We start from the raw sequence: 72,089 nt of genomic DNA on the forward strand, positions 1-72,089 counted from the left end.
TCCTAAAATTCAGGGTCCTGACTTCACTCTTCGCCTGAACCCATATCCCTCAGGACTGTGAAATCCACCAGTGCATGATCACTGCAGCCCAGGCTGCCTCCAATCTTGACATCACCAATTAGCTCACTTGCGTTAGGGACCATCAGGTCCAGTATTGCATCCCCTGTGGTAGGGCTATCACCTGGCTTAAGAACTTATCCTCAACGCACTCCAGGAGTCTCCTGGATTGCTACAGCTCACTGTGCTACTTTTCCAGCAGATGTTGGGGTGGTTGAAGTCCCCTAGCAGGATGAGAACCTGAGAGCATGATGCTTCCTGTAACCGGAGTAAGAAGGCTTCATCAATAGGTTCCCCTTGATCTGTAGTGGACACCAACCACAAGGTTCCCTCTCTTGCCTCGATCTCTAATTCTTACCCAGAAGCTTTCAACCTGCTCATGGCTATTCTTCAGAGACAGCTCTTCACATTCTATCCATTTCTTGATGTAGAGGGCAACCCCTCTGCCCCTCCTTTCTCGCCTGTCCCTTCTGAACAGCCTGTAGCCATTGATAGCCACACTCCAGCCATGGGATTTGTCCCACCAAGTTTTAGTAACGGCAACTAGGTCACAGCTTTCTAGCAGCACAGTGGCTTCCAACTCTTCCTGTTTGTTGCCTATGCTGCATGCATTGGTGTAGAGGCACTTCAGCTGGGCTGTTGGCCATGTCACCTTCTTAGAGGAACACACCTTAACTCCTTTGAGGTATTTCATCGGTGTTTCCCTGTTGGCTCCTATTACCTCAGGAGCCCCTGACTCATCTCCCTAAAACTTCAGGTGTGCTCCAGTGTACATAGCATGTCTCAGAGCAATAGGCTGAGGGCCCTTGCTGGCACCCTGTCCCTCTAACCTTGGCATGTTGTCCCACAGCTTGTCATGGGCAAGCCTGATATTATCTCCCTCCCCCTTCAAGTCTAGTTTAAAGCTCTGTCAATGAGCCCCACTAGCTCGTGAGAAAAGACCCTCTTCCCCCTTTGAGAAAGGTGAATCCCATCTGACACCAGCAGGCCTGGTGCCGTGTAGACCATCCCATTATCAAAAACCCTGAAATTGCGGCAGTGACACCAGCCATGGAGCCATATATTAGTAGACTGGGTCCATCTGTTTCTTCCAATGTTGCTGTCCACAGCTGGAACGATAGAAGAAAAAATGACCTGTGCTCCAGATTCCCTTACCAACCTTCTCAAGGCCCTGAAGTCTCTTTTGATTGCCTTTGGACTATGCGTTGTGGCTTCATCACCACCCACATGGAAAAGCAATAATGGGTAATAGTCCGAGGGCTGTACCAGGCTGGGAATAGTGATATCCTTAACCTGAGCCCCAGGGAGGCAGCAGACTTCCCTAAGAGGAGGGTCTGTCCAGCGTATTGGACCCTCTGTTCCCCTCAGAAAGGAGTCACCTACAACTATAACCTGCCTTTTCTTCCTCGTGGAGGTGGTCATGATACAGGAGGTAGGCCTTTCTGACCTTGGCAACACCTCTGCTGTAGATGGACCATCATCCATATCATCCATTGACTGGCATTCTACATCCAGAGCCTCATACCTGTTGTACAGAGGCACCTAGGAAGGCAAGGTTGGCAAGGAGTCAGTTTGCCTGCCGCCCTGAACATGGACTTGCCTCTATTCACTCTTTTCCTTTAAGCTTCTGCCTTCTGCCTGGCAGGTGAAGGATACAGGATCCCCTTGGTCTTCTTTTTTTCTGGTGGCTGTTCCTGTTTCTGTCTCAGGGAGGGCAGAGCATGGTTCCACCAGTCTATCTCTTTCTCAGACTTCCTGATGCTCCTTAACCTTTCTACTTCCTCTTGTAGCTCTGCCACCAGGCTGAACAGATTGTCCACTTGGTCACACTTCACACAGCTGTTCTCACTACTGCTATCAGGTACTAGTGAAAGGCTCTGACACACCCTGCAGCCTGAGACCTGGATGGCTGCATGTTTTTGTGGGAGCTCTGTCTGGGTTGCCATATCCATTCTGGTGAGTTCAGAGCACATAGCTTTCTGTCAGGTGGATACTATAGCTAAGCTCCTTCTGAGAGGGTAATGACCACCAGTTGAATTCACCTCTTGAGCTGGTAGGGTGACAATGCCCTTCCTGCACACCATTCCACATCGACTGCCGTGCAAACTGTCGCACCACGCCCTGTCTGATGTGCCATGCTCTGTTTGCCTGCTCTGATCGCGGCGCTTCTGGTCACTAGCACTCCCCACTCCCCTACACCACTTTTGTAGGTATGTGGATGGCCACCATTGCTCTGGCAACACCCAGGCCTCATCAGCATCTCTTGCAAGAGCTGCTGGCTCCTGGCGGGTGTCTCCGCTGCCCTGGCATTTCCCTGCCTCAGGAATCCCCCGTGTGCCAAGATCTGCGGCTCTGCTGCAGATAGGGCCGTCTCCAGAGCACCTCGCCTTGGCAACCAACCTTCTTTTCATTCTGCTTTTCATTCTGGCTACACTGGGACACATGCTATCTTGAGCTTATATGAGGACTTTATCCACAAATGTCTATCATCCTCAGATGGAGATGAAAGTAAATTTAACCTATGTGAATTATTTTAAAATCCATCATAGATTGCTGGGCTACCTTATTTTTTTTCTCCCCAATGTAAACTAGTTTTTCCTGTCACTAATATATTAAGATGATAATACTTTTGGGCTAATTACCACTCAGTACTTGATGTATTCCTTCTGTATGCAGCTGGTTTCTTTTTGATATTCAAACCAACAAATTATGGGGTTTTTTTTCAGTACTTTCTCCCACTCAAATTTATTATACTGTTCCATGTTGTGAACAGCAGGAGCGTGATCCCTCAGATAGCAGAGGCCAGGAAACAATAGCTTTATGCAAGGGCAAATGACGGTTTCTTTTTTTGTTGTTTTGTTCTGTTTCATTTTATTTGGTTTGGTTTTGTGGTTAAAAGAAAATATAATTCTGTTTTATTTACTATGAAACTAGCTGATTTGTTGCAATAATCAATTTTCAAAATATTTAGCGTTCTTTGTTTGATGTAAACAAAGTAGGACATTGACACTACGGACGTTATTGATACCTATATTGCATCTCCATCAGAACTGGGCATATTCCACCTGTGAAAACACAAAATGAATTAACTATGATCATTGCCATTAGGATTAGCACCTCATGAATTCATAATGTCACAATTTATTTTATTATGTCTCTATTTCATTTTAAGTGTCCCATCATTATCAACACATTTGATATTCACTGTGTTAATAGTGATCATTACTAATTCATTCAGAGCTATTAATGTGCATGTCATGGAAATTTCCATCAAAATCTCACCGTAATTCCTATTTATGAAAACATTTAATCCTATCCTTAGATAATGCTGACTGATGTTATCGATGAATTGGAGCTAAATAGTTTAGCTACACAGTGTCATTTATGCTGTAATCTCTGAAAATGTGTTGTTCTTACAGACACTGAAAACTTCAGACTATAACCATGAAATAATATATGTGCCATTCTTCTGTAGTCTCACAGAATTTTCGTAGGCTATGCTTTAACACTCAGAGGGATAATTTTTTATCCTTTAATTGTGCTAATCTAATTAGCTTCTGATTTTATATGGGACAGAGAGAGAACATTGTATTTTCAACAATACTGGCAATGATAGTCTTCAAGTTTGTTCGTATTACGCTTACATAAAAATAAGATGAAATTGGTAATAAATTTGAAAATGTATGCAGTTGCAGCTTTTTTCCCCCATTTCCTGACTTCTGTTATTGCCAGTAAGGATTATATTATTCAGTGAAAGCTGGAATAGAACCCTTTGAGTTGGATTTTAATCATATTTTATTCAGTAGGATCTTATTTTGCAAATAGTTACACTGGCTACACTGTTAAGATTATTTGGCTTTAAACAAATAACAAATAACCTCATAGAATGTGAAACCACATTTCAGAAAATAATTGAGCCTTTATAAGTAATTTAATTGCTAAGCTATACTGTAATGCTTCTTTTTTATGGTCATTTATGGGCCAAATAGATCTTAGAATATTTCACACAGATTCGACATTAAGTGGGCTATGCTATTATGTGACAGATGCACTCAATCCCTTAACCAAACTAGCAGTAGTTTGGTACAGGCTCCAAAGGAGCTAAAGGCCTGCGCCATAGCTGGGCCAAGAACTCCTCTAGTTTCAATCTGTTCTCTGAAAACCCACAAAGGAGCAGAGTGACTCAGTGAGCATCAATGCATATGAGCTTGGAACACCGATCATGTGATTAACACATGAATAGCAGGTGGCTTTTCCAGGATTCATTTATCAAGGAACAAAGAAAGTTGTGGGTACAAGGAGTCTGATGCATACCTTTCCCATCGCATGTAATTTGACTATGAGCCAACCACTTTATTCCGTAAATATGACAGCCTAAGTGAGCCTTCTTTGAGCTCTCTCTGCTAGGCAGCGTGGCTGCATGGCGATGATCTCCCCTTGAGCTGGGACACCTCTCAAGGTTGCTCCTCAAGGCAGAGAGACCTTTTACCAATGGCAGATCTTTGGTAAGCAACCGGTATTGTGCATAACCTTGTAGTATGGTAATTTTGATTTGTGCCTTGGTAACTTTGATTTGTGTCTTGGTAGTTTTGAATCATCGTTCAAATGATTGTGCTATACAGTAATAGAGTGAACCCTGCCATCGAACTTTGTGAAGTCATGCTTTTACAACATCATATTAAAACCACTTTCGCTAATAGCTTTGATGGTGATTCTTTAAGGGATCTAAATCACCCATTCGCATATTACCTAAAATAATTTACAGATTAGTGAAAGATGCATGTTTGAATCTGTTCAGAGAAGAGGGAGGCTTGAACCTGTGACTCACACATCTTGGGCAAGGCTCCTGTGTACTCAGCTATGAACAAAAGCAAGCTTAACACTTCCAAGTAAGTAAAAACTCCAGCTGTCATTCCAGAAATATTTTGGTTTCCAGTACCATGTTTTCAATAGCCCAAGGCATCTCAAATGGCATCAGATACTTAAATAGATACAACTGAATTTTACTCTTAGAGTGGTATTTATTTGCATAAAGACAGATGTCTAATGTAATTTCATTTTCTATAGGATATCCCTTCTGGCCTCAAGCAGTAGCAAAGATGGCAATGGGTGTCTCATAGATTCTGTGTCATTCTCATAGCCTGGTGCGCTTGTCTCATATACTCTAGGGCATCTGCTTGTGTTTAAGTAACTGCATAGAGCTCTAGATTTCCACTGACTAAAATTAAGTTATGAAGGTGAATTTGAACAACTTGCTCTCCTTAAACACCCACTTGTAGGCTCCTATACTTAGATGCCTACGTTCTGGAACTGAACCTTGCTATAGAGTTAGGATTTAAAATTCATCCCATTCTGTTTTTTTTGTTGATTTGAGCTGTCTTTTGAAAAATATAATGTTATACAACTCACTCAAGGGCTGCATAATTTAGACCCCATTCAGTGGCACCCAGCTCTTCTAAAGCACCTCTTTATGATTATGGACGCCCTTTTGGCAAGCACAGTAGGTGAGTGAGTGAGTATGTGAAATAATCAAGTAGGATAAAAGCTCTAATCTCAATGGTTCTTAAATAAAGTCCAATATCCAAATCCACCATGGGTTAATCTGTCTCACAGTGACAGAAGACAAGCACCTGCCACCGGCAGTTCTATGACAACTCAATGTTCCAAAATGCTCTCCAAATCCTTCGTGGCAGTGTCACCTTACATCAAATCCACAAGCAATCAGCTGCAAGCCAACATAATTACATTTGCTTTTTGTAAGGAGAAAGGGGAATAAGATACAAATCTCCTGTTTCCCAGATTAATCACTGGACAAGTTATAACCTTTGGAATCCCTTTGGTTCAGAGTATTTGCAGTATTTTCTCTGTCACATAAGAACCAGTTGGAGTAAGCATACCAGACCTTGCTATCCCAGCTGGCTTTCATTTGATAAAATCCATTATGATAGGACTTACTGTTTATTTGAAGAACAGCTATGGAATTGTTTAATTTTATTTATCATTCTCACTTCATGTAATTTAATTTTTCTCTTCCCCAATGCCATCATTGTCTCTGTATATCATTTTCTCTGTATATGAATGTATATGCTCCACAGCTTCTTTGAAAAGAAAATTGTCTTTCAGCTCCTTAGTCTTGATATGATATTACACTTCTTTTCTTTGAAGCATCTATGGGCGTATATACACTCAGGCACAGTGAATCCAATTAATGCCTCAACCTACTTATTAATTTTTTTCTTGCCTACATACTTCTCCAAAACATTGTGTATATATTTCACACATTTCCAATTTTACTAGAATTGCATTATTAATTGTCGTACCAGTCTGAACTTGTCCTTGAATTTGCTACAGGAGGGCCGCTGTGAAGAGTAAATGGGTTATTACATTGTATTAGATAGAGTCCTTTGCCTTCAGTGATGGAGTCCTTTGTCCTTAGAACCTGCTTTAAAATAATTACAGTATTCTTTGCCAAAAAATGTTTATTAGGGATATGAGTAATTTCTGTGTTAGAACCACAGAAATAGGTCTGGAAGCAAATATCTAGTTCTTTCTTGCGTCTCACATATTAATCAAAACTCATTTTGAAGATCTCTAGTTATGAAGATGGTGTAACCTTCCTATTTAATTCATTTTACACTTTGGTATCCTTACTTTTAAAAAGCCCAAACCATCAACTAGGAGTCCTTTGTTTAAATATTCTTTATCTTTTTATAATAGACATGAAAAACATTCTTTCTTTCCTGTTTTTCCATCTCGACAAAAATCTTGACATTTTTGAGTTAGGTTATCATGTTTTCTCCCCACTTTCTTTCTATTAAAGTCACCTTGTTCTTTCCAGTTTACTTACTATATCATATTTTTTTTCACATCAGCAGTGATTAATAACAAAACCAGATCTAATTGCAGTTCCAAACTTCTAGATGCTTGTCTTATTTTGGAAGCAGATTTTTTTTTTCTTGATGAACCTTCAATATTTGCTCTAAGATGAATACTTTTAGTAGTTTGAGTAAAATCAATGCTGCTGTTTTGAACACATGTATTTATGATATGTATGATATATATGATACACAATAAATATATATATGTATGTAACTGAAGAGTCAGCATGCATCTAGCTCTGATTACTGTGAGCATCCCTTGACATTTTTTTTTCTGACACATCACCTTTTATATAGTTCAAGGCAAAAGTCACTACAAATGTAATTTTAATTATCTAAATATCATGATATCTAAAGAAAACATGTTCACAATTTTTTTTTCTTTTAAACATTTTAAACTATTTCAATTTTGAATGTAGCAGACGTATGATTTATAACCAAAATATGTGTTTTCTGAATATATTTTAGTTATGGAAGAATATTTCTTCTTTCATATGGAATACTGTAAAATTGTCAACCTGGAAAAGGATATACGATCACATTTAAAAAAAAAAAAAACCAGCGAAAAAAACTGTTGTAACCACCATCATCTGAATAGCAATCTATGTGTTAAATTAAAAGCACTTCAGAATGTTCTGTGACCTCAATTATCAAATTACTTCTTGCCTTTTAATGTCTCCACTATTGAGACACCATCACAAGGCCTGTTTTCCAGACTTTCAGCAATATTCACTTTGTAAAACCCAAGACTTCACAGTATTTCAGTTTGGATATCCAAAACCTGACATGTCCTAAAACCAATAGTCAAGTTAGAAAATTCCCTTTTATATAGGTTGATAGGTTTAAATCTTCAGTGCTCCAACTTAATAAGCTTAAAATCTGTTTTCCCACTTCATCCATTTTTTATTTGGATAGATTGGTGTCCAGCTCTCATTAGTATCTCACATTTCAGCCTCTCGAGTTCTCTTAGAGATTTCAGTCTCTGTTAATGTGTATATTTCTATTACGCCTTCATCTTAGAAAAAAAGACAAAAAACCAGTGAAACCCCCAAAGAAAGTTACCTTTCTTTGTCTCTACTCAAACATACCTCACTTATTTAATATGATAAACATTTTGTGACACAGGTCGTGACATCTCTTCAAATTTGGCAATTCTCTGTTGAACTACAGTGTTTTTATTTTCTTTATAACATAATCCCATTAATGACAATTTTAGATATGAAGATAAATTTTCTCTGGAAGGATCAATACTAGAGATGTCTAGAAACCATTATGTTCACCTCAAGCCCCCTAAAATGTAGGAAGTGAAAAAATAAAGTTTTGATTTTTTTTTTCAAAGACACAAAATATTCTTTGTAGAAGCGGAGGAACATGTCTATGATGTTGACAGCAATATTTCTGGCAATAAATGTGTTCTATTCATTATCTGAAGCTTCTGATCAACCTACAAAAATTAATTAAATGATTTATTAATCTCAAGTATGTGAAATGTTGTCAAAGCATCAGAACATAAAAATGTCTTGTAGTGCAATAGTGAATACCACATAGTTTTATTTCTTCTGATTTTAGGAGATACATACCTGAATTTGATTTTTGAAAGCAGATAAAACTTGCTAATGTAGTTGAGAACTCCAAGTATTTTGTTCCATAACACTTTCCTTGTTCTTGTTCTTTAAGTCATAGTTAACCAAAATCTATAGAAAGTATTGCCTAAAATCTTGAAATATCAACTACATTGCTCAGTCTTTTGTCTGATTTTCAAATCAGATCTTTCAAATTTTGCAAGCAGTGCAGCATTTTTCACTGTTTCATTAAGAAATTATTCATCAGGCTGATTACTGTTAGATTTCACAATTAACATGTGCTGTATTAGCATTCAATCACAGGCAGTCTGAACAGTTAACGTATAGAATATCTCCCCTCATATTTTCTGCTTCAATACTCAACTAAATCTCTAACTTTTCACGTTTTACTATGAGAATCATTCTGCCCCATTTTTGATTTTGCTTTCTACATATTGTCTGCTCTAAAGCTACTAAAGCAAACATGCTAGTTCTCATGATTGTTTCCTTTTTCTCTTGACTTTATGTACAGCAATTTCAGTACCTTTGTAAGCAAGGATGATAGCTGTTCTCCTGTCCATGGCACGGTTCATGACTTCCAAGTTCACTGGTATTCTTAGAGAGTCTTGTGCACAGTGCAGATTTATGAGTCATTGACAGCAAACAAGCCTGGAATGAGGACTCAGCTTTGAGGACTCCCTTGTACAATACACTCTAATATTTTTATCTCATTAATAAAGCTACAGTTGCTAAAGAGGTGCATATAATATTTCAAGTGGGCAAGACAGTACACTGTGCATATATTTAGGAATAAATACACATTGACTATATGTGCAGTGACTATACATTGATCAATTATGCTCATGATCAGATACACCTATAATAGTGGTCACACAGTATCCATGATACCAAGACATGCACCTGGATTAGCCATTATGTGGATCATGAACTCCTCATAAAATAGCCTTACTGTCTGACCACTGCATATCTTTGGGTTTTTGCTAAAACGAGACCCAGTAAAGATGCCCTACAATCATTTATTTTTCTTTGTACAACAGCAACATTGGCTTAGGGATTAATATTTTGTTATCCTCATGTGTATTCTGACAGCCTTGTAATAGCTAAAAGACAGGTTTTATTAGCTTTGAAAATTACTCAAAATTGTATTTCATTTGTTGGTTAAAAAACCAAAATCAGCAAACATCTGAGCATGGGATAAAGACAATTAAAGCTGGTGACCCTTGGTAATGCAAAGGTCTCTGACTCACAGTTTTTTTCTGGAAATATTCTAAATAATTTTATTTTAAAATACCCTTTTTGTCACAAATACTAAAGTCAGTGTTGCATGTGAACAGAATGGTTAAATGACTTAAATCAAGAGAACATTTCAATCACACATACTCATTTCTAGTGGGGATTAACTTAAAAAGCGATCTTTTCCTTGTCTTATTAATTGTGAGTTAGGCCTGTAACTGAGATAAGAGTAGGATGTGTGCCATGAAATTGAAACAGCACAGTTAGAAACAAAACAAACTTATCAACTTTTTTCACATGGAGACATTGGTAGTGGCATTCATTCTTACTTACAATTAGTTGCTGGAATCATTTAAAGAAAACAATGATCCACATGAAGGTCATTGTACTATGGGAAACACTCTTTGTTAAAGTAAGCAGCTTAAACTTGCATCCTGGCTTTTTTGAAATTAAATGGGTTTTCAGAGAATAGGCCCGGTGCTGTTCAGTTCCCATTACCCCTGTAGAGAAAATTAGCAAAGTTCTGACCAAGATTAGCCTGCAGGGAATTACCCCTGTGTAAAATAATTTCTTCAGGGTAACAAAGGCAGAGCTACCTGCCTGCTCCAACAGTAAATCTTTTTCAATGTTCTAGACCAGGAACACAAGCACAAGAAATGCTAAAACTCACTTGTGCATTATAAAAAATTCAAAATATTTACATGGTGAGTAGGTGAACAGTTTCAAGTTTAAGAGAATTCAATCTGATTTACAGGCAAAAATTAACAGGAAAATGATCATAATATTTCAAGTCAGTGTTTGTCAGGGATATTTTGACTTTGGCATTGAACTTCAATGCAGCTATACATTTCAGAATTATTTTTTTTAATAACAATGGAAAAATAAGTCCACACAGATTTTTGCCTACAGTAAGAAGTGTATTCTTGACAAGAACTATTTTGTAGTTAAATTTACTATTTTACAGTTGTTTGTTTCTCAACATAAGGAGAAAATCCATGTTATTGCAAACACTCTACACTGTTATCCAACAGCTACGCTTAACAATTCTGGACAACAATTTCTTGTTTCTTGAGAGATGAGCTAATTCACTTACCTGAATAAGAGATTACAACAGGTGTGACACTGCAGCCTTTTTTTTGTAATTGTCTAACAGACAAAAATCTTTCAGAAAGGAAAATGTTGAAAACTCTAAATCATAAGGGTAGATTGAAGTGAATTGTGATATGAATCAAAGTTGATCTCAAAAGATAGATATTTTTTTCCCATTTTTTGGTATCAAGATAATACAACGTCTTTCACTATCTTAAAATCAGGGATTTAGCCACTTTGGCTCTTGAAGATTGGTATTATATGACTAAGTATCTACAGTGGGTTGAACTTGGCTGGCTGTCAGGTGTCCACCAAGCAGCTCTATCACCCTCTCTTCATCAGCAGGGCAAGGGGAAAAAATACAACAAAAAGCTCGTGGATTGCGATAAGGACAGGGAGATTACTTATTACCATCATGGACAAAACAGACTCGACTTGGGGAATTTAATTTACCGCCAATCAAACAGAGTAGGATAATGAGAAATAAGAACAAAACTAAAAACACTTTCCCCCCACCCCTCCCTACTTCCCAGGCTCAACTTCACTCCAAACTCTTGTACCTCCTCCCCCGACACAGCTCAGGGGAATGGGGAATGGGGGTTACAATCATCTCATAAATCTTTGTCTCTGCCACTCCTTCCTCCTTACGCTGTGCCCCTGCTCCAACATGGGGTCCCTCCCATGGGAGACAGTCCTTCATGAACTTCTCCAACATGGGTCCTTCCCTTGGGCTGCAGCTCTTCACAAACTGCTCCAGCATAGGTCTTTTCAACAGGGTGCAGTCCTTCAGGAACAGACTGGTCCAGCGTGGGTCCCCCATGGGGTCACAGGTCCTGCCGAGAACCTGCTCCAGCACAGGATTTCCATGGACTGCAGGCTGGATATCTGCTCCACTGTGGACCTCTAGGGATGCAGGGGACAACCTGTGTCACCATGGTCTTCCCCACAGTCTGCAGGGGAATCTCTGCTCTGGTGCCAGGTGCACCTCTTCCACCTCCTTCTTCACTGACCTTAGTGTCTGCAGAGTTGTTTCTCTCATGTTTTCTCACTCCTCTCTCCCAGCTGTTTTACAGCAGTTTTTCCTCCCTCTTAAATATGTTATCGCAGAGGCACTACCAATGTCACTGATTGGCTCAGCCTTGGCCAGCCGTCTTGGAGCCGGCTGGAACTGGCTCTATCTGACATTGGGGCAGCTCCTGCTGTTTTCTTACAAAAACCACCCCTGCAGCACCCCCATGACTAAAACCTTGCCACAGAAATCCAATACGGTATCACATATGTTGGTGTGCTCTATTGGATTCTTTGGGAGCGGCTTCCTGTTAGTAATATTGAAATGTTGCCTGGGCTAAAATCTATAAAATCAGAGAAAAACAGAGGTGGTGATAATGGCTAGTGAGGTGTTACAGTGGACTGTGAGGTTATTGTCTCTGCACTCCTCCTCTTTTCTTATGATTAACCAAATATTAGTGGTTAATTACTATCCTTAAAATTAATTTCTTACTTGGTTAAAAAAAAAAAAAAATCATGGTAACATCAATCACCACTTTCTAAAAGCGTTAAAAGCTTGCCCAAGTTATGATAATAAGTAACTATTCACCTCAGAAACACAGATTTCTTATAGAATCTTAAAGAAGAAACAGTATTTTTAATATTAGGCAGACAGAACTTAGTCTTAAATAAGAAATCAAATTAAAAATAGATTACAGCATTTTCTTTTCTTTCTGCACTTTGTAGGCTACAACGCTTGTTTTCCTATGTCTTTATACTGTGGGATGATTTTCTTAATGCCGCAGGTGTTAATCATGCATCTCTTTTCCAGTTCCAATGCAGACGCTGCAAATCACAACAAAACCATTAACGCAAAGACTGGGTCAAGTAACTACAATAAATCATCTTCAAAGGCCTGTTTGCCACATTTGTTCTTCAGTTTCCATTAGGTCTATTGAAGTTTTAAGTACAGTCTTCTGCAAGTGAAATCTGGCTTTTGTTATGTTTTCTCTTGTGAAGGTGTACCACATCAGATTTTCTGGAAATGTTAAACTGTGCCATAGCTGAATTGACTGTTTTTTTGAAGATGAATGGAAATCATAGGCTTTACGCACTGATTAACTTCTCTTTTGCCTAGATAAGAATAAGACTGAAAATTCTAATTCAATTGGTTTCTGTACTTTATCACTAGGTAAGAATGTAAAATGGAATCTTTTGAGTTTTCCATGTTAAGAGCTTAACAGTGTTATAAAGTGATGAATGTACTGCACTTTTTTCATGAAAAAATTGATAATGTAATTATTCTGTAGAAGTTTAAGCACTCTCTTGGAGTACAAGACATTTAGCATACAGTGATTCTCAGTGTGAACCAAACACATATGAAGGGCATAGCCATAGTACAGCTATGACAATCCAATAATTTTTCTGAACATACTTGGATTTTCAATCAGTCCATTGCTTTCAGCTGTGAGAAGAGCTGGAAAGTGCAGTGATAGTGACATGTCACTTGTAAGACTAAGCAAAAAAGGAGTATGATAAAAGAGGGACTTGCTGCATGTTTGGTTTTTTCCCTATCTTCAAGAAAATTGACAGAAGAGAGAGAAACAAAGAGACAAAACCAAACAAACCCCCTGTTCAGGTATTTTATGTAAGATGTTTAAATTCATTGGAAGAAAATATCTGGAATATTTACTGTGGACAAAGTACAGTCTTTGTACAGTCTTTGTACACTAATTCAAATTACAGTGGTGATTTTGAACAAATATACTATATGTTTTTCTCTGTGTACTAGTTTCTCAGACTTGTTCTAGATGAAGATGAAGTCTAGATGTAGTTGAAGTCTGACTCATTAGAGACGACCTTATTAATGTTTTTGGTTATTTACGGTGTGTGGTAAGATTTTTTCATGAGGAAAGCTTGCTCAGCCTATACACATTATATTTCCCTTCACTCATTGTAGAGAGTAAGATCACTAAAAATAAGTAAGAAAAAAAAAAAGTTAAATAAATGCATACTATGTAGTTTGTTTAAAAAAAAAAAAAGAGGTATTATCATTAATCACTTGATGGCACTTTGTAACTTTCCAGCAGGGTACAGAGAACATTCTGGATTATACCCATATTATTGCATCAATTAATCTGACCAAGATTTTTGTGATGAAGGAAACCTGCTACTCTGTTGCAAGAAATAGTGATTGGAATACTTTGCAATTCAGGAATCCTATCTGTTTATGAAACTGGAAGCATTTCAAAAGAGAAAAAAAAAATCTTTTTGCTTTTTTCTACTCTGAGAAATTAGGTCATAGTTATACGCACTTTGAAGAAGACAGGTTTTGGTCATCATATATACTTGAAAAACTCTTCTTTGTTACTCCCTGCTTTTTCAAAACAAAATTTAGTTTTCAGTTATTTTGCAAAGATCTGAGAGGCAAAGACAAATGTCTAGTTCATAGTTGTTAAAAATTCTAATTCATTTTTTTTTCTCTGATGAGAATAGTCTATTAGTTTCCTACAGCTATGGAAAAATATTGGAGAACCTGTAATGACTCAAACACTTAAAATGGGAAATAAACTTACATCCTCCCCATACAGACATATCTTATTCCATGATGCTTTCAATAAACCTGTATTTGTCAGATTTTTCATTGTTAATAGCTAATACATTTTCTCATATCCGTGAAACAGTCACTGCAAACCAGCAACTCAGTAAATCTATTCATTTATTCAGTGAACGATGAGAGTCTGTATATTATGTATTTGTACATGGGTGCAAATAAATACATAACAATATTCATAAACACATTGTGTAAACTGATGTGAAGCTGTTCATAGTTCATAGTTCATAGTTCATAGCTGTTCATTACAGCCATGTAATCAGTAAGAACTGAGATAATTGTATTTTTTTTATATTTCATCAGTTATCCGTGGAATGGACCAGAACTGATTTCAAATGGCTGGCCTGAGAAACACTTTGCATTCCATTCTCATCATTTTACAGTCATCAAGCAGCTGATTTTCCATTGCTGTCCTTTCTACCTTTAATTCTAACACAAACTAGAAAATGTGAAAAGATGAAGTTTAAAAGAAGAAAAATTTTGATGTCAATTTAATACCAATCTTTGGAATTGCAAACACCATTAAAAATAGCTTTTGTGTGACTTAGCAGATCATTTTCATTAAAAAGAAAACAACAGCAGCTGTTTCACCAGCTAGTTCTTCCAGGCCTTTTCCCAACTTATTTCAAGTGATATGGAGAGAGCTTCCTGATTTAAAAAAAAAACAGTACAAACATACACCACATTTCTATTAGGGTGATTTTGTCTGGTTCAATAGGATCTATACCCGATCTCTGTAAAAGCTATCTTGCATTTCATTTAGGTCAACAGTATACGCTAATGTATTGATTACTTAATGTCTTCAGTCATTTCCTTTAGAGATTTTTCATGTCATCTTGTCCTTGGATTGCACTGTAGCCAATTCTGTTTGATATCTAATTCAAAAATGATTATTGAGTGTGAAACTAATGCCTGACAGCTCTCTCTGTCTTTTTCTGACAAATTGCTTATACAAATAACTGAAGATCTACTTGGAGACAAGGAACATTTTCTATTCTGCAGTCTGAAGTTTTTTCACTTTTAAAACTGTACATAATAAGATATTGAGAATGCTTTTTATGTAAATGCTGTAATGGGACAACATCAATCAATTCTTAGTCTCACGTTTCCAATCCCATACACTTTCAACAGACCTTGAACTAAACATCCAGTAACAAAGTATTGTGACTAAGATTTTTTAAATTATTTTTCTCGGTGCTTGTGCTGTTGAACTTCCACAGGAGTAGATAAGGAACTTCCCTGGGAAAGATGTCTTACTTAGATAAGGATTATATATTCAATTTTAGGATTAGCCCACCTCTCTCCATTTAGAAAGCAGGATTTCAAAACTGATAATCTTCCTTTGTAAGTGAAATGAACTAATCAGAATCATTATAAATTACATATAGATCAGAAACCTCTTACTGTGGTAACCTTCAGCTCCTGAAGATTTCAGACTTTATGAAAATCTTTATGAAAGTACTCAGCACATTTTTTAATGAAACTACCACAGGAGAAAGGAAAAAAAAAAATAGATTCCTATATTTCTCTAGTGAGAACCAAAACTGTCTCCCAAATTCCAAACAACTTCAGGTGTCTGCAAAGGATACTAGGTCAGCAACAAATCTGAGAAAATTTTAAAAAAATGAAATTCCAAAGAAATGCTGAATCTTTTTTTTTTTTTTCTGTCACAGAGACCTGAACCTTTCAAGTCACGCTGGAGGACTCAGAGAATCAGGTGATCTGGGATGATATGGTGGTCCAGTAAAATGTTTTTTCCTGAGTTCTGATAAATGGTTCTAAATTCAATGGTTGGATTAGAAAAGAGATAGAGAAGGGCTCAGATATGATTGAGAATGATGCATTCCAGAATTTTGAAAAATAATAACCTGGGAGGGTTTTTTTGTCCCATTTTAGAAATACTTCCTATCTTTTCAATCTCTTTTTCAGGCTTTATGTGGAAAATTGCACATACTAATTTTATGAACTTGCTGGTTTTATTGTCTGATTCTCCTTTTTAAGCTGTCTTAGATATTAATTTAGTTGTTCTTTATTTGATGTATCACATGATATTTGTTAGTGTTTGTTTATTTTTCCACTTGGGCTTATTTGGTTTTAATTTGTTAAATTAAATTAGTTAGATTTTTTTATACTATTTTGGCTTGCTTTTGCTTCCAGCAGCCTTCATTGAAATGCTGTGTCTAGTATCTGTATGCTTAAAGAAATTTCATTTTAAAAAAACCAAAACAAAACATTTATTTAAGATTACAGAAATCTGAAATATCATATTTACTTTCACAATTTAACTAAAAAGTGTGTGATTAATCTTATTTGATATCAGTAACAAACTCATTAGTAGAATATTAATAGGACATTAAGCAAACAATATATACTTAGTGATGCCTCTTTCTCTTCACTATATTGTTCCTTGCCTTTTTCTCTATATGCTAGTCAATCTGTTACTCTCATTTTCAGTGCTGCAGCCATTTCAAAAGAAAATCAGAACCCAGGGACCTCTAATAGTCCCAGTGTAATCTTAAAATTTCAAGCTTTCAGACAACATGAATCATTCAAATCCATTAGCCATTATCACATCCAGTCTGGAGCAAAAAGGATCAAGTTCACTGACATTTTAAAAAATACTGGACATGCACAAGTCCATACTTGGCCAACTTGATAGCCTTCTATGATGAAATGACTAGCTTAGTGGATGAAGCAGTGAGCAGTAGATGCTGCTGATCCTGACTTTAACAATTCTTTTGGCATGATGCTCAACTACCTAAAGTTGGGTCCCAAGGTGTGAAAGGAGGAGTTTTTTGCAAAGGCTCACCTGGCATCTTCAGTGGGACAAGTGCAGTGCACACAGTGAATCATGGCCCTCTTAGCCCAGACTGCACTAGACTGAAGGTTTGGGGCATGCAAATAAAGGTATGTGTTATATAGCTCAGGGTATAAGGTGAGGAAATGTGTAGTATCTTAGGATGTAAACCCTGCTAGGATGGTGCTGAAAAACCATGTAGAACGGATGGAGCCAGGTTTGATTCACTCTCACCTGCACTGTTTCTCTCCTTGGAAACTTTCCCCAGAACCACACTGTTCTGTTTTGTTCTGGAGGAACTTTGGTGGTTCTTCCCATGAGAGAGTCTGGAAACAAACTAATGGTTATGTGATGATGATAATCCTGGAACAGAGCTGAGTTAGATCACTAAGATATGTGAAAATGAATATACCATAAGAAGTAAAATTCAGCCACTCCTCCCAGTTTAGTGTCATCTACAAACTTGCTGAGGGTCATCATCCCGATCTTTAATAAAGATTATTCAGATATTTACATACATTGATGAGATCCCCCTCCTTCAAACCTTCTCTTTAGGTTAAACAGCCTTCCTTTATCATCTTTGTGACTCCAGATGTGGCCTCACCAGTGCTGAGCAGAGGGCCTCATAGGCCAAATTAGTGTGCTAGTATTTTGGATTTGAAAGTAAAGTGATAACGAGCCAAGTCTTGTCTGCTGAAATTGTTACTAATGAAACCAAAATCCATCTGAATCTCAAACATCAATTCAAGCACTGCCTACAGGTAAAGTCAGTTACATTTGCTAGGTACCTCCAATTTGACCTTTAAGTCTTACAAGCACCATACTTCAGGTGTCCAAGCATTCCCAGATGTGTCATTTTCAAGATAAAAAGCACTTGTCTTCCTTTGAGAGGCTGACCATGACTCCACTTTAGACACATAGGTTGTCCTGAGCACTGATGGCCTTGGATTCAGCAATATGGGAGTAGCAGCCACTTTTTCCGTAATAGAGTGGTGATTTGACCTGACTCCAGATCTTTGTCTGTTCATCCGAATTTATGAATCTTCCATTTTTGGTTCCATGGTAACCCACCATCAATAACTGACATAAAGGGTGCTGCAAATAGACTCTTTAAATCAGGAGTTCAGAATATTTTAAGGCATGAGTGGTAACATGAGTAAAATATGAGTAAAACTCTTCTCAACAGAATGAAGGAAGGGTAGAAAGCAACATTGTTTTTTGTGCCAAAGACTGAATTTGCATATAGGAAAACAAAAATGAAAAAACATATATTTATATTTGCTGATGCATGACCTAATAATGATTGATTTAAATGGAACTGGAGTAAGACTATACAAAATGTTTTGTGGAACCATTGAGAGAAAATTGACATACAATCTTTAATGCCACTTTTTCTGTCATATTATAGAATGACAAAGTGCTTTAAATATCATCCAAGAAAAACTTAACTATAGTGGATACTGCTATTCCTGTAAAATCACACACACACAAAACCATACCTGAAAATGAAATAGAATTGTCTGAACTAGTTAGAGTCCTCAGATATTGTATAGCTTTTGACCTGTAATTATGCGCTATTTCAGTTATTCAATTTTCTGAAGTCTCTGACAGTCATGGAAAATTATGTTATTTCTCTAAATATTTTATCTCTCCTTTGGAATATAGGGGACGACAAGTTTCTGTTAGAAAATTCTATAGGTCTCTAAGTAAATTATAGAAGAGATGTTATTTATTAAGTTCTAAAATGCCTCATCTCTTTGATTTTATACCTGTTTTAAAATATATGTTTAACCCCTATAAATCTTACTTGGACTTATCTTTTAGTTGGTTTACAGTTTGTTGTTTAGAATTGGTATGTATATATTATATATTTAGTTTGATTACTTAAGAAAACTTGGAATACAAAATCTTGAAATACTGAGTGACGTTATTTGCCAACCAAAATGACAGAATCTACAGAATTGTTACAGTTATTACTTGTCAATTGTACTAAAGACATGCAAACTTCTCTATTCAGATTAATCTCTTCTAACTGGCTGTGGTGGTTTGACCCCAGCTAGAAGCCAAGCTCCCACCCAGCTGCTTGCTCACCCCACCTCAGCAGGATGGTGGAGAAAATAGGAGGAGCAAAAGCTGAAAGCTTATCAGTTGAGATAAAGCGAGTATGATAAGTGAAGCAAAGCTGTATGTGCAAGCAAAGCAAAAAGAGGAATTCATTCCCATCGGCAGGCAGATGTTTAGCTACTTACCTGAAAGCAGTGTCTCAACACACATAATGGTTTCGTGGGAAGACAAATGCCATAACCACAAACATCCCCCTTCCTCCTTCTTTCTCTGAGCTTTTATTGCTGAGGATGAAGTCATATGGTGTGAAATATCCCTTTGGTCAGTTGGGGTCAGCTGTCCTGGCTGTGTCCCCTCCCAACTTCTTGTGCACTCCTAGCCTACTCGCTGGGGAGGAGCACATGGGAAAAAAGAGAAAACCTCCCTACTGTGCAAGCACTGTTCAGCAGTAGCTAAAACACTGGTGTGTTGTCAACACTGTTTTGGTCACAAATCCAACTATATACTAGTTTAGTTCAACATTTACAGTAATACAGACATACTGTATTTGGATAACTTGCAGTTCAAAGCACATTTATGGTTGATTAAGAAAATGCATAGTGCCCAAAATATGCCACAAAGATTAAAAAAAAAAGTCAAATACATTCAATTGAAAGGAATGCTCTGATTTGCAAGACAACTTAATTAATTATGAAACTGAAGGATATGACTCCTTATTTTCTTCTGGAACACACCACTTGCTCTTTTTTCCACAGATCTCCACCTCTTCAGGAACTTTGCTGGTAACATTCATGCCTTGATAGTCACAGGGACCCTACGTGATACAGGAATCACAGCAAAAACTGCTGGTTGAGAAACAGCTGTCATAGTTTAGACAACGCTGTTAGTGATCAAGTTGTTCATCTGTTAAGGAATAGTCTCTATTGCAAAGCTGGTATTGTACCAATACTAATCGGCTTAAACAAAATGTACATGTCCAATATGAAATTTGAAAGTATCTAAGAAATAGAAAATAAACAGTTCAGAGTAGAAAATAAGAGCCATTAATAGCACAGCAGTTCACACATTAATGACCGGTTATTTGCAAAGCTGAAATGGGAACTCACTTTTAAAGAAACAAAACTCCTGATAGAGCTATAAACTGTATTTTTATGTTTAATAAACACCTAGCATCAAGTTAAGAGAGAAATATGAGTTGTGAAGAAAGACATTCAGGACTTAGGAAACTCCCCAAACATTACTTTTTCAACGCCAGACTCTAGTGTCTAATAGTTAGAACATTACAAATTTGAAAGTAAAAGGTATTGAAATATCAGGAATTATTCCTGCAGCTAAGCATATGTTAGGACTGCATTTATAATTATTTCACTTGTAGTCATTTGTTTCCCACTGTTAGCTAATTGTTGACCTTCCCTCTGGTTAAATTACCCTTTTTATTTTCTCATTAAGACTGTCTGGCTTGAACAACAAGATGCGTCTAGATGAAACTAACACAGAAAAGCATTGACTCCCAGCTATGATCAAAATCAAGTCCTGGTTTTGAGGAATATTAAAGGATACATCTCAGGATAGATTTAGAAAATCCCAAGTCTGAAATCTGTTTCTTGCCAGGGTGAAAAGATGGTGACTATGCATCTCTTTTTTGTAAGGAACTTCCCTCATTTCCTTAATTTGTCTCATAAAAAAAAGGGTAAACTGAACTAATTTATCAGCCCTTGAGGGAGTAGCATAATTTGATTAATGGATTATGGAGTAGCGTAAGTTGATTAAATCTTTTTTGAGTAAAGAATTCAAGTTGATGAAACCTATTCTCTAATAAAACCTAACTATAATTCCCAAAAAGCAAAGAGTCAAACACACAAAGTTTTTTTTTTCTTTTTTCCTTATGTCATCTAGAATGGCAAAAGATCATAAAAAAAGGATTTTAAAATATTATACTAGGTAGACAAACACATTGGATGATCAGAGCTCAGGATGTGGTACTCAAAACTATTTGCAACATTAGAACTTCAAAGTTTTCATGAAAACTCCTCAAAATAACCTGCTTAGTTTTACACAGGAGGCAAGAATAGAAACAAGAAATTTAGCCCAGTCTACTCACCCTCAGTACCTAAGCACAGAGTTACCCTTCAGTATCCCATCGATATGAACATGTAAATTAATGTCAGTCAGTTACACCATTAGCAGATATTTTGAATTTGGCTCACTGAGTTGGGTTACTGAAGCATACAGCTAGAAATATTTTCATCAGCTTTACTCCCATAAGCCACTGATTTCTTCAGAGTCTATAATCATGTCACATAGCTTCTGGGTATGCTGATTTATCCATCTTTGCTAAAATTTTATCCATGTGTCTAGTGGCACTGCACACAAATGTAAAAATGCTTCTTCTAGAAAAACCCATCCTAGCTTACTGTACTACAAAAACATATTAAATAATCACAACAGCAGCACTTCATGAGTGTTACAACAGTTAATTAATTATAGTTCGTGGAGTACTTTTATTTCTTCAAAGTGATTATTATTCTTATCTACTCTTAGTTAAAGACTCCCTAAGAAACAGGCAATTATTTCATTTAAAACTCAAGGTAAAATCTTACTTGAAATTATAATAATTTGTGAGTTTTAATTAGTAAATACCAATACAATTTGTACAGTCTATAATATTTAGGAAAGCAACCAAACTGCAAATGCAACTCAGAGTTTGGTCTCCACTAATATTCTTGTATTAGTATGCTGAGACTTTAAAAATATTATATCCATGGTTTACATGAATTTAACAATATAAACTATTTACATAAGGGAATGAATAAACATTTACTTATCTATGGTTCAGACGAGACAAAGGAGCAGAGCAATTAATGAACTGCTTTATCCTGTTACTTAATAATACACTGCATTTTGCGGAGGAAGAGGAATCCCATTGTCATAATAAAAGCCCTGTAGGATGTCTTAAGATACAAAGTTATAAACTAGACGAATACATTTAGGATTGAAACAAGAAAAGAGTTTCTAGCAATTTCTGCAGTGAGATTCTAGAATAACCTTTAAATCCGGTAGTGACAAGTACTGGAGTTCAGTAAACCTATGAAAGGGATTGTTAACATGATACATCAGAGGACTGCGACTCTGAGTTCTGTGCTTATATGGCTGATGCTCCTGTTTCAAATACATTTCCTGCAGTACCTTTAAGAATTGTCTAACCATCATGTGTCTCAGGTTTTCTATAATAAAAAAAGGACAATTATCCCTATTCCAATGGAGAAATGAATATTTACTTGTTAGTTTTAGAGCTAGTACAAAGATGAGAAATGGACAAATCAATGTAATGTTAGAACCTCTCAGTGTTTCAACTACAATTGAAAAAAAAAATAGTTGAAAGTTTGTTCTGGGAATAGGATTAGTTCCTGGCTTCTCCCTTCAGAATAACTCATCTAGCAAACTGAGGAGAGAAGAGGGACAGACTCATAGTTTTCGTTTGTTTTTCCAGACATACCTAAACTTTCCCAACAGAAAAGAACTGATGTTTCAGGTTCAGTTTCTTTGACTAGGTATGCATTTTTGGGGGGCATAAATAAATAAATAAAAATAAAGGACCTTATGTCTTCTTTCTCAGTGTGCTCTAATCCATTGAATCAAATCCCTAAACAGCTGCCATCCATTCCCATTATGGTCTTTCTAACTTTGTTTGTTCGAAGAGTAGTAAAACAAGTATTCTCTTGTCATTACTCGTGGTCAGTTGATTAAGGCACTTTCCTAGAATTAGGAGATACAAGTCGATTTCTGTTAGGCTGGATAGAGTCCAGAACACTTTCGTTAGAAATCTATGCAAATGAGAATAGCTGCTGCCACCTCTGTAGTCCTTAGCATTTGGCTGTTTGTCCATGATAATCTAATTCATATTAAAGCTTTGAGTGAGAGAGAAGCTATCACCTCCATAACAGTTCCTGAGCAGGTATTAGAAAGTAGTTAGTGGGAACATAGATAGGGTGACATTCTGCTTGTCATGTATTCATTGTGGTAGTAGTAAAATCTTGATTATGTTTTGGTGAGAAAGAGAGGAAATAATATTGTCCCAGCTATGTTCATGTGTTGTTGTGTCAAGCTGTAGTTGCTTAGGATGGTGGGATCCCTTGTTCCAACATAAACCACGATCCTCAACTTTAAAAGGGAGGAGTGCAGTACAGCCTCTTAAATACTAGATATTAAGGCATTATTTAAAACATTTTTGATAATATGGTATGATTTTACACTCAGTTGTATTTGAAGGTAAGCAATTGACAGAACTTTAACTTTTAATATTAAGGAAATATTTTCTGTACAACTCTTTTACTGCAATTTCAAATCTATCAATATGGGTCACTTGATGTCAAATTTTTGGTTGTAATGTTTGTCTCTTTTTCTCTGTCGAACTGAAACATACTTTTGGTGGTTTTGTTCATTTCTGAAAGCAAAAAAATGATAACTGAAAAAGGAAAGTAAATGAACAGATTTCTAAGCAGTCATATGGTTTCGGTTTATTTTTTCTTCTGATTTCCACACACGGACAAACTGCTGTCACCAAGTGCCAAGCTGCCTGATCATGCGGCTGACTAGCTGTTACATTTTTCATCTGTCATGGTAGGCATCTTCTTGCATCAACTTCAGATGTCAGCAACAATGAGAGCCCTTGCTTTTTTTGGAACTATAAAGTTGGAACTGACCATCTGCTCAGCCTTCTGTTATCTGAATTCTTCCCTAGAAATAGTTTTCAAGAATATATTAAGAACTGCAAAGAAAGAGATAATGCGTAAGATGTTGGTAATATAATTTTAACCCTTTGCTTTCACTTCATGAGGCACATTTTTGTTAGAGACACTGAAACAATGAAAAACAAAAGGAAATTTGTGTAGTTCACAATAATTTGGTTTATAGCACCAAGCTATGTAGCACTGCAATTCTTTACCTTACAATTAAACATTTTCTGTAAAATTTTTAATGTTATTAGAATGATATTTCCAATATTTAAGATTCTTTTGATGTTCTGTTCACGTAAAAAGTTTGGAAAGTGTGTATTCAGCAGTGATTTGTGCCAGAATAAGGGATCTAGTACTAGAACACCCCCAAAATAGCAATAGAGCAAATATAGTCTATGTAGAGTTTAATCTGGAACAAGGAATGATTATAGGGGTTTTTCATTAAAAATACTGTGCATAAAGGATTTTCTCTTCTTTCCTAAAAAAAAGGTCCACTCTACAGCTGCTTAATGCTGAGCTCATATACAGAATTTTTTGCTCACACTTTGTGGGCTGTATGCCCAGTTACCTGATTCAGCAATGACAACACGACACTGAAGTTATCTATCAATGTATAGAACACTGGGGTCCCAAATATGGGACCCAAATATGAAGTTAACTTTGAAAGCCAGCAAATCCCTTCCTATTTTACTATAATTGCAATAATGGCAACTTTATTTTAATGTTCAGTATTTATATAGATAGAAATCTGATAGATATCTTATTTAAAAGGGTTCTCATCCAAGAAAAATGAAGCAAGTAAGTGGGAACATTCTCATTGTCTTGAATGAATTGTGGATCAGGATTTCCCTTTATTATCCCCTTACTGCTTGAGAAGCATGAAATATCATAGGCCTTAGAGCTATTGGGTTTTTCAATATGGTCTTAGTGCAATGGTTTCTAACACTGACAATTTTTTGCCCATTTTATTTCTTATGAAAGCTATTCTTACTTGGAAAAGGAAGACAAAAATATAATTACATTTTCCATAGCACAGATTTAATTTGAAATACAGTGTCACAACTTAACAATTCATCTTGTAACAGTATGTGCATGTGATGGAAGCTTTTAAAAAATCATACAACAGCTCAATGTTATTTGGAGCATCTATTGTTCTCCTTTGTTTTTCAAACTGGAACAAGAAAACTGGAAAGGTTTCCATAGTTTGTTTCATTAACAAGACAGATGTGACTGGTAGTGTGCCAGCACAGTTTTATTCTCAGTTGATGACAGAGTATTAAAAGCTATAATCAAGAAAAAAGCACTCAGTACTCAGTGTTTGGTTTTTTTATATTATTTTAATACAACCTTGCAAAGCAAACCCTGTAAACTTTACTAAAAATTACACAATAGGTGGCATTGTTGATATTGTAATTTGTTGAAAGTAATCACTACTTCCTTTCCTGACTAAAGTAATAAACTAATTCAGTAACTTGAAAAATGAAGATTTTTGAGTAATTTTAATTCTAGCATTAACATCTTTCTGAAAAACCCCACCCACAGAAAAGCTTCAATTATTTTCAATATCTGAAGCAGTATGAAACTTGAACAATGAAGTTCAGAGGGCTTTACTTCAGAAAAGAGCATATCTTCAGTTAAAAATTACACTATATTAATAATTATCTAAATAACATAAAATCGGTATAATTATAAATTAATTGTTAATTAATAGCTATTATTATTATTATTAATATTAATATTTTAAAAGCTGCTCAGAACACAACAGTCTTCCTTCTTCCTAGTTCTCTAGTCCCAGATTCAACAAATGCCACCCAAACAAAACTTTCCCAGAATATTTTGAAACCTAAACCCTTGGACACTCCTGCAAGTGTTTCCCTACAGTACGGCAAAGTAAGGATGGGAATCAGATTCCTAACTAATTACTCTAATCACTGGGCTACACAGGGTGAGGAATAACTTTTTAACATTTCTTGAGGTTTTTTTAATCCTTTACAAGAGGTCAAGCCCACTGTGACCTGATTGGAAGAAAAAACTCTATGTGGCCCTTGAAGTTTAAATCTATACTCCGGTACTTTATGGCATGCTTGGGAGTCTGCAGTCTTACTGACAGTCATTGCAGAAAACGTCTGTCTCTGCTGACCTCTATGGACCATTACTCCACTGATCCCACACAGATGCAATATAGATTACAGTAAGGTTAATCAAAAAAGGACTTATTTTCCTTATGCAACTGCATAACTTTTTCTGCTTCTCTTTGGCTGGAATTCTCAGCTTTTATAGTCAATATCCTCCTCCAAAGTTTAGCTCACTTAATCTTTCCCGTGCCACCATGCCCCTTCTTGTTCCTTCTCAAGTTGGGGGAAAAAAAAAAATTAGATCTCAATGAGAATAAAAGTTGTATTTCCATTGCTGTGTAAAGGTCTAAGTTGTTATACTGGGAAGTAGCTGTAGTATTTACCTTGTTGGTATCTGATTAACTATGTGTTGCTTCAAGGAGGTATGAAATTCTCTTTCCTCTCTGTGGTGGTTATTGGATATTCTTCAATGAGGAATGCATTATTCGCTGAACCTTACTTTTTACTTCAGGCTGCACATTAAAATATGCAAAAATACTAAACAGGTGTTATATGTAGAGGGTTTTTTTCTGGCTTTAGACAGAGCAAACAACAGCAATCAAACACTCTTGAGTGTGATAGGTATAAGGTGACAAATTTTCAACCTGTTTCTCTCAGATAAACTCAAGGGATGTTCATAGCATATGTAACTTGTTTCAGATACAGCTATTGCCCACTTTAAGTTATTTAAAGAATAGTCAAATAAAATGTATGATCAAGGTAAGTGCAATACACTGTGAATTTTGGATCACCAGGATGCATTTTCTAGGATAAACCTTATTATTTTTTACGTGTTCTTTATATCACAACATTTCAAATAACTAGGTTTTGTCATTAACAACTTCAAATACCCATAAATATTAAGTAAGTTACCATGGTTATAGCTATGGATCAGCAAACCCAATGGTATAGAAAAGCATGCATCTGTTCCTAAAATTCCTGAAAGAGCAATAAGATCAAAATGGGTCCATTGTTTGTTTCAGGAGGCATCAAGTACATTTGTTAGACATGTAAAAGTCTCGATTTGTTATCAAAGCAGAGTGATTTCAGATAGCACACTTCTGGCTACCATGTTTCTTTTCTGGTGGCTGGTTAAATATCTAGCAATCAGATCAGATCAAATCAAATCAAATAATTCTTCCTTATCATATCATCATTTTTAGCCATTTGATGAATATATCACTCTCAGATCCTCATAACCTACAGTCTTCTGCCGATAAGTTAGTTACATGCTAAGGAAAGATTTCAAAAACTGTTGACACAAATTGTGGATAAAAGTAACACACAATTTCAGTATGTGCAGGAGAAAATAATCTGTTCTTGTAGGAACTGACTATCTCTACACATTTAGTACACTTTTAATTAAAGAGTAAGAATGATTATCTCCTCAAATAAAACAATGATTGCGGTGGGATGTAATCATCATCTTATCAGCTTTAATTATCTCAGTGCCTCACACTTATCTTTTCCTGACACTGACATATCATTGTTGAGCTGTGCATATCAACAGAAATGTTATGCTTTTTTATACTGTTCTGTTACTCTCAGCCACAGCAGCTGTTTCTGTTTCCTCAGTGATATGTATCTTTATATTCTGAAATGAATGAAACATTTATGAAGTTTCTTTCTGGCCACTGGGATACTTGAAATGAATAGCTCCTGTTTAATTTTCAGTGAAACACATTATCCTGGTGTCATGAATTGTATTAAAATCATGGAGGTACCAACAAGCAAATGATCTCTGCATTCTTGATAATAGTAGATTAATTTTCCATGCTAATTTAATGCCCTAGTTGGAAAAGGAAGTAACAATTTCGTACGCATTTCAGGTTGTTGTTGATCTGCCCTGTCCTCTAAATGCTGCAATTGTGATTTTCTGTGTATCCATTTAAATACTGCTAGATGTCAAAAACAAATTTTACCTAAAAGTGTGTTCATTATTTTTCTTTACATTCAAACTCCAAACTAACTGTCCCCAAAAGCTGTAAAATTTATTGCATTAAGTTGGTCCTAAACTTTATTTTGACTTAAATAAGATGTTCCATTTTATTTTTAGATTGCATAACAATAATTTTACTTTAATTTATACTATAAAAAATTTTGTAGCATAATTCCCTTTAAAAATTAGAAGGGGAAATAGTTAATTGGAAAAATAATGACAATGCTTGATATTCCTTGTAATTTTCCCTTTTTTCTTTTTTCTTTTTTTTTTCCTTTTTTTTTTTTCTTTTAAACACATTAGTAAAGAATTTTCTGTTTCACTGGAATAGTTTCAACTTCCAAAGTAAATATTTTGAGTCATGAATACTCCCTGGATACAATTGTAGGCACATAAATTAAGCTAAACTAAAGCAAACTCTAGCAATTTAAAGTCTGCCCTGTCTGGCTTCCATCTCCAGAGACCTTCAGTTTTCTTTCTCGCTTTGGGGACATCATATTTGATTGAATGGGTCCATAAAAGAAATTTAACTATCAATGATGATCAGGGAGTATCAAAAATTCACCATATTTATATTTTTGTGAGAATGTATCTTGCTATCTCCAAAATGTGTTATAGTGAGTGTAAGAAATTCTCTTGTTTGTGGGTCTGGAGTTGCAGAATACAATGTTGTTCTGTTCAGAAATAGTTGGACTGTGTTGGCAGTTAGCCCAGGAGATGATGGCTAATTTACCCAGGGAACACTGGAAGGCCAGCTGGGGGATGTTAAGATTAGCAGCCAATGAAAAATGTAGAAAATCAGCTCTTTATAGTGCAGAAGAGAAATTCAGTATGAACAGAAGACAGTGAAGAAGGGAACTGTTGTTCTAGGCAAAACCTGCATGCTTCTCCAATCCTCACTCCCATTGTGTTGTTTCAGGTTAGTAAACGAAAAAAAAAATCAAAACCCTACTTTCTTTCTGAAAAAGCATATCTCAAATTATAAAAGCGCACCTGTCAAGTAAACCCACATGATGTAATACGTTGAATGTCAAGTCTCAGATCAGGAAATTTCAAAGAAAAGAGGGAATAGAAATCTATAAGATGTTGGACAGTAAAAATGACATCAACAGTATGTTTTCTGTACCCTGAATCCAAACTTGCCATATGCAAGCTTTGTAATGCAAGATTCTACAACGTCAAATGAGCAAAAGTTTGATTCTGAAGAATACAACTTTTTCTTGATGGCTACTATCATATTTTTTCTTAATAGATAATCCTTTAGGCTTTTTTAATTTAGCAGCGTCAGAAAGATGACTTAATTCTTCTGTTTCTATTACTGATATTATGTCAGATGTGTCACTGAGTCAGTGCTCTTACCTCATGCAGAAACTTCAGAATGATTACATAATTAATACCACTCCAGGTACTGATTTCCATATGATACACAAGAATATTAGGTATTTACTTTGTGTGCAGGCTTAAGTTGTTTACTGACTTGCTTTAAGTTTTAATAGGAGGTCAGTGACTTAGGGGATAATTCGTAAAAAAATAGCTGTAAGGGTACAGTTTTCCTATGCCTGCAGGGAGACTGAGGAAAAATTGGTGAGTATATAAGAGCTTTTAATTACTTTTAAGAAGGTGTTTACCAGCATGATACATGCTGTGAGAAAAGTCGTGTGAAGATTGTTACATTTATGAAACAAACCCAATTACTATTACATATTAAAACGAAGTTCAGACAATTTCACTACAATCTGATATTAATAATAACATGGCTTTGAATAAGCCCAGAATGGCTGAGATCAGAAACAGTTTGAGGAGTCCTTAGTAAGCTTGAAATCTGAAATAAGCCCAGAATGTTACATGGTACTTATTATACCTGTTTCATGACTGGATTAAAAAGATGTATTTATTATAGAATAAGAAGCTAGGCAGGGGTACAGTTACAGCCAAAAATTTGATGTTTTTAAATTGTATGTCATTGTTTTGAAGAGTATGCTATACAGTTTAGGAAAATGTATTCCTCAACCTTCCTCTTTAGAAAGAGTAACATGTAATAAGAACTATAGAAAAACATTCAGGAGGTGAGCACTCTGTGTTTTTTCATTTTGATATCTTTAGGATAATGTCAGACTATAGACACAACTCATTACCTCTTTTGTCGTTCCCTGGAAATTTAGGAAAATATAATAACAGAAGGTCAGAAATCTCAGCTACCACTTGAACTGGTAATTCAAATGGCTTTTTTTTTAATCAAATCTGTGTCTATAAACTCTGTTTAGGTACTCCAACATTTATGAAGTGACAATTTAGGAATGGTAAATTTGTAATTATAGATATCAGCGTCCCACATGACAGTATAGTCGCTTTTTTCTAGTTTAACTTCAGAGCACCACAGAAAATTACATGCTATTTTCCAAGAAAAAAGAATTTTAGGTACATCATAGGTCTTTAATAAAACTATGTGTATATTTCTACCATATTAGATGTCTTTCTTCTCCTCCTTCAAACTTCATTGAAATAACCTTACATATCATTTCCCGCTTGAGTACTGTCTTGTGGTTACAACTTGCACAGCTCATTCTCTGATTTCGCAGAGACTGATGAGTTTTATGAGTCTGGGAACAGTTTTGGATATTCATTACCCAGTCATCTAGTGAATGTTTCCATTTCCTTTGACATCAGTTGTCCAACCATAACTTATGAATCCAGCACATAAAGTTCTTTCTGCAGTAATCATCACTTTCAGAAACATTCTTCCTGAAATCCTTCTGTTTGTGCTCCCCTACTCTGGCTACTTTCAGTAGGTCATCAACAACATCTAGTAAGGCTGGCAAACTGGTTGGAAAATTACGAAGAGGTGTACTATTATTCTTCATCAGATTCAGCAATTTGTAACTAGCCTTTCAAGCAAAAACTTCAGCATCTGCTTGGCCTTTTTAAATTTAAAATATCAGCATGTCTATTATAGTTTACTTACTTAGAATTATTCAATTGTATTATGTCTCTCCAATTCCAAAGGAAAACATTTCACTGCTCAGCAGTAAGATAATACATGTCTCTCAGAGTTGTAGTTTGAGACTGAATACTCTTCTGCCTCCTGGAGTATGAGATTTTTCTGCTGTCTCCTCAATTTACTGATATACTGGGATTTCTTTCTTACAAAATGATAAAAAGCTGAGATATTTCCATATTTTTTTCCATTAAAAATTGTATCAATAACTAGATAATGAATTATTTGTGTACTGTTTTTCACAGCTCACCTTGCCATATCCAAAAATCCATGGATTCATGGGATAAGCAGAATTCTCATGTGACAGTATATTCCCTTTGATGTCCATAATAATAATAGCAATGCTTTGAGCATGTATACTGATACAAATAAAATACCAGCCACCAGCTGTTTCATAGGTAAGGTATACTTCAGAGATTAAAATGAGAAAGTATGAAGAACTGCATGAAAATGCCATAAAAACTCATCACAATCACTGATAATACATTTAGGTAAGTATTTTGAGTTAACAACAGTAATAAAAAATTCACCTTTTGTAAATAAAGGCAGTAGGACAGATGCAAAGAAAACAGCTCTGTGGCATCCAATTTTTATTTCAGTTTTCACTATGGAAAGTTCATCTTGAAAAAGGCTGCTCATATAGAAGTATTATAATACAAAAAAGGACACTGTTAAACACTGTAAACAAACCATTTTTTTCTGCTGTAAGACGGTATCAGTTTTATTTCATTTGGCTTGCAGATTGAATGGGTAGCATCAGTTCGAAACCATGGAATTGATCCTGCATTTCTCCTTGTTATTCCAATCACAGATGTTGAAGATGCGATACCATATTTATGTGGGAGTAGAGACAGCATTTAAATACAAGTACCCCTTGGAAGAGCGGGGACAGCAGCACACATATTTTGACAGAAGGTAAAAGCTGTTATTTCTATAATATAAGCAAGAACAGGACATACAACACTTGGCATCCCAGCTCCGTGTGTCTTTCTCCTTTTCATTTTCCACTTGTCAAGTAGGCAGTGAGAGCAAAGTAAGGCCAGTATTCCCTCAGGGTAAAAAATCATTCTCTGCTCAGTTACTCAAAAGTGATACAGCTGTCCGTTTTCACTGGTCTTTCCACGATTTCTGTTTTATACTTCCAATTCTCTGATGACTCAGGGTCTCTCCTTTACCTGATTATCTTCTTCTTTCATGTGTGCTTACTTACTTTTTTTTCCCCTTATTAAGGTAAAGTCCCAAATCTTAACCTTAACTTTTTTTCTCTCAGAAGGCAATTCAGTACAGTCTGAGACAGAACTATGAGGTTCATTTTTTTAGAACTGCCTTTCTTCACCTTTTTTCTCTTCTTTTCTACTCCCACTCTTATTTCTTTATTTCCCAGTTATTTTACCAATTTCTCTGCCGTTTATTCTAATATTTACACATAAAACCAGCACCTTAAAATGTTACAGGTTGCTGTAACAGGTTTCCCCACAACTGTTTTGTGTTCTGCTTGTTCACAGTATGTCTTTGGCCTTTCCCTTTTGGTGGCTACAGCCTTTTAGAGCACCATACAACCATGAATTTTAAAGAAGTATAGAATAGATGCCATAATACAATAGTGACACTTGGTTTGGAGTCCATTCCTCTTCATATGAGTGCTACAGAAGCCAGTGGAACTCCAGCTGGACAGCAGCAACAATCACGGTAATGATTAAACTGCAAATTATCAGCTGTTAAGACTTGTACCTTTTTATGCACTCAGATAAGTCTTGACTGATGAAGACACTGTTGTATAACCAGCTGTGACTGTGTATCTTTTTTTAAAAGATCTGTCCTTTGGAGTGATTGTACATCTTGTGTTTTAAGGGCACAAATCTTATTTAATTCATTTGTCACAGTAAGGGGAAACTTCAATCAATCAAACCTTCACATAGCAACACTAAGGTTGTAACTGATGATTAAATCTTGCTTTTTTATAACATTCAACCAAAAAGAGGGTTTTCTAATAAAAAATGCATGGTAAAATTCTTTTTTGGTGTCTTGGACAAGGTCTGATAGCATATCTTAAAGAAAAAATAAAGATTTCGTTTTAATATTTTGCAAGTAAAAATGTAATATCAGTCTAAACTTCTGTATTTCATGTTTGCAACTTTAAAATAATGAAAAAGCATGAAAGAAATAAAAATTGGAGAAAGTTACTATGGAAGTGGGCTTCTATGCTTTACTGGAAATGTCGAGTGAGTACAGAAGGCAGAATACATCTTTGTTGTGCATTATCAAGTAGGTTCTTTTGTCATGGCCTAGAATTCTTTTATGAAGGTTATTCCATGGCTCTCAGGAAAGCAGTCTCAGTAACTTATAAATAGAGGAGGACTCCAGTTCTTACAGAGATTAGCTGCTTGTGGCGTGTTCGTAGCTACTGAAGAGATTAAGGTGAGCTTCAGAGATGTGTGTGGAACAAAAAAAGAGAAGGGGGGTTCTTTTGAGCTTAGGCACAGGCCAGCATGACTTTCAGAAGAGCACTGAAGAGGAAGACTCCTACAAAAAAACTACTGTGCTGGTACTTCTTTCAGAACTTTAGAAGACGATGTTTTGATGGATGAAGGACCTGAGACAGAGGTAAAAATCTGGAAATGACTGAGAGAATAATGTGAGTACTCACTCCTCTGGCACTTCTTCAAAACTGAATGTGAGCTGTCATTGCTGAAAGCTGTCTCGTTTTCCCAGGCCACCAGTTGTTTGAAATCAAATACTATGCTCTGATCTCAAGCAGTAGTAGTATGAATTTCTTTAGAACTTTTAATACTGGAAGATGTTAAAAATCTTTAAAAATCTTGTAAAAAAAGACTTCAGAAAGAAAATAAGTAGAGAGTAAGAAGCAGAGCTGAATTCTAAGAGAACTGCAGATAGAATCATCCTGTATGTTCATGCTTTTGGCATATAAAGTTGAACTTTAAAATGAAAAAAACTCAATTCTCCCAATAGCTATCTGTCACGGCGTAGTTTGTACCACAAGTGGTCTAAGGCTGAATTCATGTTGAGTTGCTCAAGTTATAGCCATAACTATCATGAGCATAATAATTATAATGTTATCATCAAACTGCATAAGGTTATATGTTACGTTATCCAAGAAGAGCAACATACTTCATGAAAAAAATGGAGAAAGCATTCTCTGTCAATCAACAACGATATCAATAACTACAGTTACACCTACTGTATTTTATGTGGATGAAGTTTCTCAGTTACTGGTGTTACGTTGTCAGATAGAAGACAGCAAGCAAAAGGAGACTATTGTAAAAGTGTTTATAGCAGTATTTCTCAGAATGAAGCCAAACTTGTTATTTTTACATTGGGAAATGTGAAGACACAAAAAAAAGTGGCTTCTACAGAACAAGAAAGTATATCATAATAACTTCTATAATCTTGTTAAATAGATAAGAAATTTACAGCTAGTAAGAATTTCATTCTAAGTTTTGTCTGTAGTTCAACTGATGCATCCTGGTAGCCTTTGTTTTTTTTTTTTTTTTCCCTTTTCCAATTGCTAACCATGTTTAACTCTTCTTCAGAGGGGAAGGGGAGGGAGGGGAAGAAGATTATTTCATATTTATTTCTGTATGGCCATTTATACTTCACAGTGTGGAAATATAGAAATGTGTCTGATGTTTTCCACCTCCCTAAGAAGTGGAAAATGAGAGCAGCATTTGCTATCAGCTCATTGTATAGCTCTAATATTGCATAATGTAAACTAAAAATTTAATTAACTTGTCAACATTTGATCTTAAAACTGTGTAAAAAAAAGTTTTCAACCACCCTCCTTCAAAAAAAAGCCTTAGAATTATAGCAGTAGATAATTTTGTCAACCTTTGATAACTGAAAATTATATGATACGATATAATCTTACTGGAGAGTAGATAAGTGGTAGCTACGTTTACATACCCAGTTAAATTTGTTAAATTTTTATTTTCATGTTTTTTTAAAGATAAAAAGGCATTAGCAATAGCTTCCTCTGGAAGATTTTATAAGTTGCATTTACTACACTGGTACTAACTCCCTCATGTTAAAGAAACTACTTCAGAGAAACCTCGGGTAAAAGTTAAGCACTCCGGTTAAGTGGCTTTGATCCCACCAAACACTCCTTGTAGAGGTACCAAACTGAAATGCACATATTTATGTTGAATGAGTACCCCTAAAACTGGCAACTGTTATCACCCGAGCTCCTTTTTAACAAGTGCTTTGAAATAAAAATGGTATGTGCTTACAAAGCCAAAGTAGAACAAACATAGGGAGAAAAGAACTATAAAGATACTATGAACCTTAATAAACCGTAACAGAATCATTTGGATATGTTAATTGGGTTGTAACTACTTAATAAAAAATACTACCTGATAACAACTAGTAGTTTGTTAATATCACATAACATTTTCCAGAAAAGTGAGAGGACAAATTATGTATTTTTTATGTTTATATGATTATCAAAACATTCTTTGTTGAGTAATTAAAATTTCATTGTTATGAAAACATAAAATTTTTATTTGCTTATACCAAAACCAGCTGTGAATTTCAACAAATACAAATCCTGGAACTCAGTAAACTTATGGATCTTCATGCTCTCATGTAGCAAAATCTCTTGCCATAAAAACTTATGGCTAAAAGAATCTTTATATTTGAAATTAAAGAAGACCTGATCATAGAGATTAAAAGCACTCATTTTGGTGTTACCACAGTAAGTTCAGCAAACAAAGTCTGTTAGTCTGGTTTAAGTCTTCTCTGTGACTAAAGGGAGATTCTTTATTTGTATTAAGATGAAAAGGATTTGTACCATGAAATTACAGAGTTACAGTAAAATTCTCACCTTCATTTATTTCAGGTTTTTGGTGTTAAAAGGTTTGTTAGACTTAGAATGTGCAAATAAGGGAGGAAACTGAATAATGTATTCAGTTATAGAATCATAGAATAATTTAGGTTGGAAGGGACCTGTAGAGGTCATCAAGTCCAAACTCCAGCTCAGAGCAGGTTGAACTAGATCAGGTTGCTCAGGGACATTTCTGGTCAAGCCTTGACCACCTCTGAGATTGGGTGTTCCACAACTTCCCTAGATAACTTGTTCTAGTGTTTGACCACTTTCATGGTGAAATTTTTTTTCCTCTTAATTATAATTTCCCGCGTTCTGACTTGTATCCATTGTCTTTCATCCTATCACTATGCACTCTCAGGAAGAAGAATCTGGCTCCATTTCTTTATATACTCCCATTAGGAAATTGAAGAAAGCAATGAAGTGTCCCTTTAACTTTCTCTTCTTAAGGCTGAACAAACCCAGGTCTCTCAGCCTCTCCTCATATGTCATGTTCTTTAGCCCCATGACCCTCTTAGTGGTCCTCCACTGGTCTCACTTATGTCAGTGTTATTATATCAATGTCTTTCTTAAAGTAGGGAGCCCATAAGTGCACATAGTACTCCAGATGTGGTCTTCCACACAACAAAGAGAGAGGAAGAACCATTTAGCTGGACCATTTAGCTGGACCTGTTGGCTACACTGGTGCTAATGCAAACAAACATGCCTTTGACCCTCTTTGCTGCAAGGGCACACTACCAATTCATGTTGAATTCTTGTCCACCAGAATCCCAAGGTCCTTTTCTGTGAAGCTGATTTCTAGCAAGTTAGACCATTGCCAGTGCTGCTGTATGAGGATATTTCATTCCATACACAGAACTTTTTATGTACCTTTTTGGAAGTTCATTTGTTTCCTGTTAGGTCATTTCTCCACCCTTTTGAAGACCCTCTGAATGGGTCTTTCAGTTTCTTGATGATTCCTCCCAATTAAGTATTGTCCATCAATTTTCTGACAGTGCACTCTATCCCATCAGCCAGGTCACTAAAAAAAAAATAAAAAAAATTAAACTGTATCTGCCCCAGTATGAATCCCTGACAGATACTACAGGTAACAGACAATTAGTTGGATTTTGAACCATTGATCAAAACCCTTTGATCCTAGCAGTCCAGCTGATTCCCACCCAGCTTCTCCTCAACTTCTCTACTTTGGTCTTAAAGTTAGTCTGGGTGAACACGTCAAAGGGCTTGCTAAAGTCAAAATGTAGGACAGCCACTGTTTCCTTTCCAGGTACTGAGCCAGTTTTCCTGTTGCAGAATATAATCATTTTGGTCATAAATAATTTGTACTTCATAAATATATTCTGTCTATTTGCAAGCAATTTCTTGTCCTTCACATGCTTGGAAATGGCTTTCAACATGATTTACTCCACAGCCTTCCAAGGGACTGAGGTTAGACTGATAAGCTTGTAGTTCCCACAATCCTCCTTCTTCCTTTTTCTGAAAATAAATGTGATATTTGCCATCTTTCTGTCATCAGGTATCTCCCTTAATCACCGTGATCTTTCAAAGATAATAGAAGCCTCATAATGTCATCAGTCACCTTCTGTAGCATCCCTTGATGTATCCCGTCTGGACTTATGTACATGCAGGTATAAGTGCTCCCTAACCCTATCTTCCTCCACCGTGGGCAATGTTTCACTCGCATTAGACTCTGCTAGTAGTGTCAGAGGAGGCCCGAGAGCAAATTTTATGGATAAAAAAAGGCAAAGAAGTCATCAAGTATGTTGACCACTCCATGTTCTTTGTCACTAGGTTTCCTGCTCCGTTAAACCATAGACCTCAATTTTGATGTAGATTTCCTTTTTCTGCCAATATCCGTACAGAAGTCCTTCCAATTGCCTTTTATGTCCCTCAGTAGTTTCAGCTCCAGTTAACTTTGGAATTTTGAGAGTCTTTCCCATCATCTTGTTCCCTAAGCTACTTCCTCACTGTTATCTATATCTTCTCATCAGGCAATTTTAAAGCCCTCCTCACTAGATTAGCAAGCCTGCTAGCAAAGATACTCTTTTCCCACTTTTTCGGATGGACTGTGTCCCCATGCAGCAGTTCTCATTCTTCAGAAGAGCCAAAGCCCTGTGACATCACCTGCACAGCCAGGTGTTGACCTGCTATATGCATCCACTCCTACCTAGCTGAGTCTTTCTCCCTCACTGGCAGGACTGAAGAGAACATCGTTTTGGCCCCTACACCCTTACCGTAGCTCCCAGAGCTCTGCACTTTTGGTGTGTTTAAGGTCATCTTTCGCAGTATCATTGATGCCCACTGGTTGAACAGCATGTTGTGTAAGTCAGAGAATTAGATAAGCCTTAATAGACTCTCCAAAACGTCTTGGATCTGAGACCCTAGCAAGCAACTAGTCTGGTTAGTAGATGAGTGACATCATCCTCCACAGGAGGGAGTCTTCAACATCTGTGACACAACTTTTCCTCTTAGGGGGACAATTGCTTCAGGCTCAGCTGGCTGTGATGCCCTTGCTGAGTGTCTTGTTTCTCTTCACCTCTTCCCAGAGCTCTTTATCTGTTCTGTAATTGCAGAGTAGCAAAGCAAATTTCCAGCTTTCCCTATCTTGGGATGGAGACATTCACCTTTCTTCCAAGTGCAGTCACTTTTTGTCCTTTCTTTCTTGCATCATGGCGCTTGAGTTCTTGCCTCTGCAAGGTCTGTGTGAAAAACCTTGTTCAGCCCTCTTGGTGGTATGCAGTCTGCTTAACACTGCTCACAGCTCCTTCACTTGGTAGCGAAGTTCCCACACCACAGTTCACATCCCACCAGTGACTGACTAGCCCCAGAGGGAGGCACATTCCCTCCCTGCAGCCCAAGGCCTGGATAGTGATGTCCCTCTGGACTGAGGCATCTGATATGCCAGTAGTTGCTTCAGCTTCTGTTGGAGACCATGCCCTGTGGCACATCAACTCCATCGTTGCACAGTCTCAAATAGTTCTGTGCTGCCTCGAGCAGACCTTCTGGGGCCTCCGTGCTCCACTGAGATAGCTGTTTTGACAATTGCTGCATCTCTGGTAGCTGCCTTTTTTTGGTGTACTCATTATCTTTAATAATACTAGTCACTGAATCCAAGCAGTTGGTACTGGAACTCTTTTCAGTGACTTAAGAAGTCTTTTTCATTGCTGTAGGGATAGACGGGGAGTGTCGGATGGCAGGGGTAAACACACTAAGAGGTTCCAGGAGTCACGAGTTGCAATAAAGACAGTAAGATGGCAGGAAGGAAATGCAATGCATTTCTTAGACAATCTGTAAATCAAAGTCTTTTAAGACATGGAAACATTTTATTCTCTTGAACTTTAAGATTAGTTTGCAGTAATTGGAAATGAATTTTTCTTGTCACTTCACTTTCTTTTTCTTGTCCTTTCCCTTGGTGTGTTTCCATCTATTTGATTTTTTTTCACAATAGAGGTCAGTACAATTATGGTAGTTCTTTTTACTCATCAAAGCCAATTTGTATTATTCATAGACTTACAAACCAGGCTTAATTTGCAAATCTAAGCAGACTTTTTTTCAGAAATATGCTGAGTCTCAAATTGGAATTATATATTCAGGTAGTTAGAATCATACTTGAAATTCAGTTTTGCAAATATGAAATGGAAGTAAAAAAGAGACAGAACTTTTTCAGGCATAAATTTCACCTACAAAAAGGATGCTGTGGCTTCTTACAAACATACACCTGTACTCTGTAAGGAGTCAGAATATTTTTTGCAGGTTTTGTTTTGTTTGTTTGTTTTTCCTTTTTTCCTTTTTTTTCTGTTTTATGACGAAGTTAATGATGTTAGGGACCAAATTTAAATTAAAATGTATTTATAATCATGAAAGGTATATAATTTTTGTTTTCCTTGCTTTATTGCTGTTTGTCATATCTAGAATTTCTAGCATTAACTCTTCACCTTGCTTTAAAATGCTGATCTATCTTACTCATAATGTTGCTTTATACCATACAAAAAAATAACAAGCTTTCACTCTGTGTATGTTTTGAATCATAAGAGTTGCTTGTGCTCTAGCGATAAGTGATAACTTTCAGCAATATATATATGTAATATTTTTATACAGTTTTTTACTTCTGTGAGCAGGGAAGATTCATTAAAATATGGGAATAGGAAAAAAGCTGGATTTACCTAAAATTTAAAGAATAGCATTGATTTGGTTCCAATTATAGGGCTAGGTTCAGCCTGTGTAACTTCATGAATAGTCTGAGACCAGAAATTTTTTACAAGACTCTCAACCACAGATTTAACTTGCGCTTGAAAGAAAGGGTATGTATTAGGTTGAAGGCCCTCTGTATTTGTTTTCACAGGAAGAAGGAAAAAAAATCCAGGCTATGTGAATAATTAGGAAGAGAAGAGGCAGCTTTATAACAGTGTTTCTTTTTACCTCAGTCCCACATATAGTCTTTCACATAGATTTCTTACATTTTTGTCCTGAAGCAGGAAAGACCATGCTCAAAAATCTCATCAGCCTGACAATGTGAAAGGGTTTCTGAACAAACATAGTAAAAACACAAAAGGAAGGAAGAATCATAGGGTGGCAGCAGCCTGACAGAATGACAAGTAACATATTGTCTAAGGAATTAAGGTAGATTGGAAGTGATACAGGGACAAAAATCTTTGTTTAAAGGTAACGAAGGGCTGACATCTGCAAATGTGCTTTTTTCTGCATTGCTCTGCCCACACTTCCTCTTATACTCTTGACAAAGTGTCCTTCTGATGGAACTTTATAAATTGAACCAGATGGAGCTCCTATTTCCCTGTATGATAGTTTCCTTGTGTAGAAATGTGGAAGTAGAGACCCTAGATGTTATCAGACAGGTTCTTAGAAAAATATTAGCTTTCCAACTTGAATCATACATGTCAAAGCTTGCAAATAATTAGAGCACAAGATAAATGGAAACATGCGGGTAGGACTTATCTGATCATAGAGGTCTCTTTATTTTTACTCTCAGTAATTAGACAATGCTATGACACAAGTAATCTCATCCTAAGTTAGATTCCTCAAATAACGCAAATTAATCCCACTGTCCAAGTGTTAACTTCATGGTATTGTTTTTAAAGAGAGTCTAGACAACTTAGCTATAAACCCATATACTGTACAAATGTTAAGTTATATGACATGGATCCATGCTCTGATGCAGTATTTTAAAGTGTTTTCAAACCAGAAATCAAACTTTGAAATAATATATCATCAGCACCTTATCTTGCAACATCAGCTTTCCACAGAATGAATATTATTAAAAAAAAAAAAAAAACATTAGTTAATATTGTGTTGATTACCCTAAGTGAATGCTTGCAAGTAACTCAGAGTTTAGATGTTATATGTAGTTGATGATATGTGCTGCAAACAATTTTTCTGACTAATTCCCTTCTACCATTTTTATAAGATCTAGGGAAATAATTTTTAGATAAAATGCAATTTTCCTGCCAATTCAGAAGGTTAGCCAGCAACATAATTATCTGATTAATTATTGTGTTCTTTGTGAAAGAAGTCACCTTTGAGGATGAATTTGCTTAAAGATGAAAAGCTGTATATTTGACATACACTCTTGTTGCCTGCTGGTGGAGTGCCAAGGAATCTATTTTGGTCTTGTCTCACCAGCCCACTTTAATCACAATAAAAATCACTCAAAGGATCAGCCAATGCCTAGCTGACAAAGGGCAAGTGCCTTGAAACAGACATAGAAAGTTCCAGCTAAAACACTACAAATAATTTGGTTTTATCTTTCTTGTGTTGCTGGTAAATGACAAAGTAATATTTATGATTATCTGGCTTTCAAGTAAATCAGAAAAAGGTTTTTTTTTTTTTTTTAATGTCAAACCACTAAATATAAAATGCTTAATTGCTTTTATAGGAAACAATACCTCTTGAAGTACTTACCATAAAGTGTTTCCTCACAGTCATAGGAGGTAGATCTTAATTAACCTTTCCAGTAACCTTGCCTTGTAGTTAATTAAACCTGTACAAACCACACTAGCTTAATTCTGAATTCTAAACTTACAGTGATCAAAACGGTGAAGATAAAACCCTTTTGGAGCTTTCAGCTGACCTTGTAATTTAACTTTGTATAGTTTTTATTAAGAATACAAACTTTTAAAGAAACGATGCCTTCATACTATAGATTTTTCTAAGTGTATTAAGGCAGCCATTATTTCTAGAGCAATTTGATGGCAGTTACCTCTTTCCTACTGTATCCTGAAAAAAATTAGGTATCATACATATATATGTACATTCATATACACACATAGACATGCAGACATATATATATGAACATATATACATGTTTGGCACACAGATATAGGAATAGTCTTTAAATAGTTTCCAACATGGGAATACAAATCCTAATGACCACCTATACCATTACGATTAGAGGTAAAATACAACATTTAAATCTTTATACTTAACAAGAAAAGCATGCCAAAAACCTGTGTTTGAGACTATGTGAACAGGAGCATCTATTTACCCAAGAGCCAGTGAGATCTCAGGACCAAGCAAGCAGATCCGTCTGCAATTCAGGAACTAAAGTATGTTGACTGATATACAATCAACTGCTAAACGTTTGTATTTTCTTTCTCATCATGGTCTAACTGTGGCACCCTCAGGGAATTTGGGACTTTTACTCAATTAGCCTTCCCATGTCCATAAATGCTCGTGTTCCTCTGCTTGTTCTCCCTCTGCTCCATTCATTGAAAATTGCAAAAATCTAATTTGTTGTAAGCAAATGTAGCATTTTTAGGAGATTTGTAGATGCGAGGACAGTGTTCACTCCTGAAGAGCTCTTCTTTATCTTCATCAAGAAAATATCAGCAAGCCATATGAAAGGATGGCAACAAGAGACCTGTCACTGGAGTACATTCTAATTTATTTTATTTAAATTAAACATTTAAAATGTATACTACTCTTTATTCGTAATTCAACAAAGAAGATGCAGGTTAACTTCTTGTTTTTAATCTTCTCATGGCTATCTTCCTACTCCAAACCTTAAAGCAGAATATCTTACAAGAGATATTCATTGTTTCATGACATAAATCCTCAGCAGTTTCTATATATTCAGATAAGGCTGATCTGGCGTGGTCCTCTAAATGGAATTATTTGGACCTCAGTGAGAATTTAAGTAAAAACTGAATGAGAATGTCAGTACAAATTCTATACTTCATTCAATAAGGACACTGTATAAAATGATCAGAGTTGCATTTACAGAAGCAGAATTATAGTCATACAGAATTAAACTTGGATACAGTTAGGATACAATTGTGTCAGGTTTTGTTTCCATGGAAAATTGCTCACTATCTCTAGGTCAAAGTGCTTTCAATGAAAGCATTAACATGATCAAACAAAACTGGTAAAATACATGAATCAATATTTTTTATTTAAATTTAATTTTAATCAGTTTAAATTTAATTTTATATTTTCTTTCTTAATCATAACTCTGTTAGATACCTATACTAATTTTTCCCATTTTGATCAGGGTGTTTTACATCAGTTCATGTTACTAGGTAATCTTATTTCATTTGCTGTCAAAAAAAAAAAGACACCCCCCCCCAAAAAAAAAACCCAACTCTTCCCTATCCAATGCCTCATGTGTCTTTGAACAGTAGCCACACAAGGATTCACATGTGTGAATTTATGCATATATTACATCTACACTGGTACTCTGAGCTAAAGACAGCACCAGTGACAAATTGTCTCCCCAACAATATTCTGCAGATTGTTCATAATGGTAATTTTATAAAGAAATAAAACATCTTACACTGGTGGTAGCTAAATAAAAGCCTCAGTGTATTTTATAAAGATGTATCATCCACAATAAAAGCTTAGAGTGTTACAGATCCATCATTACTAGTCTAGTCTAGAGTGGAATGGATTATTTACAATCCGCAATGTAAGAGCACACTCTTCTAAAATGCTTTTTCAGCCTTACTGATGAGAAGGACTCAGTTTCATGAGATCTCATAGGAAAATTCAGGTCTGTCCCTTGTACAGTGTAAAAGATTCAGCTAAATTTTGCCTCAGAATTTGCAGACTGCAGTGTTCACACATTCCATGCTGGGGCAAACCTTTATTAATGAGCAAAGATTTTCTCAATCAATATTAGGAAATAGTAGTTGTTGACTACATTATGATATTTTTATTCAGACCTTCATAGAAGAATGCACTAAAAAAAGATCCAGCAAGTCTCTGAAACATTTTCTTTATCTCCTATAACATCTGCATAGAGTATATGGTAGGAAAAAAACCATAGCGTATTGTCAGATTCTGATCTAGTAGAATGAGATTCTACATCCATAAATATCTGTCATATAGACTGGAGTTTGCATGCAGCTGTCTTTCATTTCTCTGCTACTGGGCAGTAAAATAATTGTGTAATCTCCCAGGCTGTATTTACATTTACCTGTTGGACATGCTGCAGTGAACTGGAGGGATTGGATCCTCAAGTAGCCCACGTCGGTCACGTGGAAGTACACTGAGTTTCCAATCATGGAAGGCAAGACCAAGAACAAGGAAGGGAGAAGGGAGCCTTCATCTTGATAAAAGCACTTGGTTTTATTAAAGGTTCAGGCTAAGGTCACAGCTTGAAATTGCTATGCCAAGAACTCTCAGTAACTTTGGTATTAAGAAGATTTAGTGCTATGCTGACAAAATAAAGAAAGAGCAACTATAAACAAGCTGTGTCAAGAAAGAAAGGCATATAAGTGGAATGGGGAGAAAAGGCTTTCCTCTGAAAACATCCTCAAATTGAAGTGACCACAGGACTTAATATCTGAGCTGTTCACAAAGATGTAGAGCAGGAAATGACTCATTCCCCTCCAACTTCTCAATGAGAAAGACAGTATTACCCAATCTTTCTTTCCTGCTTTGAACAGAAAAAGCGTGCATCTGCCTCCTTCTACCTCCAGCTCATAAGAAGAAGGATGGGATGGACAGCTTCTATATTTGTTATGCATTAATTTGCTTCAATAGAACAAGAGTTCAGGTGACCTCTCTTCTCTTTGATTAACCTATAAGGTTGGCATTTTTTCTTGTATTTTAATCTGTGTGTTATTGTTCTCGTGTGACCATAAATAAAATTATCTTAAAAAAATGCTTCTTGAATGTCAGCATGGCCATTCAGCACCCATTCCACACACTGGAAATCTCACTAAAAATTCACATTGTTATGTTTAATACATGGAGCTGCTAATAAATCCATTGATAAAAGATGGATAAAAGAACAGGAAAATCATTTCTTTACAGACTTCTATTTTCATTATCAGGCTTCCCTCATGGGTTGGTGAGTGAACTGTATTTTGTTTATTTTGTGCTGTTAATATTCATTCTTTTTTATCAAGGCTCAAGGAATGTTTGCATGAAGTGTTGGAGTCATCTGAATAATTTTATAAAGAAAATTCATTTGGCTATTTGAGAATGGCCTGTAACACACACATTATTATTTTAAAATACATAAGCTATTTCAAAATCTTAGTGAAAAGAAGTGGTCATATAGCTCCTGCTTTCAAAATATATGTTTAGCTAGTTAAAAAATGGGGCTTTTTTGGGGGGTGGGGTGTTTCTGTTTTGGTCAAATGACAGTCTTCTAATCAAACCACCCTGATTCTAATAGGGATCTTTCCAAACATTTCATTTGGTTTTATGTCATCCCCTTAATGCATTTACAGATAGGAAATATTATGTATTGAAATAAGTATTCCATTGTGATCAATGAAATCTTGGTAGAACAAAAATCTGTTTAATAGTGTTTAGAAAAAAAAATCCTGAAAATCAGGAATTATATCTTGAAAATGTAGTAAAAGGAAATATTTTTTCATCCTAACATGTGAAAGGGATATAACGTTGCACTAAGATCCATCATAGGAATTCCATGTTTTCCACCTGTCAACGTTGAATATCATTACATGCAAGAAAATACTAAGCATAAGCTATTGACATTTTTCTGCGTGGTAATTCTTAAATCTTTACTGTGTGATTGCATGGGAAATTTTGATGCAGCATGAAAGATAAAGTAGTAGTTGTCAAAAGTTTAAATTGTAGAAGTCAGCAACACCTCAAATGTCTTTGATAATTAACCCATTAGAAGTAGTCTTCCCTTGAGGTCTAAACATATGTTAGGCTTTCCTGTGTGCTGTCCAGAAAGAATGTTTTGTTGACCAGTTAGGAAAGCCACCGATGAGATCACAAGAGAGGTATGAAGCATTGTGTGGACAACAGTAAGTGTAATCTCCAATTCTGCTGAGCTGCTAGACAGTAGTGACAGGGAAAAAAAAAAAGGGGTGGGTGGGTAAATAAATAAAAGACAGACAGAAAAGAAATAATTCAGGCAAGAGGAAATAGCATTGCTCCAACAATCAGCCATCAGAACAAAATAAGACAAGTCTTTTGGAAACAAATCAAAACTGATGTGGAAAAATGAAAAACACAAACACAGAGAATAAAACATTCATAAGTTTGTTTGAACACAGTAGGGAGCCCTGTGAGGTTTATAATTCACTTCAGAGAGGGTAGAATTAAAACTAGGGACAAGTTTTTAGATGTACTAAGACATTTCATTTGCTAACTGCCAGGATTTAAGCACCATACTAATATTCAACTTAACTGCCCTCTTTTCCTGCCCGAGTTGCCTTTAGCAACTTAGGGGCAACATGTCTCCTGCTTTCAACGTCTGACATCAGTGGAAGATTATCAGAGCAGTTACCAGAAATGTTGTCTAGGTTTCTCTTACAGTCTTTTCCTAAAAAAAGAAAGGCAACTGTCAAGCATCTGAAGAGTAATGAAGACCTAGTAATAGGACATCCTGGACACACAGCTAAGTCTGAACTTTCACTTCTCTGAAACTGATACACCTGACTATGGGCCACACATTGGGCATCTCCATCCTTAAGATCTTTCTCAAAAGGTGTGCACACAGTACAGTGCAACTGAGTCTTTTCAAAATTATTACATTTTGTCTTTTGGAATAACAGCTACAGGTTACAGGTCCACATAGTTCCCATCTTTCAGCAGGTACCCTGGCTACGGGGAAAAGGAACAGCCCACTCTTAGTTGTGGTGCCCCTATGCCACAGTGCAGGTAGCAAATCGAAATGAATAGGCCCAGATGGCATATAAAAAGCACGAACACTAGTCTATAGCTCTGTGATTAGGATTTATACTAAGCACGTTCCTCTCCTGCAACTCCTACAGTGGAGTTACTTGTACTGGGTGCAGGTGCTTGGACGCTGGCAGCGGGGGGCTGCAGGGCGGCCTCTGGGAGGAGTGGCCAGAGCTGCTGTGCGCTGGATGCAGCTGGTTCCAGCTGGTTCCAACAGACCCACCACAGGGCACAGCTGAGCCTAGCAGCCAAGATGGTGGTGGCTTAGGGAAAACATATTTAAGAAAGGGCAGAAGACTGTGGAGAGAGAGAAAGGAGAAGGAGGGGGGAAAGTGAGAAACAGCAGAGGGAACACCAGGGTCAGAGAAGGAAGAGGAGGAGGTTCTCCATGTCGCCACAGCAGATATCCCTTGCAGCCTGTGGAGGACCACACGCTGGAGCAGTAGAAAGGTACGAGAGGAAAGGAGAGGCAGAGAGAAACCACTATGTACTGACTGTAGCCCACCCCACCACCCCCTCTTTTGTGCCACTCATTGCCTCACTGAAGAGGCTGAGTGTGACCTGTGGTGATAGCAAGGGGGGGGCAGAGGAGCTCGGCGTGAAGGAGTGAATCCGAGCCTGGGAAAGGGGGAGGAAAGGTGTTGGTTTAGTGCTTGTCTTTTTGTTTCCTACTACCTGAATCAGTGATTAAATATTTAACAGGCAATAAATAAGTCAGTTTAACAGGCAAAATAAGTCAGTTTTGCCCAAGTTGAGTTTGTTTTGCCCAAGATGATAATTAGTAAGCAATCTTCTTGTCTTTATCTCAACCCATGTGCTTTGCTATTCCTGTTCTTCCTATTTTCTACCACCATCCTGCTGAGGGATGGGAGTGAGCAGGCGGCTGGGTGGGAGCTCAGCTTTTCGACAAGGCTAACCCACCACAAGCTGATAAACACAAAACACCTTTATTGACTTTTCACGGTGTTTTGTGGTGGATTTATGCATTTAGTCTACTAGTGAGTGCTACTTTTTTTTCAAAGGTAGCAATAACTGAAAGACTTCCCTGGGGGGACAATAACACATGTAACATGGTATTTAAACATGGTGGTTCCAATTCCAAAATACCATATTCCTTTATCCATTGACTTCGGCTAACATTCGGAAAAACTTGAAACATAAGAAAAAGATAATTTTCTTATAATATGTATTAAACCTGAAGCCGATAAATAACTTGTTAGTATAGAACACAATTCTTACATATAATATAGCTCCCCTGAAGCCCTGTGTTGGAAGACCATGACTAGGGGGATGATAAACTCCCAGCCAACCCTGAACTTGTTTGAGACTTGCTGCTCCAGCTGGATGTGCAGAAATCTATGAGGCCCAATGGGATTCACCCCAGGGTGCTGAAAGAGCTGGCTGATGTCATCACAGGACCTCTCTCCATTATTTTTCAATGGTCTTGGGAGTCTGGAGAGGTCCCAGTTGACTGGAAGCTGGCAAATGTTGTCCCAATTTTCAAGAAGAGTAAGAAGGAAGACCCTGGCAATTACAGGCCTGCCAGTCTCACTTCAGTGCCTGGTAAAATTATGGAGAAGGTTATTCTGGGAGTTATTGAAAAACACTTGAGAGACAATGCAATCATTGGTCATGGCTAGCACAGGTTCACAAGGGGAAAGTCCCACTTGACTAACTTAATTTCCTTTTATGACAACGTCACCCATCTAGTTGACCAAGGGAAGCCAGTACATGTGGTGGTTTGGGATTTTAGCAAAGCTTTTGATGTCTCTCACAGTATCCTTCTGGACAAAATGTCCAGCACACAGCTAGACAAGTCCATGATACATTGGGGGAGCAATTGGCTGACGTGTCAGGCTCAAAGAATTATAGTAAATGGGGTTACATCGTGCTGGCGTCCAGACACCAGTGGGGTTCCCCAGGGCTCAATTTATAGGGCCAGTGCTCTTCAATGTTTTTATAAATGACCTGGACACAGGAATTGACTGTACATTAAGGAATTTTGCTGACAATACTAAACTAGGAGGAGCTGTGGACTCCCTTGAGGGCAGAGAGGCCTTACAAAGAGATCTGTATAGATTAGAGAACTGAGCAATCACCAACCATATGAAATTTAACAAGAGTAAGTGCCAGATTCGCCACCTGGGACGGGGTAATCCTGATTGTACATACAATCTGGAGGACGAGAGGCTGGAGAGCAGCCCTGTGGAAAGAGATCTGGTGGTTTGTGTTGGCAGCAAGTTGACTATGAGTCAACAGTGTGCCCTGGCAGCCAAAAGGGCCAACTGTGTCCTGGGGTGCATCAAGCACAGCATAGCTAGCCAGTTGAGGGAGGTGATTGTCCCACTCTACACTGCACTGGTGCGGCCCCACCTCAAGTACTGTGTGCAGTTTTGGGCGCCTCCATATAAGAAGGACGTCAAACTATTAGAGTGTGTCCAGAGGAGGGCGACCAAGATGGTGAAGGGTCTCAAGGGCAAGACTTACAAGGAGCGGCTGAGGTCACTTGGTTTGTTCAGCTTGGAGAAGAGAAGGCTGAGGAGTGACCTCATCACAGTCTACAGCTTCCTCAAGGGGGCAGCAGAGGGGGAGGTGCTGGTCTCCTCTCTCTGGTGAGCAGCGATAGGACATGAGGAAATGGAATGAGGCTGCATCAGGGGAAGTTCAGATTGGACATTAGGAAAAGGTTCTTCACTGAGAGGGTGGTCGGTCACTGGAACAGGCTCCCCAGGGAAGTGGTCATGGCACCAAACCTGTTAGAGTTCAAGGAGTGTCTGGACAACAGTTTTAGTCATATTTTTAGGTAGTCCTGCAAGGAGCATGGAGTTGGACTTGATGATCCTTATAGGTCCCTTCCAACCCAAAATATTCTATGATTCTATAACTGTTTTAATCTGTAATGCCTAAAATTCCAAGGTCTGCAGCCACTACACAGTTATTGTTCAGCTACGATTCCTACTCATTTAGAAAGGAATTTCGACTATATCTTGGTGAGGACCTGGAGAAGTTCACCAACAGTGTCTGATATGTATGCTTTTTTACAAGGCAGAAAAACATAAATATATGCTTTAATATATATATTTTAATATTATCCTCTGCCTTACTAACAGATATTGTCTCTCAGTTTATCCGGTTCATTAACACACTGTGGCAAAGAGGAGTCAGATTTAACTTTATTACTTTTCCTCACTTTCATATTACTTTCTTCAATTTAACACTTAACATTTTCAATATATTTAGTTGAAAATAAATATTTACAAAACAAATGAGGTGATTTCAGACATGGACAAACAATTTGTTTCTTTATGGAGCTAATGCTGGTGTGCAATGACAGCAAATACATTATTCTTCCCCTATGCAAAAAAACTAGTAAACATCACATTTTTATTCACCATCTATAAGCCCGTCACTTAGTCAATATTTTTTTCTAAAATATTTAAGAACTTATCAAAACAGACTTGTTTGACATTTGGAACTTAGTAACTAATAGGAATGTCATGTATTGATTAATATACTATACACAAAAATAATTTAGTTATTCTGTTCAGCAACATGGTCTTTCATAGCAGTGTGCTGCCAGAGCAAAAAACTCAGTTACTTGTTTAAGGAACACATTGTTGTAAATTATATTAATTTCAGCTTTTTTATTTTGCACTTGGAGTAGAAGTATGAAAAGCTAGTGACTACAATAAACAGTGGTGGCATGCATTAATAGATGAATCTCTCAATAAGTACAAAATGTAAATTTGAGAGGAATTGCTAAAACATGCTAGAGGTTTCTAAACTAGATACTGTCTCCAGGGGGGGAAATATTCTAAATGTCCTTGCATATATCATATTCTAATGAATATTCAGTATACCTCAATGGCCTAAAGAGTGAACAAAGCGTTTCAGTTATGTTGTAAAGAGAAAATAGAATAATCCAGGCAAATTTGCTTCCTAAGACTTGATTTTATGGTGTCTTTTCATTTAGCCACCACAGCTAAGTTTTAGAAAGGAAATCTTATATTAAAGGTATCTTATATATAAACACATGTATCTATATATATTATAGTTTTAAAAAAGCTATCTAATTATGCAGGCAAAATATAACATATAGGATTCCCAAGAGGAAATTAAAAAAAAAAAAAAAGTTAAACCGTGAAAGGCATAAAGGTTTTGTTTGCATACAGATTCCAATATATGACATCTTCAGGCAAAGACATGGAGGAGGAGCCAGATAAGCTATGCACTACACTAGTGTAGAGCTTTGCGTAAGATCATATTAAGATAAATCTAAGGTGGCTTTACAGCTCTTGGATTCAAGTTTGTTCTCATCTGTCCAGTTCAAAATACTGATAGACAATCTTGATATCTTCTGAATTTTCATGTCAGCATATCTGACATGATATATCTAGGGCTCTGTAAAGAACTTCATAACAAGAAAATTGTTCACTTCTGCGTTTAAAGACATCATGTCTCCTAAAACAGACACAGTCTCTTTCCAAAAGTAATCAATGGACAAGCAGAACAGTATGGACTCCTTCTAGGTCCTGTTTTTCCTACTTCTTTATATAAGTTTAACTTTCCAAAGGAAGCTGTCTCTGTCCACAAGATCTGCCATAACTTACGTGTACAGACCAGACAAGAAGATGTGAAAGTTCCTTGAAAATCTTTTGCTTTCTTAGGCATGTTAGGGCAAATCACAGCCTTTTAGCTGACATTTCTTATGTGTGGTATCTTTTTTATTTATTTATGATGTTTTTAACCTGAAAGAGACAGAAATGATACAATATGACTCTGGTGACTAACCAAAAAGCAAACCCAAATATACATTTGGAAAAATCAATGTTAACAGTCCTCAGCAATTAAAAATGGGCTTAAACTGAATGGATAACTTCATTCTCAGAGACTAATTTGGCTAGCTGTAATGGACATGACCTTTGGTAATACTACCACTAGGCTCATTTTCGAAAACTGTATGCAAGGGAAATGTATGAAACTGAAGTGAGTGAGTACTGCAGTCCTAATCTAGTCAGCCTCTCAAATTGTGCCATATTATTTCCTCTTATCTTTCACATTATCTTTTCTTTAGGCATCTATTTTATTCTGGAACTTTGCTTCACCTTTTTCCTTGATCAAATGTAGCAATGAGAAACTGCTTTCCTCTGCCATTAGGAAAAGACTAGTATTTGGATACTGATAGGAAGAAAGTTCTAATGAATGATTTCCCTTGCAGACATTAGGAAACTAAGACACAGTGGCTTGCAGGGAGAAGTTTAGAGTTGGAATTAATCTCTCCTCAAGGGCAAATTAGCACTAAATTCTGGTAATTCTTGCAATTCAAAATAGAATTCCAATATTTCAATTTCAAATCTGAATACTTTTTGTAGAATGACACTCTGGGTAGAACTCCCAGCAGTGCTGTGAGTTGAGATTCTGTGGAGATTCTCCTTAGCCTTCCTTTTCTTGCTAATGTATTTATAGAAATATTTTTTATTGTACTTTACTGTAGTAGCCAAATTAAGTTCTAGTTGGGCTTTGACCCTTCTAGTTTTCTCCCTGCATAACCTCACGACATCCTTGTAGTCCTCCTGAGTTGCCTGCCCCTTCTTCCAAAGGTCATAAACTCTCTTTTTTTTCTTGAGTTCCAGCCAATGCTCTCTGTTCAGCCAGGCTGGTCTTCTTCCCTGCTGGCTCATCTTTCAGCACATGGGGACGTCTTGCTCCTGAGCCTTTAAGGTTTCCTTCTTAAAGAATGTGCAGCCTTCCTGGACTCCTTTACTCTTTAGGACTGCCTCCCAAGGGACTCTGTCAACCAGGCCCCAAAATAGGGGGAAGAAAGGAAATGGGAGAAGAAAAGAAAAAGGAACAGAAAAGTGAGAAGAAAAGTAAATGGAGAAAAAAGGAAGGACAGAGGAGAGGAGAGGAGATCTGTGATGGGGCTCTGGCTCCTGTGACAGCACAGGGGATGGGTCACAATGGGGCTGCTCACCAGGGGCACTAGCAGGCAGGGCTGCTGCAGTGCAGCCTGGGCCAGTGGTGAGTGCAAGTGTGCATGCGGTGGGGAGGCTGAGCTGGACAAGGGCCGGGGCAGAAACGCCAGCTCCTGGGGGGGTTCTCACCCTGGAGTGAGGGTCCAGCTGCTCAGAGGAGCACCTTGGGCAGGACACGGTGCCACACAGTTCCCTTGCCCCCTCTCCTACCTGCCCCCAGGTCCCTGTGGCTGCTGCCCCCACTCCCCCTGCTGCCAGCTCCCTCCTGCCTAGCCCCACTGAGACCCCTTCTCTTCTGTCTGCTGCAGGCCATGGCTGTCATTGTCTTTCTCACCCTAACTGTGCTGAGCATTGTCCAGAACTCACTGCAGTTGGGTGATGAGCTGGATGCAGCCATGCACAGGCTCATGCATCAGCACACAGAGCAGCTGAGCTGGAAGATGACTCAGCTCCTGCAAGATATAGAGCAGACCCAGGAGCAGAATGGGGTGGCCGGGGAAGTCCTGCTCCTTGCTGCTTTCCAGCAATGGTGGTCCTGGGCCTCTGCTCTTGGGGCAGGAGCCCTAGTCCTGCTCCTGTGGCTCTGCTGGAGGACCAGAAAAAAGGAGCCGTAAGCCAGAAAGCAGCTGCAAGCAGGGCAGCCCCAGAAGTCAAAAGGAGGAGGACGAGGAGGAAGACGTAGAAGAAGAAGAAGACGATGACTCTGAGATCACTCGACGACTCAAGAAAACTGCCTGCTGGTTTCAAATGTTGATGAAAGACACCTGGAAGGTTATGCCTCAATCACACTGCTGCCAGCTGCCAGTGCTGCCTACTACATGCTCCTACAAGCTAAGGCTAATGAACACCTCCCAGGAAACCCTGTCCATTGAGATGATTTTTGGGGTGCAGCTAGATGACTCAGTCTCCTTCCTGAGCCTTGAGTAGGCAGAGGCCAGCTTTACCACCAGCACAGTGTGGCAGGAGAGCTGTGATGTGGCTGAGATGCATCACCAGGCATGGCCAGCACAATATATTCCACCCCAGAAGTGAGAACTTTCTGTAACAAAAATGAATATATGAATACCTAAAAAGCAAATCTTGTGCATAGTAGCTGAAATTAAAAAAAAGAAAATAAAATTATCCTCATTTTTAAAAAAAAAAAACTATCTTCAGTTATTCAGTTTCTAAAAAGAAACTTACTCTGTACTTCCACTGTAATACATTAACTAAATCTAAAAATTAAATATTTTTAATTAATTTTCCTATTAACAAATACTTTGAGTAAGTCTGTATGCCAGTTTCCTGTAATATTCAGTTTCCTGTAAATATTCTAAGTCTCTGGAGAATTTCTTTAGAATAAATTGACTCTAATATGAATATTGATACAATCTTAACATTAGACATTCATATCTTACGCGAGGCAAAGGTATCACTGAAGAAAAAACTTTTAATTATCCATTAAGTTTGTATAATAATAGGTAGTAGAAGCTTTCTTAGTTAAGCTGCCTTCCTTAACACACTCACTTCAGTAATTGACAAAACAATCAACTGAAAAATTATCATATTTAAAGGTCAACTTCCTTTAAAAAAAGATTTCACTCTTAAATTTACCAAACTTCAGAGATAACACTTATTTTAAATAGTTTTCTGAGAGCTGTATGATTTTGTTGTTGTTTTAGAGGAACGCAAGTGTCTACTATATGATAAACTGCAAAAAAAACTTAAAATATCCTGGATTTTCAATGGCATAGTCTAGAACTGCAGAAAAAATATTAAGTTATATGTCAGTCACACTTGTGACTAGGCAACCACAGGATTCACTTAAGTCTCCACAGGGACAGGCACAGCATCTTGCTTATGAATTATGCATTTTTACCTATTCACTTTTATTTGAAACATTAAAATGTATTCTGACGATGTCATATATGTCAAATCTGTATGCAAAAACATATTTATACTTTCTAATTATAATTCAGAAAGAAATTAAACTTTTTGGTACTTATAGAGGGAATAAAAACTTCTTTTTTTTTTCCCCCTACTAAGACTTTTCTCCCAAGCTGATGGTTTAATTCCCACTGGTTGTGTTCTGATTCTTCAGATAACTAGTGAAAGACCCTCACTCTCCCTTATCTTTCTACTGTGATGTTATTTCACTGAAATTCTTTGTAAAGCTGAATTGAATTTAGGTGACACTTCACTTAGGTCCTGATCCAAAACCCATCAAAGTCAATGATATTCTTTGGGAATCAAGCTCCAAAGATAGTTTTTAAATACTTTTGAGGTAATGATAACCTGAATATATATCTCAAAGAATTTCTATGTTCTGGGACTGTTTCTGAATTCAAGCTTAATGTAATACGAAGGCTGAGAAATCTCGATGCTTCAGCAAGATTCACAGGCTATACTTACTTAGAAGTGGGGAACCACAGGCTATGAGAAGCTTTGGGAGTAAAATAGCTAGGGGTTCTTACAGTGATTCATGTTCTCATTTTTCAAGTTGTTTTATGATTATTCTTTACGACTTGTGCATTTCATGATAATGAGGGAGAGACACTGCACAACATGAGACAAGACCCTGGGAGACTGTTAAAACACCTGAAGAGTTAGAGTGCCTAAATTTCTTTGTGGATCTCATGCATAGTATCTTACTTAGACCAATTGTATAAGGACTAAGTCCCATTTAGTTTTGAGATGGGACTGTTTATCTCCAAGGAAGGTAAGAAGCAATTTACTGATCCTGGACTTCAGGCAAGTGGACTTCAGCTTATTCAGAGAACTGGGATCCCAGGGGAGGAAGCTCTGAAGGCATTAGTGGTCTATCCCGAGAACTGTTCTTTTCAACATCTTTATCAATGAGCCAGAGGAGCGAATAGAGGGATTGCACATAAAGTTTGCAGATGACACGTAATAGGGGACTAGTTGATATGCTGGAGCAGCCCCTGGTGCCTACAGGGAGGTCACCAAGAAGACAGAGGCAGGCTCTTCACAGTGGTGCATGGTGGCAGGACCAGTGGCAATGAACATAAATTGAAACAAGAGAGATTCAGACTAGTTATGCGGAGAAACCCTTACCCCATGAGGACAGGCAGGCAGGGAAGCAGGTTGCCCTGAGAGGCTGTGCAGACTCCATCCTTGGAGGTTTTCAAGACCTGACCGTATCAAGCCCTGGCCAACCTTATCTGCTTGGAGCAGGAGGTTGGAGAAAAACCTCCCCAAGTCTGTTCCAGCATGAATAATCTTGTGATTTTATGATTATTTCCTGGCTTTTTTAAGTTACCATAATAAAATTTGTTTTTGACAAGATGAACTTTCTGAAATTATTCAGGGACAATTTTCTTTGGGAACACTTAGGAGCTTAGACTTCAATTCGGATAGTCTATGTCAGGAACTGAGACTGTAGTATGATTCAATGCTCCTTTCAATCAGAGAGTACCTAAGAAAAACAAAAGGCACTGGTAGATGTTTTAAAATTATGACATGCAGTGGGTTTGCCTTCTACTTTCATTTCAGCTTTCATGTTTTATGATGGAAAAAAGAGGAAGTAGCTTTTTTACATAAAGAATTTGCATCTCTGAATCATTTACCTTAGAAGTTCAAGACAAGACCTGAGGCTCAGCTTATAGGTTTGATCCTTCACTTCTCACATCCTAGAGGAGTGCTTTAACTAGAAGGGCAGAGACAAAATGATGATTCTATTATTTTCCATTCCTTCAATTTCCTAGCTTCTGGGGAAGGTATGCATTTTCTCTGTAGGGATCACTGACATCTACAAATGAATGAAGAACACTGGAGTGAGAAATTAAGATTCAAGATTCCCTTTACATGAATTCCTTTCATCAGGCTGTAGTCAGCTACCCTGATGACCATCTTCTTGTCTCTTTATGTCCTAATAGCTAAGTGATACATGGATTATTGGAGGTGCGTCTGAAATCCCATCCATGATGAGGGGTTTTCTACTTCCTAGGCTTGTGTACCAAACTGTCATGTTTTAAGATCAGTTTGATACTGGGGAGACAATATGAACATTTTAATCACAGATCTATACAAAATTTTGTGAATTACATGACTTTCTTGTACCATGGGAGAGACAGTGCAGTCCAGTAGAGAAGCTGAGCATCTCATGCTAGTGGTTTCTCACACAACCTCCCTGTCCTGCAGGAGAGATGGAACGGGGTCAGTGTAGCAGTCCTAGCTGTGGGGTGCATGGTCCTGGGGCTAGGCAAGCCCCAGGGGAGCCCCCAGGCATCTCTCTCTTCCATCACCAAAGTTTCTCATGTGTGACCCCAGATACCATCAGTGCTAGAATGGGGCAGAGAATATTTGATTTTTGACTAGCCTCTTCAGTGTGACTTGGGACCTAGCAACTGGCTATCACCATGGCTAGTACTCACAATCTGCCTCTCTAGGAGGTTCTTGGGAATTCATGATTTTTGCAGCAACTGACACATTTGCAGCTATCACAGTGATTGGCAGGTTATTTATGCTAACTTACTCCTCTACCCTTATAATCAAGCTGCTCCCTTGACAGGTTTACACTGACTTCCGTCTGTGTTTTTTTCCATCATTCTACTATCCCGACACAGCATTGACCACCATCAGTGTAGACATACACTATGGGCTACTTCTCCTGTTCAGCCACTTCTAGGGCTGATTGCATAGCTATGGTGTTTGTCCCTAGAGGACAATGTCCTCAATGTTTTGCATGTGTTCTGGGGTACCACCCACCTCTAGAGTCTCTTAAATTAGCCCATAGTAAGTGGTGGGATGATGTTTCTACCCATGGGGTAATTGCTTCCAGCGTACTGGATTCCTTACCAGGTGAAAGCAAACTCTGTTTACATTTCTCCATTGTGGGAATGGAGAAGGTGTTTGATTTGTCCATGGTGGCATGCTGTCTAGCTTGCTTTGCTTCCAGTTCATACTGCATATGAAGCACATCCAGGACAGCAGCAGGCAAAGCTAGGGTCACTTCATTCAGGGCTTGCTAATCCATCATCAACCACCACTCCCACTGTGGCTTTTTCACAGGCCATACCACACTACTGTAGGGGGAACTGGTTTGTGTTACAACTGTTTGCTCCTTGAGACCATGCCTCAATGCTAATTTTACCCCTGCAGCTCTCCCCTCCCAGCATTTCAGCAACCACATGATCACTCCTTCCCCTCTTTGCAGTTTGTGCTCCCTCCCAGGTTGCGCAATGCCATCAGGGTGCAGGAGCAGGGGTTGAGATATCATTGCAGCCACTCAGGCTCCACAGCAGCAGCTAGACTCCCCCATCGCACTCCCGCAGCCGCATGCCTCGGCCAGCCCCTGGGGTGGACCCATCTGCCTTCTCCTCCTCTTGTTCTTCCTTAATAACTGTGATGGGGCTGCTTATCCCTGGGGAGAGAACAAGCCCCCTTCATCACTGTTGGAGGAGAAGGAGGACTGTACATCCCCACCCTAGACCTCTGGTTCTCAGCTGGGAACACTTAACTTTATTTAACAGATCACGCTTCTCTTCCTCCAGTTTCTGTACTTTTCCATGAAAAATCAGTGTCCAAAGGAACAAGCCCACAACAAAGCCTCCCATTGGGGAACCAGGGGGTTCTTACTTCTTATCTCATTCTTACTTTATTGCCTAAATATTTTACCAAGTCTCATCCCTACACACTCACACTTTGGGATTTGGGGTTTACCAACGAACTTGAGCAACGTCTGCCATGAGAGCATCCCTTGCTGCACCAATCCCTTCTTGAGAGCAAGGTCCTGCTGCAATCTCAAGTCTCAGTCCCTAATACTCATCAGAACCAATATTACAGATATCTGTGGTCTGAGTAATTGGTATCCCACTGCTGACAGCAAAATTCACTATTGAATTAAATGAACTCTTTTCACCACAGGAGAGATGACACAGCCTGGGAGTAAGGTTGGGTGAACCAACATGGTAGTCCCAGCCATACAGTGCTGGTTGCTGGGCTGTGGGGCCTTCTGCACATTTCTCTCAGGTGCTAGGATTGCCTGCTCTGCATAGTTGTTGATCACCTTTCAGGTCCATGTTATTACTATCATTATTTTTATTAGGTAAAAGTGGCAATGGTTTCCTACACTTTATTGTTGTATCCTAGTGGGTAACACATTCACCTGGGATGTAAATCTTAAAGTCTTTTGTTCAAAAGATTTGAGCTTGCTTACCAAATGAACTGTCTATAACTAAAAAGCTACAATACATTACCTTCCCCTCATTATAGTTTGGATTCTTATTTGCTGAATTTGAAAAGTCCTTCCCCTATAACCTCTGGCTGACTGCAGCTTTTGAGACAAACTGGGGTGGGGGGAAAGCCTTTTTCATTATGCTGAACTTTCACTACAGCTGTGAGAGTTATTTATCTGCTTAATGATATTAACTGAACTACAACACTTTTAAAAATCATGGTGAAAATTGCATTCTTCAAGCTTACACATTCCTGCTGCTGAGAGATTATTCAACTTCTCAGATGCCAGGTCTTACAGTATTTATCAATTAACATAAACTGTTAATATATACCGGTTAATATATATAAAGGTAGAAGCAGAAATGGGAAATAAACCAAGAAAATCAATGCCAGAATTAAAAGAACAGGAACAAGGTGGAAACAAAAGGAAAACAAAATGATAAATATATAACAAAAAATCTCCTCTGAATATGATCTGATTTGATGAACTCTCAGATTATTACTATAAATATATTTCAATAATAAATATTTAAGTAATAATGGTTATATTATATTGAGTGATAGAAATATATATATATTCTGTACTTACAGAAATATTCAAGAGTTTCTTTCCTTTAAAGTAGAAAATTTATTATTTTCAATCATTGAAAAAAAGAAAGGACTATTTCCTCAGTTATTGAGCTGCAATCATCTTAAGGGAGAAATCAATTAAGAATGTCTGTTACAATTATAATGTCACCGTTAACATTAATCATCAACCAAGTATGGTTGTAACTTATTTCTAAAAGTACTAACCAACTGTCCAGAAAAGGTCATATAAAAAGTTATCTCTCCTGATCAAGTAATGAGATCATGTAAAATTAATTTCATGTAATAAATATCTAGAAAATGCTATTAATCAAGTATATCCTGGCAACACAAAGGTTTAAAAATCCTTTACACCTAATAGTCCCAAAGGTAATTTTTTATTTCACTTCTGGAAGCATATCCTTTACTTACTTTTCAGTAGCTTATTTTTGGAATAATGCTTAACCTACTTGATAAAAGCCATATAGTGACATGGGTAACACATTCCTTCAAAATTATCCACTTCAAGTTGATTAGATTAGTAACAAAATACAGTAAACCTGGATCAGATGCCTGACTGCTGAAGACCCTAAAGAAGTAATTTTATTTTTCTAAACCTCAATTTCCTCATTTCAAAGATGTTACTAATGATTTTAGTCATATTTGACAACCAAAGTAAATGCTATCAATAAATAAAAATATGCATAATTGAGTGTATATAGGAGTGAGATATTACTATCATCATCCAGAATAAGAGTAACAAATCAGACAACTTCCTTCCTTAGTCAGAAACTAGGCTAATTGCTTTGTTGGTAAAAAAATGATGTTGCATGTATTAGCAAATTAAATGTGCTCTCTGGTATTCCTTATTCCTTGATTGTGTTTCACTTGTACAGTTGTTCTGAAATTCAATCATGATAATAATTCAACTGCTGGTAAACTTTTGGGTGACAGCAGGTCACCTAGAAGGAACTGGAAATTTCCAATTCAGCAATTGCTGAAATCAAGATTAAAAGAGAAACAAAAGACTGCTGGAATAAGTAAACTGAAGCTTAAAAAAATTGCTTACTAAATAAATTTATTTACTTCCTGGAATAAATTAGCATATTCTTGCATATATAATATTTTGGCTTAGCCAATGTATTTTAATTTTGTTGTATAAGATTAATATCTATCTTATTTTTACCGTGGATATTTTTTTACTCTGGATGCTGTTTTGAAACCTGTGAAAAGTGCCTACAGCGCATTGAACCAATTAGAGAACTGCCCCAGCTGGTTAGGAAAATTTTACTCCATTTCACAGCTAAGACTTAATCTAGGATGCTAATAGTTACAGAGAAACAAACTTGATTTATAATCCCCAACCAAATCTCCCTCTGTAGTAGTTAATTAAGAGCAATGCAAGTGCACATCATTCTCATTCTAACTTATATAAATCATGTACAGAACAAAGAAAATAATAACTATATGAAAATACAGTACTCAGACTACACTTTTGGATTCTCAAATGTGAATCGAAAGTAAGTAAGTGAAAGATGTAACTTGTTTTAGAAAAGTGAATCTTCCAAATGACAGGTAGAATGGCCACCTTTCCTTTTTCTCTAAGTGTATACGACATCATTCAAGTTACACCATTCTTGCAATGCATTCAGAAGACTAATAAATTGTAAATCAGGAAATATATGCAAAAGCAAAATTAACATCCTTTGGAATCTCAACCATTATACTAAAAATGAATGGCATAGTAGCTGTGTTTTTTGTTGTATCTATACATAGTAGAGTTTTAAGGAAAGAAAGAACTCATTTAAGCTGAATTTTCTGTGGTCCTGAAAATAATGAATTTACAAGTGGAGATATATATATATTCCTATCAATAATTTCACATGACATTAGGTTTCTAGGTATGAAATTTGAAACATACATGCACTGTTGGGCCCATCCATTCTCCTATAATGTTGAAGATTTTTACAAAACAAACAAGTAAAGCAAAGTTTACAAATAGTGCAAATATTATTTTAAAATAAGGTTTCCAATTAAAAGTCGAAAAGTTTCCCACTAAACTTTCACAAGTATGGGAGCTCCCTCCATCCTGAACAACAGCAGCTTTTGCTCTGGACTTCATGACTGTTTTGGATATTTGTAGTGAATACTATTATTGAAGTTTAGGACAAAGACAGGTGATTTCTCTTAAATTCAGGCCATTGTCTGTCCTTTACACATATAGATAAAAGGAAAGTATTCAGTGATGAATTGCACATTTGACTTTAGTGTCTGCCCCTTTTATACCATCTCTTCCTTGTTACTTCAGCTCAGACTATAACTCTGGTATCTGGAAAACAGGCTAATCTAATGATTTATGTCAAATCCTCATCCTACAAGAATGAAAAGGCTACTGATAAAATGAAATAGTAGACAAGTTTCATGATGCATTGTCACTTTTTTCACCATAGCTTCTGACTTTTTTTTTCTTTTTTTCCTGCAAATTACAAAAAAATTCTTTGTAATGAAATATTTCTTTGCTACCTAATTATGAGTACAGGTTTAGTTGGTGGTTTTTTTTTTTTTAGTTTTAATTTTGTATGACTTCACATAAGATATGGTTTTACTCCAATGAATAAAACCATGAAAGCATCAAACAAAGATCAATGTCAAGCTAGTTAAAACAGAATGATATACTTGATCAAAATTTAAGACAGTTAGATGAGACTGAATGAAACACAACATGCATTTAACAAAGATAGATCATGCCCAATTTACCTGATAAATTCTTGGACAGGATAATTGATTTTTTACAGTAGGAAAATACACTTGATCTAATCTTCCTAGACATCAATAAAGACCTTGGTACAGTGCCACATTACTAGGAAAGCTAGAGAAGGTAGAGATTTGTCAAGTGAAAAATGAATTGTTCAAAAGGAAAGATACAGTTAATGATGATGAAAGGGGACCACCAGTTTATTTGTGCAGGAAGAAGTTCCTCAGCAGTCTTATTTAATATCTAATACTTTTCACCAATGATTTCTACTAAAATAAGAGTGAGAAAGTTAATAAAATTGGCTGACAGAAAATAAAGAAGCAATAATACTTTGGATGATTGAAATACTATGTAGATGATGTTGAGAACCTAATTTATAAAGTGGGATTGCATTTCTTATCCAAAAATGTAGATCATACGCTTTGGCATCATAAGAAGTCTTTCTGGTACAATATGGTGCCTCTCCAATTAGGAAAGACACTTAAAAGAAAATAGCTATGTGTATAAATCATTCAGAGGATGCCTATAGTTAACAGTATGACAAGGTTGGGAAAACAGCAAAGATAACCTTAAAATGTATTGGGTAAGAAATCTACAGTGAACATAGGTTTGCCCATCTATCTAGTAAACTCTACTGGTCCATTCACAAATGAATAGAAAATTGCTATATTCTTGGAAACCACTGAGCACTTTTGTTCCAAGAAAACGTGTAAAAATTAAGTTCCCTCCAAGAAGCACTGAGCTCTTACCAAGATCCATGTATGTGCATAATGCGCAATAACTTTTATCGTTTGCATCACCTAACAGATAAAAAGTGCATCACTGAACATTTTTGATTAAGCATTTATGAAAAATCACTGTTCTGAGGCTTTATGAAAGTGACAGTATCTATACCATATCTAAGCCTCACTGAGATTTGCAATCAAGTAGTATTAACAACACTTGATTTTTTTTAATTTAATAATCTAATTTAACACAATTGCTTTTCAATGAATTGTTGTATTTTCCATAATTGTTTGTTACAATAATCACAATATTTTTTCAGAGGAACATTAAGGAATCCCTTTTTCCCTTTAGAGACTTATTTTACCTCCTCCGGTTGAAAAGTCCTCCATTTAGCATAACTACATTTCCCATACAAATGAAATTTCTCCTTTGATTAAATGAATAATAATTATATAGTAGGACACAAAATACTTCATTATCATTATTAATTGGAACGTCATAGAAAGTGAACTGTTCAGAACCACCGCCTACTTCTATTCTTCAGTCTTTCAACTCTGATTTCCGTTTCTCTATAGCTTTTCCTGTTCTTGATAACTCCTTATTATACTAAGCACTTTGATTTCCTCCATTATAGGCCATATTAAAATATATTATTATTTCATATAATATTATTAGATTATAGGATATATTTTATATTCTAAATATAAATGCATTTTGTATATCTAAATATATTTACATATATAAATATATTTTTATGCCTCTAAATATCCTCTTCCCTTGTGACAGGGGAAGATTCTTCTTTTCCCAAGACTTTACCATCTGTGACTTCTCCCATCTTCTTTGTAGCGTGAAAATCTTCAGAAGTCAGTTGATATGTCTGTTTTGGCCCATTAAAATTCATCATGTAGAGTAATTGCTTCTGTAGCTAAATTCCAAACTCCCTTCCTCAGGCAACCCTTTCAATTTTCTCTTTAGTCTGCATCTTCCCAGATTATTTTACACTGTAATGCTACTAGCATTACCTGGAGCTAGAAAATCAGAGATTCTCAATCTGTGCTGAAATGTGAACTTTTGGTATTATTTAATATAAAGTTGATTTCTTTTCAATTTTTGTATTCATATATGAATAAGTGAGATTTGGTTGTAGGTAGTACACATTTATGAGAGACAGGACAACAATAAATTCTGTCCTGTATTGTTTGTACATAAAATTATAGGAGGTCTCATTTCAGACTGCTTATTTGTTAATTTTCTCACAATTTGGACCTGAAAAGCAGTTTAATGTGGAGCCAGGAGCCTATTTGTGTTTGAGTTCCTTGAGTTGCCAGTAATGTTGCTGAGCTGAAACTTCCTGTGAACCCAGTTTGGCTGGATTTCTGATTTTTAATGATTTCTTAGATTTTTAATTACTGTTTCAATAGAAAACCTAACCATGGTTTTTCTAAGCTGAAAAACAAATGTTGGTTTAGTGTCAGGTCTGGACCGTGCTCCCTGCCTCCTTGGAGTTGACCTGCCTCCACTCAAGGCCAGCGGTGGAATGCAGCGCAGTGGTGCAACCTTGGCTCAGACTGCTGTGTGAGAAAGAGCCGGAGAAAGACTCGTTAGGGTGGCCCTGCTTCGCTCCACTTCATCTGTGGCTCTCTCCCTCCTCCCAGAGCTATGTCGCAGCCCTGCCTCTGCCCAGCCACGTCCCTGCTGATCCCAGCCCTGATCCCCTCTTGCTGACTTGATTTCTGATGTAAGCAGCCATAAAGGTGGTCTGGTTGGAAGGGGAAAATTACTGAGCAGAAGAAAAATACTACTGAAAAATACTGACAGACTATCGGTTGGGGTGGTGGGCCCTTGTTGGGGATGCCCCTGCCCTGCCCTGCCAGCCTGGCTGGCACCCCCTGCTCCTAGTGCCCCTTTCCTTACAGGACAGCCTGGTCTTGCTGCTCCTAGACCATTTAGTTTGGTTGTATTTGGTTAGGAATTATTCTCATGTTAAATTAACACTGCAGTGGGAAGGATAAAATAATGCATTTTAAGAATTTATCATTGCCTTCAAGGCAGATGGATGCAAAGGAATACACTATCCTGGGGAAAAAAAAAAATACTTTCATGTAAGAATATTCTTTTATTTTTATTTTTTTATTATTTTGCGTGTGGTTTGATGATAAGTACAATTAAATAAATACATTCACAGTGTGTTACTTAAAAGTAGTTAATGAACAGTTAATAAAAAAATAATTAAATTACTTTTCAAGATCAACAACTATTAAATGAATAGCATTGTGTCAACAGCAGGTAATTGTAGTTAATTTCTATGAGAGGTACAGGACTCTTCTTCCAATATATCAGCTGAAGTCACTGGTTTTTGTCTTAAATTTTGTTTCACTAGTTTTTAAATTAACATTTCATTGATCATTTCTTATTAAATGAAGAATTTTTATTATATTGAAATTGAAATTGTAGATAATAACGTCTCCTCTATCAGTTAAGTGCAAACAATCTGATCTATGCTTTTGTCATACCGCAACTTAATTGCTAGGCCAAAGGTTTCTGCTAGCTGGCAGGTTTAGCAGTGTATGTCTTGCCAGCGCTCATTTGTCAGCACACTGTGCCTGTATTTTTTGGCTCTGCAGAGTGAAACATTTTTTTTTTAAATTAGATTATGCTGCCAAAAAATAATGTTACAACATCCTATTGTCTGTCATTGACTTCCTGATTTTCCAAAACAAAATAATTTCCGTGTAAAGTCTGATGCAACAAACTGTTTTGAATAATTAGAAAATGCACTGCAGGAGTTAAACACTAGAAGAGCAAGATACTGAATGGAATAAAGAGAAAGAGAGCGCCTTCACTTTCTTCTTTATACTCATTTCTCATCAGTGATAGCTACAGATGTAATGAAAAAAATTTTTGTGAAATATGACCACCCCCCAAACATAAAAATTCTGTCTTAAGGTCACAGGGGAACAGTGCCTGCCTCAGATAAGACCAAGGTTCAAGCACTATATATTACAAGTGGTCTGCTCTATGAAGGGAGCCCTTTGTGCTGTAGATGCAAGTTTCTCTGCATCACATAGCTACTTTAAAGACTGGTTAATAAAACTGAGAATTAATTAAGACAGAGATTTAAAATTTGTCTTTATTTAGATATAATACTACTTATTTTTTCATAAGTTTTCTAGTGTCATGATGAGTCTCTTTGATGTTGTCTGTCTGGTTCAGATTGCAATTCCTCTGTATCACTGGCTGATGTTACAAATCAGCTGGGGCTGCCATGTTTCTTGGCAATGGAAGTTACTGCCAGCAGAGATCACAGTTATATTTGCCATGTATTCTTTATTCTTTCATGTCAAAATGAGAATCTTTTCCCCATGACCACTTTCATATCAGTTTTCATGAACAGAATAGTTGTATTTAGTCTAATGTTATTTAAAAATAAGTGCACTGGAATTGCGGCTTATGAACCAATCTTCAAATTCCAGTAAGTGTATGAGACGAATAGGTCTTTTTGAGGCCAAACCCATTTATCACGCCACTGATTTAATACAAAAGTCTTTAGTCAACTGGCTGATCGCTTAGTCTGCAAGAGGAAGTGCTGATAGAAGCAGCCTCTGGTATCAGAAGGAGGAGCTTAAACATGGTCATGAAGCCAAGACATTTATATCACTATGCATGTCAGATACTGAGGGAGGGAAAAAGGTGCCATAATATGTTTCTATAAATAATGTGGAGACTGGAATTATAGACACTACACTCCAATGCCCTGCTGACAGAAATTATATGGGAAGCTGGGACAGAGGGTAACTTTTATATAAGATAGATTAACCAAGCGAGATAAGAATGAATTTTCATAAACTTAATGTTTCTCCCAAGACATGAAGGATAGTTGGAAAATAACCAGTCTGCAGAAAGGAGAAATAGAAGTCAGGGAGAGCTAATGAATGAAAGAGAATGTCACTTGTATTTTGAAAAACAGAAATAAATGTAGTATTGAAATATTCAAGGTAGAGAAGGAGTAAAAAAGATGTTCTCTGATGAGTCTTAAACTGAATAGATCTCACCCGGATTCCCGGGTCCAGGTTTTTGGACAATAATGTCACAAGGTGTTTGCTAGGTTTCCGTAATATTTTACTGTTACTCAAAATATATTAATTTTCCTACAATACTTAGGCTGCTAGATTTCCTCTTTTAATTTTGGGAGACAAGTAAATATGATGAAGTATTCTATGACGGCCAATGATAGTTTATAAAAATTGATAATACAACATTTTAAGTAAAGTTCATCCCTTCAGAGTATGACATCATTCTACTGTGTCCTTTATATAGTTGCTTGCTGCACACAAAGGTAATTTTTGCTTTGTTCTCTTTTCACATGGACAGTGACAAGTACTTTAGGAACCAAAAAATAAGAGTGGACTAGATGTTTCAGGGATAATAAGCAAGGATCTCAAATTCTCTTGCTCTTTCAAGCAAAACACACTCTACACAATTTTTGTGCTTTGTACTGATGCATAATCAAAAATTAATATGCAATATTTTAAGGTAAAAATGAGTCTAAAATATACTCTTTTGTCAATTGAAGTGTTTTTTTAAATTAAGGTAAAGAGGAGAGTCTGTTTGAAAAGCCTATTACTCTAGTCAGAAAACACCAAAGACTTCAGCATAGATTTGAGTAAAAAAATCAAATTAAAAGAAAGAATAAATATTAAAAGAAGACAGCTTAATGTTAGAAAAATCTGTTAAAATACTAGAGGATGGGAATCACAGGATGAACCAGATGTATACTCAAAAGGACCAGGAGTGAGGAAACAATTTAAAAACCATAATCAAGTGTAAAATCATTACAAAGACACAATGCCAGCAGGTTGGAAGTAAATATAAGTTACATGATGCAAAGCAATAGTTAATATATGCATTTAAGATGGCAAAGCAAATCAGCCTCACCTCTGTGCCTGGTAACATCATGGAACAGATGCTCCTGAAAGACATGTCAAAACATATGGAAGGCAGGGAGGTGATTAAAGACAGCCAATATGGCTTCACCAAGGGTAAATTGTGCCTGACTAATCTAGTGGCCTTCTGCTATGGAGTGACTGTATCAGTGGACAAGCTACAGATGTCATCTATTTGGATTTCTGTAGGGCCTTTGATAAGGTCCCTCTCAACAGTCTTGCTGCTCAGATGGAGAGATGTGGGTTTGATGGATGGTCTGTTAGATGGATAAGGAATTTGCTGGATGGAGGTGTACAAAGAATTGCAGTCAACAGCTCAATGTCCAAGTGGAAACCAGTGACGAGTGGTGTCCCTCAAGGGTCCATACTGGGACCAATACTATTTAATACCTTCATCAATGACATAGACAGTGGGACTGGGTACACCCTCAGCAAGTTTGGGGATGACACCAAGCTGAGTGGTGCAGTTGATTTGCTTGAGGGAAGGGATACCATCCAGATGGGCCTTGACAGGCTTGAAGAGTGGGCCCATGTGAACCTCGTGAAGTTCAACAAGGCCAAATGCAAGAACCTGCACCTGGGTCAGGGCAATCCCCAGTTATCAATACAGACTGGGGGATGAATGGATTGAAAACAGCCCTGCAGAGAAGGACTTGGAGGTACTGGTGGATGAAAAATCAGACGTGAGTCAGCAATGTGCACTTGGAGCCCAGAAAGCCAACCGTATCCTGGGCTGCATCAAAAGAAGCATGGCCAGCAGGTCGAGGAAGGTGATTCTCCCCCTCTACTCTGCTCTTGTGAGACCCCACCTGGAGTACTGCGTTCAGCTCTGGGGTCCCCAGTACAAGACAGACCTGGACTTGTTGGAGTGGGTCCAGAGGAGGGCCATGAAAATGCTCAGAGGGCTGGAACACCTCTTCTGTGAGGAAAGGTTGAGAGGTTTGGGGTTGTTCAGCCTGGAGAAGAGAAGGCTCTGGGGAGACCTCATTGTGGCCTTCCACTATTTACAGCGGGCTTATAAGAAAGATGGGGAAAGACTTTTTACTGAGGCCTGTAGTGACAGGGCAGGGGGCAACAGTTTTAAAATGAAAAAGGGTAGACTTAGCTTGGACATAAGGAAGAAATTTTTTACAATGAGGGTGGTGATTCACTGGCACAGATTGCCGAGAGAAGTTATGGATGTCCCATCATTGGAAGTGTTCAAAGTCAGGTTGGATGGGGCTTTGAGCAACGTGATCTAGCAAAAGATGTCCCTGCCTATGGCAGGGGAGGTTGGACTAGATGATCTTGAAAAGTCACTTCCAATCCAAGCCATTCTATGATTCTATAATTTTGTACAAATAGAGTATCTGTAGGTATTTTCTTGTTACCTTTTATACCCCTTGTTAATTGAAACTTAGTTTTCATCTGGAATCTTTCTGTTTCTGCACAAGCTTCCCTTAGTCCTTCACACTCATCTTTAGTTCTGTGTCTTTGTTCCCATTTTTGCAGTTCCTTTTTTTGTTTTCAGATCATAAAAGGGCACCTGATATTTCCACAATGGCCTCATAGCATGCCTTGTTTTTCACATGTTGATAGTGCCACTGAAATTTAATCTAGTCTTTTTCAGCAACTGCCAGATTTCCTACATTCCTTTATCTTCCCAAGAGATCCACAGCCTCTGAATATGCTATTTGTGTGCTTGCTTGTTTGTTTGTTTTTAATAATTTATGCTTATTCTACTCTCTATGCTTATTACACTTCTAATGATGACCATTTTTGTGTAAATTTCTGTCTAGTTTTACATTCTTTAAGCAATTTTTCAGTTAATTAGAACAAATCTAAAATATCTTCTTCCTTATCAGCTTCCTCAGTTCTCTAAAACACCATGTTGTCCCCAGCACATACCAGAACCTGATCACGCTTTAATGTGAGCAGTCATAAAGGCGACTTGGTTATAAGGAGAAAATTATTGAAGAGAAGAAAATGTCTGCTACTGACAGAGAAAATGCCTGCCAGCCTGGGAACTGTGAGCCTGGTAAATAGGCCTGTGAACCAGAAGCATCCTTGAGAAGTGCAGTTGGCATCTTTGAAGTACAGCTGAGTACCTAGAAACTGCAGACATTCTGCAATACCATCGATAAGTACAAACCCAAGGAACTGTAATGGCAACTTATTGTCTAAAAAGGTGAAAAACAGTCTTTAAAAAGGGGGAAACATCCTGAGAAAGTAAGAATCAGTAACTGTTGTTGGCTGTTCTAACTGCAAGAACAGGAAAACAGTCTGAAAAAATAAAAATTGGTCTGAGAGTGTAGAAAACTTCATCGTCTATTGGATGTTCCAGGTCAAAACCAGAAATTAACAACATCTATTGGCTGCTTGAAGTGGTGGTGTGCTATGCTCTTTTATGTCTCTATAATATAAAAGAGACTTAATTTTTATCCAAATGGACCTTCTCTTTGTGATGACTTCCCATGGTGCATGGACCCTTTCCTAAATAGGTCAGCACAAACTTTCTACAAGATCTTGGACCCTCTCTGGGGATGGCTGGCTGACTCCAAACTCCATGACGCAGGTCATCTTTGAAGTGAGACTCTATCTGCTATTTTATTGGTCCCACTCTGGGCCCACTTCTGGGATGGTTGGGTCCCCTTCTGGGATTGGTTTGTCCTTCCCTCTGGGATGGTTTGGTCCCCTTCTGGAATCTACTTGATGTCATATATATATATATATATATAAAAAATAAGTACTCTATCATAGGTATATCTGCTGCTGAAATATTGATGTTTGCTTCACTAGTGATAAGTTTGTAGTACCCTGTAATATTATATATATACTTGATTGCTGCTATTATTGTTGCTATAATTGATCTCTGCTACACTATTGATTGCTGCTATTGATTTGTAATAGCTTGGTATATATACATTTGTTTTATTAATCATAAATATACTTGTTAGTGGTGATTTTTCTGATATTTGTGGTAATCTATAATAGAGAAACTTACATGATAAAACCTCCACGTCCTTTTCTATTACAGAATCCTACAAACCCACGGTTGCAATCCCTATACACCCAAAGGACAGGTAACCCTTTAGGTTGTGACACCTGTCAATGCACCACTGTGGGTTTTTTCATAGATATAAGAATAAAAATCCCTCATTATTGCCAAGTTCTGTCCTTTGTAAGGTTCCTTGGGAAGTGGCTCAGAAAAAGTTATATCTGTACTGTCACACTGATCAGACAGTCTCTAGTGGACCTCTACAATAATATCACATCAGCTTTTCTGTTATTCTTTTCATCCGGAAGCATTCTATAATACATATTTTTACTTCTTCCTGATTTTACAGCAATTTCATATTTTTCTTTGGCAATAATTTTCCAGTCCTGTGATTTGTCCCAAAAGCACTCTGTGACTCCAAGTCACAGCTTTGATCACACACTGGCTCCTAGTTCATCCTGTTTATTCCTTTGAAGTCAATTTGTGGACATCTTAAACATGTGGAAAACTTTCCAGTGAACCCATTTAGGTATTTCATATAGTCTAGTTACATTTTCTGACATTCCTTTCGAATTCCAGTCTGAAGGCTGAAGAGTTTATTACTGTTGCATTTTTTATCTTGAAATAGAATTATTAATTTGTTCACTTTTAAAAATTATTCCAAATTCTTATGCCTGTTATATTTCAGGTGTATAAAATTGCCTATGGAGCCAATTATTTAAAATCCATTGAGAACAGTATTTAATACTGATGGTTTCGTATTTCAATAAGGTGGTTATATAAACAGTCTTCTGATTGGAAAACATGATGTTTGTCAACTACTTCTGCTTTCACTGAAAATATCAGACTATTTTTGAGATGTAGTTCTACTTAAAAACCCTTCTTTTTCCTCTTCTTCTTCTTGTCATTTACACCAGATGAAATA

The sequence above is a fragment of the Gymnogyps californianus genome, chromosome 1 (assembly GCF_018139145.2).
Source record: "Gymnogyps californianus isolate 813 chromosome 1, ASM1813914v2, whole genome shotgun sequence".
Lineage (NCBI taxonomy): Eukaryota > Metazoa > Chordata > Aves > Accipitriformes > Cathartidae > Gymnogyps > Gymnogyps californianus.